General features: G+C 41.5%; 1 protein-coding gene and 1 long non-coding RNA gene across 4 annotated transcripts; one reads left to right on the top strand and one right to left on the bottom strand.

Moving 5' to 3' along the window:
* Positions 1-24,135: 24,135 nt before the first annotated feature.
* Positions 24,136-27,260, bottom strand: LOC116453779. The gene is made up of 2 exons (XR_004243928.1): positions 24,897-27,260; positions 24,136-24,306 (listed from the first exon to the last, which is right to left on the bottom strand). It is a non-coding gene; the product is annotated as an uncharacterized LOC116453779 (long non-coding RNA).
* Positions 27,261-27,582: 322 nt separating this feature from the next.
* On the top strand, positions 27,583-60,742 carry DPY19L4 (dpy-19 like 4). 3 transcript variants are annotated; one of them, XR_004243927.1, is made up of 20 exons: positions 27,583-27,733; positions 30,320-30,427; positions 31,392-31,516; positions 32,201-32,291; positions 34,052-34,173; positions 35,005-35,150; positions 36,990-37,113; positions 37,661-37,795; positions 39,016-39,147; positions 39,236-39,334; positions 40,540-40,613; positions 42,425-42,583; positions 44,281-44,400; positions 45,505-45,625; positions 47,092-47,148; positions 49,540-49,622; positions 51,336-51,468; positions 51,897-52,055; positions 54,745-56,205; positions 58,090-60,742. XR_004243927.1 is itself a non-coding variant. In XM_032129542.1 (19 exons), the coding sequence occupies exons 1-19, from the start codon at positions 27,598-27,600 to the stop codon at positions 54,907-54,909; spliced, it is 2,289 nt and encodes a 762-aa protein (XP_031985433.1). In that variant the 5' UTR covers positions 27,583-27,597; the 3' UTR covers positions 54,910-60,742. The 3 variants fall into 3 exon arrangements, 2 of the variants coding, with proteins under 2 accessions (XP_031985433.1, XP_031985447.1); XM_032129542.1 differs by having other exon boundaries at positions 54,745-60,742; XM_032129556.1 differs by lacking the exon at positions 27,583-27,733 and adding an exon at positions 27,773-28,083 and having other exon boundaries at positions 54,745-60,742.
* Positions 60,743-62,585: the final 1,843 nt, after the last annotated feature.

Consider the following 62,585-nt stretch of genomic DNA (forward strand, 5'->3'; position numbering starts at 1 on the left):
GAAGGCTCCTTGGAAGACATCTGGCTCCTGACTGACTTCTTCCTTCCTTGTCCACCCAATGTGCAGTGTGGTGCCAAAGGGGTGCTCAGTTCTCAAAGGCCACAGGCACGTTAATAAATCAAATGGCTGGGGGCTTCTTCCTTGGCCCTAAGGGCAGGTGGCACAGCTAAACGCTTCTCATCCTTCCTGCTTCTTGGAGAATGGTCCCTGTATGTTTCACATGCCCCAAACTGGACTGGACTGTAGTATGGAACCAAAATCATGCTGGAGAGTGCTCTAGTAGCAATTAAATGGCATGACAGGGCCAGATGGCTCGGGAGGCTGGATGCCAGAGCACAGGATTCAGCTGCAATGCAACATGGAGATATGGGAGGAGGCTCACAGGGAACCACTGGTTGCCACAGGACAACTTAACCTGCAGGGTTATTCAGGGTTCTCTGAGATGCGGTGTGCTCTCTAAGTACAGATACCCTCCTGGCCCCAAACTAAATACGTATCTATAAAAATACTGTGCATTTCATAGGTGACATTGCTGTAAGGAACCGTGCCTTGCAGTGTTGTGAAGTGTTTGGATAGCCCAGAGACCTGAGAGATGCTGCACAGCCTGCTCCATGAGGGGCTTTGTGGCAAAATCTTCAAATGTCCTGGCCTCTCCACGCTGATATTTAAAGGTCAGTTGTTTTCTGAAAAGCTACCTTGACAGGCATGGTGAAAATTTGTCTTTCTAATCAACAAATTTGACTAGCTAACAACTGAAAATGTTAATTTTCAGATGTGCCAGGTCAGGGTAAGTTCAACTGAGAAAGCCAGAGCAGTTTTTTCTGTGTCCCACCCTCAGTAGTAAGGGCTGTGTAAGAAAGGCTTCCAATTCTGCAAATGAGACTGGAGTTGGAGTAGCAACGTGCTATCTTGGGTGAGGAAGTTCTGCAGCCTTAGCTGGCATAAAATGTAGCAAATCCTTATTTTAGTGAGTGAATTCCCCAGATGTGCCTGGGAACAAGTCAATTGACTACAAAAAGATCCACAATCACTACTTAGCGTAAAACTGCACTTCGAAGTTTTGAAGGCACTTTCGCAATAGAGGGGTTTGCCCTGATGTCCTTGGCCAAAAATAGTGGCTTATTTTTGTCCTGCTAACACATGCCAGCTGGCTGCCACCCTCCATTCCTGACACAGCTGCATTTCAGTTCTGCTGTTTATGTAAAGTTTGTGCGGTGTGATTTAGGGTCCTTTGGGATGAAATGTACTATGTAAATAGAAACTTTTATTTCCAATGTCTTTCTGTAACCATTAAGGGCCTAATTCATCCCACCACGCAGGGTTTACACCAAGAGTTGGTCAAACAGATGAGGATCCCAGCATCGTCTGGCACCTAGTGGGTCCAGTCTCTGGAGGAAGCTTCCATGAGCAACTTCTGGAAACACCACAGTGCTGCTCAGTGTCCCAGCACTCAGCCCCAGCTTGGCCCAGGATTTGGAACATCTGAGTGGAAGGGTGTTTTGAAGACAAGGGTTTAGTTTGACATTTTACTACATAAACTTGTTGTTTGCTAATAGATTGGAATGCAGATTTGAAGTTTTGCATATTCCTTCACACTAGGCTGTAGGATAGTTTGGATCCATCTGGTTAATTGTCTCGGTTTTGAAAGACAGGTGTCTGCTAAGGAAGGCAGAGGCCCCCCTTGAAGTGGCAGATATAACCCCTTTTCCCTCCAAGTTATTATATTTTGAAATCAAGGGCCTTTAGGCAAAGATGTGGGAAATAGGAATAACAGTTCTTTACTCTCTCTCTCTATATATGTATATAACCAGTCAAACAAAACAACAACAACTATGGCAATAACAGCAATCACAAACCCAGTGCCAGCCTTCTCGGCTGTCGGGCCCTTTCCCCTCGGGTGCAGTTCCGCTCGCAGCCGGCAGGGGCGCTGGCGGCTCCCGGTGAGCAGGGCAGGTGCGATGGTTCCCCCGCGGCTGCAGGGGGCGCTCCGGAGCGAGCTCGGGGAGCACGCGACACTGGTGGCCTGGGATCCTGGGAAGGGATGGGACAAAGGCTTCACAAACCCCTGGGCAGCCGATCCCGGACTCTCAGGAACAGCAGGCTGGAACGGCAGGCTGGAACGGCAGGCTGGAGCAGCAGGCTGGAACGGCAGGCTAGACCGGCAGGCTAGAACGGCAGGCTGGAGCGGCAGGGACGAACGCAAATCCCGGGTGGCAGACGAGGGCGAGCAGGGCTACAGCGTAGCGAAAGCTCGAAGCAGCAGTGGAGCAGGGCAGCCACAGCCCAGTCTCCAGCAGGGCAGGGAAAGCGGCTTTTGGGGTCCCGGCGTTGTTTCCAGCAGGAAGAAAGAACGGCCAAAAAGAAAGAAGCAGCAGCTCCTTTCTCTGCAGCTTCTCTCTCCGGACGCTCAGAGCGAACTGACCCCACACCCAGGTGTAGACAAAGGAGTAGCCAGGCCCACCCCACTCCCCTTTTTGTTTTTCTTAAGTACAGCTATTTGTCCCCTAGCAACATGCATATGGGAGAAAATTCCTTTAACAGGAAAAAACTAAGACTAAACTAAAACCCCAACATTAATTTACCAATACAGCTGAGCAAGGGATAAGGAATAGGGTGTGCTACAGCCATCTAAGTGCTTCTCTTTCAAGGTCAGATATCCTCATAATTGGGAATAATGTTGTTGGGGTTTGGGAAGTTCCCCTTCTGTTTTCTTTTTTCTCTTGAGGAATTTTTCCCATATATGTTGCTGGGGGTGACAAATTGCTGGGTGCTTGGGGAAACAAAAGACCTGGCCACAGAGGGAGGGGTCCAACGGGGCTACTCTCTTTCACCTGGGTTTGTGGGCAGTTGTTCTCAGCATTTGGAGGGAGAGAGAGGCTGCCATCATGGTGGAGGGAATTCATCAGCACTGTAGGCTTCTGCTTTTTTGGCTGCCTTCCTTCTACCGTGAGTGGAGCTTGCTCACTGGAGGGGCTGTTGCACCAGGACCCTAACACCCCACCTTACTAAAAGAGGGACCTGTTCACCATCTGCTCAGGTACCTCAGGGAGAAAACCCCGGGATTCCCAAGCCCGCCTTTCCCTGCCCCGCTGGGAGCCGGGCTGCAGCCGCCCTGCCCCTGTCACTGCTTCGAGCCTTCGCTACTCTGTAGCCCTGCTCACCCTGCCTGCCGAGACCTCCCGGGGTTCCCACTGCAGCTCCAAATTTTGATACATCTCGTCTGCCACCGGGAATTTGTGCTCGTCCCTGCCCTTCCAGCCTCCTGTTCCCGAGGGTCCGGCCGGACACCGGGATCAGCTGCCCAGGGGTTTGTGAAGCCTTTGTCCCATCCCTTCCCGGGACCCCAGGGCACCGGTGCCGCGTGCTCCCCGAGCTCGCTCCGGAGCGCCCCCTGCAGCCGCGGGGGAACCATCGCACCTGCCCTGCTCACCGGGAGCCGCCAGCGCCCCTGCCGGCTGCGAGCGGAACTGCACCCGAGGGGAAAAGGCCCGACAGCCGAGAAGGCTGGGACTGGGTTTGTGATTGTTCGCTGTTACTGCCATAGTTACTGTTGTTTGTTTGCCTGTTTATACATATATATATATATATAAGTAAAGAACGGTTATTCCTATTCCTCATATCTTTGCCTGAAAGCCCCTTAATTTCAAAATTATGATAATTTGGAGGGAAGGGGGTTGCATTTTTCATTTCAAGGGAGGCTCCTGCCTTCCTTGGCAGACACCTGTCTTTCAAACCAAAACAAATGTGCAAATATATTGCTTTCACAAAGAAATAAGCCCTGCTGAGGAATTGGGAGAACTGTGAATCTGGTCCAGTTTGATTATATCTTGCCATCTATTGACAAGTATGGGCCTATCCCAGACTATATGCAACACACATCCATAATTCACACTACACTATACAAAATGCAGCATTTGCAACATAGCAAAGCAAATGATCTGCAAGATATAGCTGCCTATTTAAATAGTGTCCTGAATATTTATCCATAAGAATTTCTATGTCACTTCAGCTGTAGAAAACACAGGACTGGTGCCAACATTGCACATTTTTACCAGAAGTGCACAAAAGGGAATTATCTCTTTTTAAAACCCCTCTTCCTCTCCCAGGAGCAATCCTAGCTCACTTTTTCTCTCCAGGATCCCCTCTCCTCCTTGCACTCCCAATGTTTTTACCTTTTTTTTTTCCCTGTTTGGCAAAGAAAAGTTGATCCTCATGGGAGATACAGGGCAGCAGAAGGTGTACCACAGACTGCTGAAGGGGCAGTGGTGTGTTGTTTGCCTATCTCTGGTATCAGCTGGGTTTGGGATGAGTCAAGAAGGTAAGTTAGGTAACAAACCAGTGGGAGAGCGAATAGACCAGTCAGTAGCATGGCAAGGGTGCGTCCGCTGATGACTCAGAGACCTAATCAATGTCTTATCATTTCTCACGCCTTCCAGCTCCAGCATCAAACCTCTGAGGGTTCTCATCAAGGGATTAATTCCTCCTTCTCATCTTCATCGGGAGCATGCACTTGAGCCCTCTGCATGGGAAATACACACACCTTCTCCATGTGGCAGAAACACCCAGCCAATGATTACACACATCAGCTAATGGATGGACATGTATCCCAGCCAGTTGTACCTAGATACAGAAGGCAGATATATTATCCCCAGTTGCAAGACTATCAGGAGCCCAAGGAATTATTATGTATATTTTATAACGGAATATGGAGATTGTAAGAAAAATGCAACCTCAAAGAAAGAAGTTCAGACACCCTGAAGACAACAAGCAGAGGTACTTAGGAGGATGCTTAAACACGAATCCATCAGAGGCTGCCGAGTCCCACGTCACAGAATAAGATCATCTCTTGGTATCATTCTATGAGAGCTATGAAGACTCACCTGAAGATACATTGTGAAGGCTGGAAGTCATGTTGCCAAAGGACTTGTCCTGAGAAGAAAGACGCAGGATGAATGCTAGCCCAGAGCCCGGCACATGAACCTCGCCGTCTGGAAGGGAGCCATACTGCAAGACTCTCTAGCACCAGGCTCAAGTAGGGCCCTCTTTGGCTCCTTGGTGGCACACATGGGCACCTCCTAAGGCTCTTCATCTTGTCCTTGTCTTTTTCTTCACCAGCTTTCTATGGCCCTTCACTCTGAGCAGGGTTATGGTGGTTGCTGATTGCTGATCATTTCAGACAGCCTTTTTAGCTTCCTCAATGTTTCTGACCCCTCCCCACCCTGGACACAGCTATAAATGATGTTCCTTCTTCACGCCTTGCCCCAGCTTTTGTTCTATTTTCTCGCCCTCTCCCTCAGTCTCCAAAGTGCTTGGCATATGTCTTTCATCTGCCTGGAGTGGGCTCCAATGGGTATGCAATGGAAGCTAATTAGGGATTGATGCAACAGGGTTTTAACTTTAACCTCATGGTGCAGCCATGTAAATAAGGCATATGCTTTTGGGTGAACATGTGGGGTCCTTTGAGAGCACTTCAGTGGCGACCAACCTGCTGCTCAGGCCAGGTGTGATCTCTGCAAAAAACCTCTAAAATACTCAGAAGACTTACTGTGTGCTACTCACACTGCTTAGAAAACTTCCCTCAGTGCTCAACTACTTGCAACAGCACAAATGCATGAAAACGTGAAAAGTGAAAAATTCATTATGAATCTTTAGAGAGGGAACTATAGGCAAATTTGGAGGAGTTGGTCAAGCTTTTAGATGGCATCCATTTCTGACCCCCCTCTGGCCCTAGTTATTAAAGGAAACCAAGTTTAAACAGAGGGAGTAAAATCAAGGAAAAGATGCTTCTAAAGTGAAGGGTTTAACAATAAATAAAATGAGAAAACAAATCAGAATAAAATAAATGCATCAAGATGATCTCAATAATCTCAACACAAAACCACTTAATCCTTATAAGCGTTAAGAAAGGCTCTTCAGGAAGCAGCTGTCCCTTTGGTTACTAACACACTAGAGTCAATTTAGCATAGAAACTGGAGCTGCTTAAATAGTTTACTTTTGAGACATTACTATCTAATGTTCACATCACGGAGCCAGTTATAAAGCTCCCATCTTAGATTTCTGTTCTCACATAGTAGGTAACCCTTTCCTCCCCTCTGCAGGCAGACTAGATGACAGATTTTAACAGAACAACTCTAATAAACAGAATTTTGACGGTCTTATTCACCAGAAACTATCTGGGGCAATGTCAAGGGCTCTAGATTACTTTTTTAGCACAAAACAGTTTTTCTTTCTGACCCAACATTTAAATCTAAAATATTTTCTTCAGAGTACAGATTTTAGGGACAGACACACGCATGCATGAATACAGCAATGCTTTCATGGCATGGCATGAAGTCTGAGAAAGTCCAGACATTTCCTAGACATCAAACACAAACAGCAAACATCGATGAAGAAGCCACTTCCCAGAGGACCGGGCCTGGAGCTGCAGTCATGGATGCAGCAGATGTCCTCTTGGCTCAATGCTTCTTCTGAACAGACCTTGTTTGGGCGCTGGCTGGGAAGCAGGAGGCAGGGACAACAATAATCAGCAGAGTTTTGACAATGTCTCTTTAAAACAACTGTGCTTGGGGGACTGGAGAGCCAGTCTTCTGTCAGCAGGCTCATTGACCTTAAAGGTGAGATATCCCAGACTGGTCCTTATGGTTTGTGAACTTTGCTTACTCGGCCTGCTGACATCTCCCTCCTCAGGCTGCAAGCAAATCTGCTGCAAGGACTGACTTGGAGCTACCCCAGATTTGAACTTAGCAAGTGGCAGGTTTGGGAAAAGTCCCTTTTACATCCACAGAATAAAAAGTATTTGGTGCCTTACAGAGCAGACACAGTATGTCTGCAAACATTCCCCATAGCCTTCATTTCCCTCCCTCTCCCCTTTGTAAATAAAAAAATTAAACATGCAAGATGTTTCCTGAAGATTTTGGCATAGTCTTATCTGGATAAAATGATGGCTCTGTTGCCAACTTATAGAAACTCCAACACAAAACTATTCTATAAAAATAGCTGCTTGCCAGGGTTTGTTTGTTTTTTTCCCAACCACTGCTTGACATTCACTCATCTGCAAACTCAAAAATAAACGTGTACAATTTATTACTTCTGTCATCATTCTTCTCCTAAAGAAGGCAACTTACAGTCAGTGTTCTATTTTGGAAATAAGCTAGAAGTCAAGCAGTTTGTCTCTTGTACACTTTTAGAGTAGCAAAACTTGCTAGTTATTTCTTTGCTGACTTGGCCTCTGAGCAGTGCTGGGCATGCTGCCTGAAGCTTCCACAGCTGATCCCAAAACCTCCTGCACCCCACCAAGAACAGCACTTTCAGTAGCCCTTTGTAGAGAGTGACCTTGGGGTTTCCAAGGGGCTGGGATCTTACTACCATCCCCTGAGGAGACTGGCCTGGGTAAGGGACAAGGAGCAGGGGCTGAGCCCTGAGAGCTTTGCCCAAGGCTGATGCTTCCTATTCCTGTGCACAATCCTGCTGATGGGCACTGAGCAGCAGTGAGGCAGTGTCACCCTGTACACCATTTTGAGGGAAAAGGGAAAGCATCGTGGCAGGGGAGAGAGAGAAAGGAGCAGTCATGTTCCCCCCTTCAGCGCCGCCCTTCTTTCCCACATTTTGGAGAAGCAGTGATGATAGTACCACTCCAATGCTGCCATTATACTAAATAAAAATAAAAAAATATATTCTGTGTTCTGGAATCTTGTGGTTTTGGCCTTGCCCAGCAGGGTAGAAGCCTTGTCTCTCATCCAGACAGTTTGGAATCCGAGGGTGAACAATTCAGTGAGACTGGGAAGACCCACTTTTCTATCCTCCATCCTTCTATCCTTCTATCCTCATTTTGTGACAAGGAAAAGATGTCTAGAGCTACTGAGAAGTCCCCAATTGGCTCATCCTTTGAAAACCAGACCCTAAACCTTCTGTGATGGAGCTCTGCATCTCCAGTTAGTGATAGAAGCACTCTCCTATGTCGTGTTGAGAAATGTATTCAAAACTGAGGAGCGTTTAGTGATGGGGCCAGATGCTCCCTGTAACCTAGGGACCATGGTTACCCTGTAACCATGCTAAATGTCTTAGCATGTCCGATTGCTCTTGGTGGGTCAGGACCACCCACACTGGTGGAAACTGAGCCCCTGCTGCCACACTGGCTTTGTTGAGGCACGGGGAGCCACCCAGCTTTGGCTGGGTGAAGCCAGGGGCTGGAGGTGAGCTTCGCCTGGGGCTCATGGCAAGGGCAGCCCCAGCAAGAGGAGGCAGGCCCACCGCTTCCTCGCTCCAAAGAGGAGGGAAAGAGAAGATTCACACCCAGTTGCCTGGTATAAACATTAAAGGGATTTCACATGCTTATATTTTTTCCTCAGAGAAAAATTATGCTGCTTTGGGTTGCCATGGTTCCTGGTTTCCCTGGTTACCTCTCAGTATGGAGTAGGGGATGAGAGATGAAGAGAGGGAAGGAGGAGCCAAAAAAAGACAGAGGCCAATTACAAAGATCCTGAGCAAGGCAGATGACGTCAGCAGGCCTTTTTTCCCGGGAAAAAGAACAAAAAGACAGAATGGATGTCTCTTGGCAAGGATGGTGGCTGTGTTTTGTACCCTTTGATGTTTTATAATTCAAAAGGGGAAGAAGACTATGCAGCAAAATTAATCACCAGTGAAAACCTACAGCCCAGTGTTTAATACTTCCTTAAACTTGAAAGCAAGAGGATGAGTGGTGAGAGAACCATGATGCAAAATAAGAAATCACAGCAATGGGAGCACCTGGGACCATGTGCAGTCCAAGGCCAAGCTGCTGGTAATGGCTTTCACAACGGACCATTGCAGCCATGTAGGAGAAGAGTGTTGATGCAACTCCAGCTCCAGAGATCTCCAGCACAGCACTCCTGGCCAGCCCCATCCTGCAGAGCCTCATGCAGATCGTCCCCTTCCAAAAATCAACAGGACAATGTATGCAAGAAGGCATGGCCAAGTCCCCAGTCCTTAGTGGAAGTCCCATGTTGTTTTCAAGTGGTCACGCTTTGAGTAAGGACTAAACCAAGCCTGTGTAAACCTTCTTTATACAACCACATGTTTCAGTGGTTGGACAAGAAATCCAATCTGATCCCAGTGGCAGGGAGCCAATAATCCTCTCACCTTTCTCTTAATATCCTGTGACTCAGTGATATATGTCAGGCCATTTAAACCCCAGCAGCAGAGTTCAGGTGCTGTGCCAATTATATTGAGTGGATGGGGAGATATGCTAGTTGAACAAGAAATAGGTCAGAGGAACGATTTAGCTAATAAATTATATTAATGAAAAGTTCTTTCGGGAGCTGTTTGGTTTGTAGTTCTGCAGAGGAGAAGAGGGTCAGCAGGAGCAAAGAGGAAAATGGGAGGACCTAGCAGTAGACCTCAGTAGAGCAACAAACAGGCAACCAAGATGGGAAATAGGATGAACTGAGCACGTCTGGTCTTTGTGGCACAGACCCTGCTATAATGGCACTGAACAGTATCCACATGGCACAGAGGTGCTTGGGCTAGCTTGTGTTGGGGGCAAAACTGCTGCCCTAACTGAACTTCTCTGCACAGGTCCAAATAGGCAGTTTCTCATCAAGGCTACTTAGCTGGGACACTGTGCCTAACCAGCACAGCAATACCAGCCTCCAGCCTGGCAGTGGCTCACTTAGCACTGGACATCTTTGCACAGTGCTTCATTCACCCCATAGAAATATCAACATCCCTGTCCAAAATCTGCTGATGTCAAGTCTGTCCAGTGCTAGGCTTTGAATCAAGTCCAAGTCTGGTGTCTACATACAGAGTCAGCAAAACTGAAATCATTGTCAGGAACACATAGAATCCTTAGGTTGCCTTCATTACCAGTTCACTTTGAAAGGATTCCTAAGGAATACTTTGTTGTTTTCTGATTGATGGGGTTTGGAATTGCAGGGGAGAGTTTCAGCAACAGGGAAGCAGAGATTCTGCTCCCCTCTGCAGAATCCTGTGGCTGCATGTGTTCTACCTGTAGATAAACCAAGACAAAACACACCTTCCAAAGGTACTAATGGCAATATCCTACAGGGAGTGCAGGACACTACTGCATGTTGGGAAAAATTACAAAACTGAGTAAACAAGGTACATTCGGAGTTTTGTTTCTGCTCATAGTAACAGAGAGGTAGCTTCCAAGTTATGTTGTCATCACTGCAAACAAAGGCATAACGATTAATGACATCTAATTTTAGGTATTTTGAGGTTAGATGACTGTTGCCAGCCAGAGGCATAGATGGGAGGGCAGCCGGGACTGCACACCTTGGAGCTGTCTCTCCCAGGCACCTCTTGTAGGAGGGGATGGAGACTCTCCTGGTGGTGCCCGTTTCTCTGCACCATTTCCAGACAAAGCCCAACAAATTGATTTTAGTTATCTGACTGTTGAGTGCACCATGTCAGATGTACAAGGTTCACCTGTACCTTCCGTGATGGCTGTTGACAAAGTAGCGTCCCCTGTCCCCAGAGCTCCTACTCATTGTGCCCAGGCCTGAAACTCCTCCTGGCAGCTAAGGAGAAAACTGATGCTGGTGGGAGATGGGCAGGGGTAGGAACACCTCCCTACAGAGAAGACATTTTGGATTTCTAGTTTCTCATTTCTCTCTGCCATACAGCATCCAGTCCACAAAGTTTATTGCATATTGTTGGTGAATTTAATTTAGGTCTGATGCTGAGCGAACCACAGAAACAGAGCCTTTATCAGAGCACTTATTTTTGTAGTGAGATTTGAAATAGTTTGAAAAATAATCTCCAGCATTCACAAGATGTTATAAATTGGTTCTTTTATGTATTAGAGACAGGGCAATAAATGCCAAAGGGGATTTATTGGTTATTGCTGCTCTGATAAAAGGGTCATTAAGAGTTGTAAAAGTCTAAATGATAATGGGGAGATGTCATAAATGCTGTAAGTGAATAGAATGAAAGAACATGATATACCCGTCAGCTGAGGTCACTTCCTAATAGTTTATAACCTCTTCCAAACACTGAAGAGAAATCTGGGTTTGCCCAGCCAGACAACTGAAAATTCCCATCAGTCACCCCAAGTTGGGCTCCTGGAGCTTCCTAAGCAGCACCTGACTGACAAGCATCATGAAAGAGCTCAAGCCTGCAGAGTAAGTCTGTATACCATGTGGCAACTAGCCTCTGAAAGGGCCAGTATGGAGCATGGGGGAGTGTTACATGTGGTACAGCACCAGGGGCTGTTCTGAGCAAGGCACTAAAATGGTCATGCACAAGAACAGACCTACATGCCCCAAATCTGCAGCTGTGATGGAGATAAGCCCCATTCTCCTCTTAAATGCAAAGGAAGTTTTTCTGAAATACCCCAGCAGGGCTGCCAATGACTTAGCAACGCTATTTGCTTTATCTGCCCTGCACACAGCATCTAACCAATGAGTCCCATCAAAATTTGAATGTGAAAATAATTTTAAAATGAACATCATCAATTCCCACAGCTTATTATTAGCAGAGCTGCTGAAAGCCTCTCTTATTAAGGTCTTCAGCATGTCCCATTATGAGCCTTGTTTTCTGTTGTTTATGAAAACAACAGAAAAAGTTTTTCTGAAAACAGAAAAAGTTTTTGTCAAACTTGAACTGAAATTTTTCATTCTGAATCTCTGTCTCCTGCTGAATTACTGTGGAACATTTCAGGCAGAACAGTGCAGCTGTGTCCAGCTGTAAAGCTAGAGGAAAAGACATCGTTTTGTCTGTGTTAAAATAAGACCCTGGTGACTTTTTCTTTGGGAAGGCTAATTTCTCTGTACTCAGAAGTCTGTCATGACAGTGTGATTTCTTTTCAGTGAGTGATATGCTTTTTTTGCAATTTCACGGGTAAATTAGGGAAATCTGGTAAATTATGTTCTTGGCAGTTAAAAAATCAACATAACCAGTCAAGATGCAGTCCATGACATCCAACTTTCTGGGTATGCTCCAGCCCAAGGTGGCCATGACCTTACCTGCAGTTACAGGTGAGAATGTCATCCAGCAAGGGCTGGATGTCAGATCTAAGGGGAAATTGTGATTTTAGGTTCCTAATATGATCTGTGAATGTAGCCATAAAGAAGAAGTTGTCCAAAATTAATGCAGAGCTGTGAGAAATGTATGGCCTGATTTATAGAATATAGGTGGGATAAACTCTGGGAGGAGGGAGAGGAGGCTTACATCAGGGCAAGAAGCTGTGGATGGAGATGGAGTGTCTGTGCAGGAGGCTTTGAATTTGCTGGTAAGCAGGGTGGGCTTCACTGCAGTAGCACCTGAGGGAACTGCCCCCTTGGTTTGTCCTCTCCACTTCCTTGTGTGGGTAAACCCCCCCCCCCCTCCTACCCCTTGGGAGTGTTATTGCAATTGTCAGGTCGAACATCTGCAGGTGGGAAATGTTGGGGACTCTGCACATCTTCTGTTTTGCTGAGCTACTCCAGCAATACAATCATATGAATGATCCTGAGTAAAAATAAGTGCTGTTTGCAAAGTAGGGTTTGAAGACTGTACAGTAACCAAGGGCTGGTCACACTCAGCACAGAGTAAACAATCTGCTCATCCTGAGCACCAGGGCAGAAGAAAACACCAGTGGGTGATCATGTGGCTAGAGATAAATGTATCATAAATCATTTGCCACCAGGAAACAAATGTCAGTTGAGTAAGCATCCTAATTCTGGCATTTCTTAAATTTCCAGTGCTTGCCTTTGCAACCTAATCATGCTTTTGGCTTCTGTGACACATCTGATATCATAGCACACTGCATATGGAGGCACAGCAGACTGTCTCTGACCTAGTAAGTGAGGCACGTCGGATTTATTCCCGTAACAAGACTTGAGCAGGCACACTGCAGCCCTGTTCTCTGCAGCAGATGAGCTAAGGAGCATGGCATTTCACCTGGCCTTAATTCCCCCAGACCAGTCGAGGCTCCTTGTGACACCTGATGGAATGCAGAAACTCCATAGAGTGCAGCTTGGTTAGTAACTTATGTGCTCTGGGAGGTACTGTAAGTACCTTGAAATATCGATTTCACACACGCAAACTAATCTGAAGAGGATTGAAAGATTGGTTGGCATTTGAGAAAACAAGAAGGATAGTTTTTTTCCTAGGGGGATCTATGAGTCATCTTTTATTTGACTAGTCAGACAACTTTCAGATATTAAAATACATCTTGAAAATACTTCTAAACCCTTGACTTATTTTAATCCAAAGAGTACTGTTGTTGATTATACTGGTTTTAAAAGCTTTTCATGTTTTGGTCAGGAGCAAGTACAATGATGCATTTTACAGCTTTACTAAAAAATATAAGGAATAAATAATTTCTAAATGTCACATGAAATGAGAAGTTATTCATTGAATTATTTACAGAATACTCACAAATAAGGAATTTATGTTGAGAAAATAGGGTCAACTATGCATGCACAATAGGGAAGAAGTTGTCAATAAAATAGTATGAGCAACTATAAATCGTAAACAAATATAAACTACATTTTAAAAACAAGTTAACAATATCAGAGGTTTCTCAGACAAATATCTTCAAGCAATTGACTAATTATGACATTAGTCAGAAGAAATCGGACCAGTCCCAGCCCAGCAAATTAGCAGCATCCTCAGAGAGTACAACCTCATTTCAAGGGCACCACTGAGAACAGACAGACAAGTTGGTTCTGTTTCACATTTAATTTTTGTTCTCTTGTTGTTATAAATGGTATGCTGTTGTTTTGGTTTTCAGTGCTTATGGTTAAGCTACTTACAAGCGGCATGACTGTAACTTCATCCAAGGAAATGATTGTGGATTTATTTACAAGATATTCATTTACACTTCTGTAATTGAATAGAGAATTCTCCTCCAACCTGTACGTTCTCACCTGGCATTCTTCCTGTTTGCTTGTTTTTAATTACTTCTAATATGCATACTAATGCTCTTAATAACTTTGCTCATGAAATCTACATCTACAGTGGGCTTTTAATTTACAGCTTGAATGGTATTGTTTTAATTTTCTTCTTTCAAATAACAAAGCAGCTACTGATGCTTCAGATATGATCAGAGGATTTAAACATTCCTTTGGTGTGCAATGGGATGCTTGTTGCTATACCAGTAAATTTCCCGGAATGAGGCTGGAACACACACAGGACAACCCTGCACTTGTACTGGTCAGTACTTCATCCACTGACAAGCCCTGAGCATCCTTCTCCACAAAGGAACCTTGTTCCAACCCCTGTTCTCTTCATCAGTTCTGCTTCTTGACTCCTGTATACTTTTCTTTTTCCACATTTAAAACAATCTCACAGCCTTCATAGAAAGCAATCTGCCACCTCTAGGCCAAACCCTGACTGTGATTGCTGTTTCTTCATTTATTTACATGGCAGTCTGGGTTTCATAACCTACAGCACAGCAGGAGCCTCCTATGCCTCTCATCCAGGGATTGGCTTAGAAGTCGTGAGTGTAAGATAATGGGGATACATTTGCTTTCATGGTTTTAAGTCTTTCCAAGTTTATATCTAATCATGAAGGTTGGGAATTTGCTTGCCTATTTTTTTTAAATAAAAAACAAATCAGAAATATAACTGAGATTATTCACCAGACACGTGACTTCTGGAATGTGAGTTAAGAGCAAAACATAAAAAGAATATAATGCTTTAGAAGTCAAGAGAAGAAGAACCACTGCAAAGAATAATTTGTGGATTATTTTTATTGTGTTACACAATAAATAATTAATAAAAGTAAATAAACTCTGAGGTCACATAGCAAGTAATGATTGTGACAGAAAATCTACACTGTAAGAAGTTCTAGGTTTGGTCCAGATTTTTAAACAATAGTTTTCTGAGAAACATTGTTTCATACGCACACACTTTAAAAGCTCTATAACTCTGCTGTACTATGTGCAGTAAATAAAAATCAAACTCTGTATTTACATACACTAAATGAGCGCAGCGATGTGTTTTGAGAGTTAATAACGCATGAAGGGTGCTCAGGGTAGAGGTGGCAGCTTGGCCTCTGGTTGCTGAAAACTTCTGACATCCAAAGGGAGTCATGAAGTTTTAACTGCAACCTTTCCTGAGAGCTTTTTCTGGGGTTTGTAGTTTGAAAAGACACAATTTTTTTGAAGTTTTATAGAAAACAAAATGAGAGAAAGGTTTCAAATGAAACAAATACCAGTTTAAAGAAAAATTACACTACAATTTTACAAATTTACATTCTATATTAAATAAAAATATACTGTAATAAAATATAATAAATCTTTTAAAAATAAACTACTGAGAAAATAAACTACACAGAAGCTTTGTGAACCTCTTTATCAATAATATACTAGACAATCCATGCTGTATAATCTCCTTTGTCTCCTATGTTCGCCCTATGTATCCCTGACTGTCAATCTGTGCTTCTTGGTGTTAAGTCTTTTTCTCTCTTTCTAAGCCCCACAGTTGTGCTCCTCACGCACAGTTCATGTGGTTCCTGTCGTGGTTTGACACTGGCCCAGTGCCAGGCACCCACGAGAGCCGCTCGCTCACCCTCCCCTGCCACAGCTGGGCAGAGGAGGGAAAAGGAAAAAAAATTAACGAACGCTTCATGAGTGAGATAAGAGAAAACACTTCAAGGGCGAAACAGGCTCAGCGTAAGTTGTGAAGTGAATTTATTGCTAACAGAATCAGAGGAGGATAATGGGAAGTAAAATAAGCCCTTGGAACACCTTCCCCCCCAGCCTCTCCCTCCTTGCCCCCGACAGCGCAGGGAGACAGGGCATGGGGGTTTGGTCAGTCCTTCACCACGATTTCCTTCCGCTGCTCCGGGTGAGGAGTCCTTCCCCTGTGAGGCCGGGGGTCCCTCCCACAGAAGACAGTTCTCCCTGAACTTCCTCGGCGTGGGTCCGCCCTCACAGGCAGCAGCCACACCGCCCCTGCTGCAGCGTGAGCCCCTCCCACGGGCACACAGCCCTCCCAGACTGCTGCGCTGTGGGTCTCTCTTTCCACGGGGTGCAGTCCTCCAAGGACAGGCTGCTCCAGCCTGGAAGCAGGGCTCTCTGTCTCCAGCGGGTGTTCCACTGGATCACAGCCTCCTCCAGGCATCCACCCGCTCCACCGTGGGCACCTCCCCCACGGGCTGCGGGTGGATCTCTGCATCCCCCGTGGATCTCCATGGGCTGCAGGGGGACAGCTGCTGCACCATGGTCCTCACCGTGGCCTGCAGAGGAACCTCGGCTCCAGTGCCTGGAGCACCTCCTCCCCCTCCTTCTGCACTGACCTTGGTGTTGCCATGTTGTTTTCCCTCACATGTTCTCACCTCCTCCTCTTCTCTGACTAGAATCCAAAATCTTGTGACTTTGTTTTGGTTTTCTTCTTAAAGATGTCATCACAGAGTGTCTTTGTTTGAAAGACAGGTGTCTGCTAAGGAAAGGCAGGAGCCCCCTTTGGAATGGCGGATGCGACCCCCTTCCCTCCAAGTTATTATAATTCCGAAATCAAGGGGCCCTTAGGCAAAGATATGGGAAATAGGAATAACAGTTCTTTACTATTATCTATCTATATGTGTATAACCAGTCAAACAAACACCAATGACTACGGCAGTAACAGCAAACAATCACAAACCCAGTGCCAGCCTTCTCGGCTGTCGGGCCCTTTCCCCTCGGGTGCAGTTCCGCTCGCAGCCGGCAGGGGCGCTGGCGGCTCCCGGTGAGCAGGGCAGGTGCGATGGTTCCCCCGCGGCTGCAGGGGGCGCTCCGGAGCGAGCTCGGGGAGCACGCGGCACCGGTGCCCTGGGATCCCGGGAAGGGATGGGACAAAGGCTTCACAAACCCCTGGGCAGCCGATCCCGGTGTCCAGCCGGACCCTTGGAACGGCAGGGACGAGCACAAATTCCCGGTGGCAGACGAGATGTATCCAAACGGGGAGCCCCCGGAGGTCTGGGCAGGCAGGACGAGCACGGCTACAGCGTAGCGAAAGCTCGAAGCAGAGGCGGGGGCAGGGCGGCCACAGCCCGGCTCCCAGCGGGGCGGGGAAGGCGGGCTTTGGGATCCCGGGGCCTCTCCAGCAGAAGGAAAAGCAGCCAAAGAAAGCAGCCTCCCTCTCTGTCCAAACGCCGGAGACCGACTGCCCACACACCCAGGTGAAACAAAAGAGTAGCCCGATGCACCCCACCCCGTAGCCACCTCTTTTGTTTTTCTTAAGTACCCAGCCATTTGTCCCCCTAGCAACACGTATGGGGAAAATTCCTTTAACAGAAAAAAAACCCAGGAGAGCTCCTAAAACCCCAACACAGAGGCATTACCAACCTCTCTCATTGGCCCAGTTTTGGCCAGCAGCATGTCCATCTTCAGAGCCCTCAGGGATTGACTCTGCCGGACATGGTGGAAGCTTCCAGCAGCTTCTCACAGGACCAAGCTCTGTGGCCCCCCCTGCTACCTAAAACCAGGCCATGCAAAACCAGTACAGGTTCCTCACACCTTTCCCAGCCACCTCTCTCAGAATGGAGTGAATGGCCCCCAGGAGACTCCCCTCTCTCTCCATTTTCTCAGCTGGAACCGGGATGATGAGCTGGAGCAGCACACTCAGCTCAAGATAGGTGAGAGGAATCCTACCCCTCTTCCCTGTAACTCTCATTTCCTGGTTTTCCCAGGATTAAACGGTGCTGAACTATTTGGCCCCAGAGGAAAAGGAGGAAACAGAACAACAAAGGAGAAATCTGATTCCAATGGGAGCTGTTGATTAAAAGCATTTAAGCAGAGCTCTAAAAGGGAGGCAGAAATACTCACTTGTGTCTCACTTTAAGTGACACACATCGATAAAGCACTGTAAAAGCAAAGGGAGCTTCTGCCCTTCCGAGCACAGCTTCCATGGGAAACACATTCTGTGATTTGGATCAGGTATGTCAGGAGTCATTAAATCAGCAAATTACAAAACTTTAGGGTGGTGCTATTGGGAATCAGAAAGGAGCACAAGAATGGCTGAATTCTATACTGATCAGTTTAATAAAAAATGAAGAGACAATTTGAGGGCTGACAACCAAACAAGATCAAAGTTCTCCCACAATTGATGGCATCAGATGGGGCATGGTGTTTGCTAGGCGAGAAAGGCTGTCCTGCCCTTCTCCACCATGAACCTGTTTGTGGACAAATATATTAATTCAAGGTCCCAAATGACTTCAGTATTTCAGGTTACTAGCCTGACCCTCAACTCCTATTGAAGCTTTGCTTATCAGTGCTAACAACCTATTTCACAAGGCAAGTCTTTTTATTTTGGCTGACACACTGTGTTCCCAAAGGCTGATGTAACATGGGTCACAAACGTCTGGTGACAAATCTCTTCCATCCTCTGTAATTTCCGTGTGAAATCAGCTTGCATGTATCCCAGATTATATACCGCCAAGCAAGGAGATGGCGTCTTGGCACAAGCACGTTTAAATCCCCCAGGTGCAAGGAAGGAGAAACAAAGATTCATTACAGTAATAAAGTTTCAGCCTTCTAGGGATGAGGTCAAATGAGAGCAGCAGAGCACTGGCTAACAGGAGAGCAGATCTTATGTACATGAGAGCTATCAATAAGCCTTCTGACACGTGTTTCTTGAGCAGGGTCCGTGGAGGGAAAATACCTACCTCATCACTGAACACAGTGCGAGAAATGTTCATTGGGCAGTGTTAAACAAGTAGGATTTTCTTTTCTGTCTAAATTTGCTTTCTTGGCTTATTTACCTTTGTTATAAATAAAGTATGTAATTTGTGCTATTATGTATAAAACTGGAATGTAATCAGACCATGTAGAGACGGAGTTTCAAAATCCCTCCACCAGTCTGGCTGAGAGAAAAATTTCACACCACCAAAAGTAGTTCTCTCACAGATGTAATCAATAAGTGAGGATTCCACCTAGGTGGGGTTGGATCTTATCACCGAGACATTTGCACCATGACGACTTGATCACCACACTCTGATATCTACATCGCATCTGATAAGGAATTGGACATTCCGGGAACTAAAAATAACTGTTCCAGGAACCAGAGATGGCCCATCCATCACCAGAAATGGCCCACTCATCACCCAGGATGGACAATTCATCAGACCCAGGAAAGGCTTTGTGCAGCCCAACTCCGGGACAAGAAAACTTCATGCATACGAGAAGAATAGAATTAATTCGGACTCTACCCAAAAACTGTATAAGAAGGGACCAGCCGAAGCAGCAGTCGTGAACTTTGGAGGTCTGGTGCGGTAGAGATCAGATCTGTGCGTGTTCACCCAGCTCCGACCCCGGGCTCAGTGCTGCTTTTCTCGATCGTGGCTTTTGAAACTGATATTTCGGTCGCATAATAAATGTTATTTCTTTATAAATTTTGATTGGGCAATTCTGTTTATCCCACCTTCGAACCTGGTCAGCAAGTAATGAGTTCTGTCAATCTGTGTGCTTAGTCCAACAGAAAAACGCTGTATTATTGTGGCATTTAGCAATCCTGTATTTACTGAGAATCCTTTCTTTGTTATGATGGAAATTCAGTGTTTAGCGTAGGAACTGTTCACTGGAATCAAGTCTGGAAACTGCAAGGGTGCACACCAGAATGCTGCCCACTTCTTTAAAATCAATGAAAATGTGCATTCTCGTTAATGTACTGTTACCACATATTAGTATGGTTTTTTACAGACTAAAAACTGCTGCTGAAAAGCAAACTGAAAAGTACAACTAATATATAGGTTGCAACATGTTGCCAGAACATTCCTGAGAAACGGGAGCCTCCTGGGAGCATTGTAGGTGGCATCCACTCACTCTGGAGCCCCAATGTTTATACCAAATTGGATTTCCCTGCCACTGCGCATGCCAGAGCCTGCCTTAATTTAGACTGCCCTCAAAAGACCCTAATCTCTCTCTACTGCCCCTACTGCAGGCACAAATGGCAGCCAGAATCTCCCAGGACTGGTCTCATGAGACTCTTGCCCCTCCACTCAGTTCAGGAGAATTTCATAACTTATACATTGACTTGGATTTAATTTGGTACTTCTCCAAATGCCAACTGCAAAAACACGGCTGAGGAGGAGGGAAGAAAACTCCACAAGCAAGTGTAATACCTGCAGGCTGATAGCTCCATTAACCTTTCAGAGGAAAGGCAGGCACACTTGTTTTCTAGCAGTCTATCAGTTTTCTCCCCATTTATATATGTACTCTTTGCCTAGGTCATAAAGTGTCTAAACGAAAATTTATTGCAGGGACTGGCTATTGATTTGCAGTCCTGCACATCTGGAAGACATGACTCAAAAAGAATGTCCATTCTTTGAACTAATGAAAATTTAAACTCTAGCATAAAACAAATTGTTTCAGGATAAAATTAACTGACATTTTGAATGCACACCATCTATGCACACTATCTAATTTACAGTTAAATCCTGTTTACAAAACTCACCAGAGAAGTTTCAGTGATATTTGTGGGGCTGATTGAATTCAGTGAAGCCACACTGGAGCCTTACAGCAATTAATTACACCCTCCTCAGTACATTGCAGACAATGGTTACATGATTGCTGCTTCTCAGAGCCCGTGATGTCAGTGGGATGGATACTGCAGTAACCTGTTTTAAGATCCAGAATTTTTTCTGTGAATGAAACAAGCTAGTCCATGACCAAGCAATTCAAGTAAACTCCCTCTCTGGGAAGGAGTCCAGGTTTCTCCCTCTGTCACTTAGTGTTTCATTCACTCATATCTTTGCCAAAACCACGGAATTCAAGGACTAAGCGTAAATTTCCTGTCAATTCCTGTCCAAGTCATTGCTGTTGACATCCCGACTCACTGAAGAGGAAGATATTATCTACCTCTGCCAACAAACATCATTCTTCTTGCAGTTCCTAGGGCAGGACCAACCTCTTCACCTGTAAGGTCAGAGTTATGTAAAGTTGGGAAGGATATTTAACAAATTACTCTAACATGACGTACACAGGAAAAAACAGTACAGCCAGCTAAGGCCAACCACGAAGCCTGGTTTCCCCAGATTCTCCCATCACAAAAACCATATAAACATTTGGCACTTTTGCTAGCACTGTGCACCAACATGTTGACGGTTTGCTCATCTGAACTGTCCATAAATTAATTTCTCCACAAGTTTCTTAGTGATAGATCTTGTATCTACCTACCATCCAGGTTGTCTGTTTTATATGTGCAGATTACTCTTGCATTAACTCAAAACAACGCATTTACAAGGAAGCAAAGAATCTGCTTTTGTTTTGAGATTCACAGAATATTCTGCATTGGAATGGACGTAAGAGTCCAACTCCTGAGTAAATGACCCATTGGGGGGATTGCACCCACAACCTTGGTGTTATTTTACCATGCTCTAACCAACTGAGCTAACTTCAGAAAAATTACTGTATTCAGATCAAATGTCAAATTTAGCCACTTTTTGCTTGAGCAAAGCCATCACTTTCCTTCCCTCCTGCCATCTGCCAATGCATATTTCTTCTTGTGTAAGTATTGCAATATTACAGTAACAGTCACCATAACAGTGCTAATGATATCACTAATAATAATTATCTTGAACTAATATAGTGCCTTTCTTCTGGGGATCACACTGTGCTTTAAAATAATCAATGCAGACATCTCCCCTGGAGCTTCCATTTGAGTGGAAGAAGCTTAGATCCCTGCCTAGCCAGCTCCTCTCTCAGGGCATTGCTTCTTTGGTGGCTTGCTCTCCATCTAAGCAATAAGGCTTCATCCGGAGCTGAATGAGCTAACAAGCTAGAGGGGGTACCCTAGTCATTGGTACAATGAGACCTGCTAAGAGCTGAGCACAAATTTGCTGCTTTCTGCACCCAAGGTTTGACCAACTTGATGCATAACAGATGGTGGGACAGCTCAAGAAGAAATATGCAACTGCAAAAACGATCTCAAGGCAAGTGGCATAAGGGGAAGGAGGGGAATGCTTTAGATGGAGGAGGAACAAAAGAGTCAAATCATGGTTTGTATGCTTAGATTTGTTCCTCCAACTGATAAAAATGGATCTGTCAAGAAGAGGAAGAGTCAGTCTGCAAACAAGCTAGTGATATTCCAGTAACACTGTGAGATTTGACAAGTGGAGTAAGTCATTCCACTTCTTCAAACAACCCAGTTTTATCACTGGATCTATCTCTCATCTTCATTAATTACTATTGAAATTGCAGTCAGTAATCCATTTACCATAGAACAAGCAGGAAACAGAGTATTCAAAGTAAGATGAATCAGTGCTTTAACTAGCCCAAACATGACAGGCAAAGCTTGCTGCCGTCACTGGTGATTCCCCAAGAAAAGCATTTATGTAACTGTACGTTATGCATAATTACACAGTGATGGGCATCCTGCTTACACACCAGGTCTATCTGTTCTCTGCGTTGTTCATAATGTCCCATGTCTCATAAAAGCAGTTATACAGACTGATAGAGGTGCCAGTAAAATTAATCATTTCAAATGGGGCTGTTCAACTCAGACAACTCCAGGCTTGGAGAGCATCAGTTCTGGAAATGAAGTCAAAGCCTGGCAATGCTGACTGTGATTGAAGAAAAGCTCAGGAAATAGAACTGTCCTTCCTAGAGGAACCACACTTCTCTGTAACAAACTGCCTGGCTCATGTTTCCTCTTTGGAAAATTACAGCTGGGATTTTCAGAGTTGCTTCAGAGTCAAGAATCTGCATCCCAGATGGAAGTTGCACCCTACTATAATAGCCAAGTATAGTCCCATTCACTTTTTTTGCTGCTGTCTAGGAAAGCCTAGCAGACAAGCAGTAGCTTGGTAATAGCTAATCTGCCTGGTTGGAGTGTTTTGCCTGTGTTGGAGTCTGTTTCTACTCACTCCAGTGAAAAGCAGCACCAGCTGCAGAGGGCTGCTTCAGTCCAAGATGTTTTAATAACACTAGATGCAGCTTTTGAGAAGGGATCTAGTGTCTGCTTAGTGTTTGGGCTATGACTTGTATTACTGATTTATAATCTTCAAGTATCAGGCCAAACTGCTTCCTGCTTAAAGTTGGAAAGCCATCAAAAGCAGTGATACTGCCCTTTCTTCTGCCAGCTGTAACATGGTTAGACAAGAATGTAGGGGGGTAAGGGTGCTGGTTGCAATGTTGGGATGGAAGATGTGCCTGACTAGCGTATTTAGTAAGTCACTAAGACAAATTAAGGATCACATTGCTCCACTTCTCTGAAAAATACTTATATAAAAAAGGCCAACACAGTATTCCAAGAGCAATTTTCTAGATGTAATCAGTCATGCCTGCTGATGTCAGTACCAGGGATAGGGTTTCAGTGATTCCAGTCACGATAGCCCTGCCCTTCAGGGACAACACAGTGCCTGAAAAGAGACCTGAATTCTAGTGCTTGTTTTGCACCAGCTGAAGTGTTTGCTAAGCCATCATCAGCACCTGTGTGATGACACCAACTCTCTGTCATCGCTCAAGGTGTGTTACCGGGGATGCCACTGGAAGCTGGGGAATGTGCTGTTCCTGGTCAAGCAGCTGATGGACGGTGAGGCAAGGGACGAGGCTGCCTTCCCATGTTGGCAGGGCAGGCTCTATGGGGACCAGCACCTTCACCCTCAGAAATGCAGCCCAAGCAGCTGGGCTCCAGAGACAAAAGCGCCTCCAGACTCTGAAATCTGCAGGGGATGTTTAAAAACCCAAATGGTATAAAACCCAAGGAGAGCAAGAAAGGGCAAATACAGCTTTGACCAATCATAGAGAAAACAAGCATAGCTCTGACCCAGCAGAAGTGACAGTGAAATCAAAGATGTGGGCTGAAAGGGTTGTCGTCATTAACAATAAAAAAAGCCAAATTGCAGCTTAGTAAGAGCTGACCAATATACTAGGTGGCAAAGTGTGAGTCAAAGGAAGTGCGGAGCTGTGAGTCACCCACCTCAAAGGGCTTTATCCTTGGATAGAAGTCAAAGAGACAGATCAGGGAGAAAAAAGGAGTGTAGGAAAGGACAGAGACAATAGCAGACCACTGGGCCTTCTCACAGAGCAGAGGCTACTTGCAGGGCAAGAAGGCTATCGGCCAGTTATGCTCCCTTACTGTTATTTCTGGCCAGGTACTCAATACTCTGCATGTTTCACAAATACAGGGGTCAACCTCCTGCTCTGGGGAACTTCACCTGCAGCACAAACAAGAACTAGAGCAAGAGCAGAAAGAGGAAGGTGGTACAGAAAGCAAGTCACATCACTAAGGGTGTATGTTTGTGTGTGTTTTAATGAACAAACAAATACCAAGATTTTTCTTCTGTAGTCCATTTGCCTCGACTTTATTAGTGATATAGTGCTCTGCAGGCACTTGGGCCGAAGGAGCAATACAGCAATTAGCTGACGTGGCTTGGTCTTATGAAGTAAGATGAAAAGCAAGAAACTGAAAGAGAAAATTACAGGTCAGATAAAGGCAAATGTGATAAGGATCAATGCCATTTAAGAGGGTGAAAACACAAAGAAGGGTGAGGAATTCTTTCAGGTGGGATGGAGAAAAAAAAAGGGATGGAGAAGATGATGAGATGGTTAGAAGGAAGGAGAAGAGAAAGTGTCCAGGATGAGAGGCTGTAGAGCACACACATCTAAACATTGGGTGACATGAGTTAGTTCTAGATTACAGGGAAGCACCAGGAGTGACAGGAAGAAGCAAAGAAAATGAATATGCAGGATCTCATGCTGCTTCAAGGACAGTAAATACAAGGGGCAGGGTAGAAAGAACAGGAAGATGGTCACAGCAATCACATCTGTAGTGTCTTCTGTCTGTGGAGGAGTGCTGTGTAAAGAAATTCCAAAGGCCTCAGGAGAAATCAAAACATAGATTTACCACCAGAGGATTGAAGCTAAGAGAGAACAGAGCCAAAGCATGCTTCCATGTCCCCAACTCAGTTTCAGAGTGCAAATCTAAATCAGCTCCCTTGATTTAATGTGTATTTTCCATGTTTTACAAGCAGATGACAATAGAACCTGGCTCACTTATATCCTATGCAAGGCAGGCAGGAGCTGAAGCAATCAAAACCACTGGAAGCTGTGCTGAAATAAGATAGGAAGAGAATTACATTGGTGGGAAAAAAAAATCCCAAAGGTTCTATATGTTTTGTGTAACTTAATTTTATTAGGACTTCTTAGGTCCAGTTTTAAGTAAATCTTCCATATTTTCATTCTCCCTCAATATCCCCCCGCTTATTTCCTGGCAGTCCTCATATCAGGTGGGAGAGCACACCTTTCCAACTTTAAGCAAAATTTTTGTCCCACAAACACTTTTGTAGGCACTATTTTTTTACACTTTGGTAGAAGACATACAGCTTAGGGGAGGGAAGAATTTGAAATAATTAAAATAAGCAAAACCTCTGGATACTGACAATCCAGAACCGTAAGTTAGAAGCCTGAAAATTAACCCTACAAAAGACTGAAATTAGGAGAATGGGTGAAATATCCATAGTCATTACCTGATTATTGAAACATTACATATATTTTTAGGCATGAGACCTTTAACATACAAAAATATAACTTGTTTACAAAATAAACAACTACATATTTTTTCAAAATTTTGTGTAATGACAAACATGCGCAGTATTAATGCATTATACTAAGGTATATCTGTGTCTGTCTCCTAAAAACAATCTCTAAAGGAGAGAAAGAATGATTGTTAAACTGGAAAGCATCAGTACCATGAACTTGTAAATAAAAAGGAAAGTTATGTCTGCAGGGCTCAGAAATAATATGTAAACAGAGAACAACTGCCATCATGCAGATATATGATGCATGTTTGTACAGAGAAAGCTTGGAAAAAGAACACAACATCCCTGTATTTATTCACTGTAATGTATTACAGCACAATGTTTAGGGCACATAATCCATCAAATGAAATAACCTTCATATAATATTAGTTACAGAAAACATTTTGGAGGATTGAAGTGCAACAGTATTAACATTTTCAACATTACCTTAACAATCATTTCAGCATATTCATTCTGGAAGAAAGAAACTTGCATGAAAAATGATTTTTGGTTCACCCACCTTCAAATATGCAATTTTTTTCCTTAGGAAAAAATGAAAATTGAGTGAGCAGGCTGGATTTTTCACTTCTCTTCTAACTGTACAGTTATGCATGTAAATAACTTGATGTGCATTTATAATTTTACTGAAATCAAGGTGTAGCATGATCTACATATTGGAGCATCAGTAGAAAACTGAAGTTGCACAATAAATGCAACAGGGTACACTATAAAACAGCAGGTACAAAGAAGGCTCAAGAAAAACCAACATCTAGAGCACAACTGAGCAATTGTTTATTTTATGTCTGTCCATGTACTGATGGTCTGAGCACAAATTTAGAACAATTACTGTTCTTTTCATTGCAATGAATATTGTTGCTTATGCCAGTAACTTAAAAAAACCCCTAAACTAACAAACAAACAAAAAAACCCAGATCAAACCAAATATATTAGAAATGGAATGGATAATTTGTGGATCATTAAGAACATAAGCAACTCCATTCACTATCCCAATAAATCAACAACTGCAGAAGCATTTTAGATTTTATTTAAAAATCCAGGAAACTTATAAATCTCATTTTGCACTCCAACAGGACACACATATTGGTTTAGTTTCTCCTTGCAGCTGCCAGACAAGTAACCAAATCAGTTTTCTGGCCGTTGACTGCAGGTCAGGAGACATGCAGCCTCCATGGGGCAATTCCCATAAACCTCTTCGGTAGAAGAGTTACCAATTCTGTAATCACAGAATCAGTTAGGTTGGAAAAGACCCCTGAGATCATCGAGTCCAATCTCTGACCGAACACCACCCATGTCAACTAGACCCTGGCACAAAGTGGCACGTCCAGTCTTAAACACCTCCAGGGATGGTTACTCCACCACCTCCCTGGGCAGCCTGTTCCAATGTCTAATCAGCCTTTCTGTGAAAAAAATCCTCCTCACGTCCAACCTAAACCTTCCCTGGCACAGCTTGAGGCCACGTCCTCTCGTCCTGTCTCTGGTTGCCTGGGAAAAGAGACCGACCCTCCCCTGGCTACAACCTTCTTTCAGGTAGTTGTAGAGAGCGGTAAGGTCACACCCGAGCCTCCTCTTGTCCAAGGTAATTTGGGGCCCCGCGGCCTCTCCGAAGGCGCCCGGTGCCTCTGGAACGGGGCTGGCCGGCGGGAGCGGCAGGGAACGGCCGCGCTGCCCGGGGAGTGCTGCTTTCGGGGCGGGCGGCGGCAGCGCGGAGCTCTGTGCCCCCGTACGCTCGCTGTGCCCCGGTACTCCCGGCTCCATCGCCGGCCTGTGCCCCCGTACGCTCGCTGTGCCCCGGTACTCCCGGCTCCATCGCCGGCCTGTGCCCCTGTACGCTCGCTGTGCCCCGGTACGCTCGCTGTGCCCCGGTACTCCCGGCTCCATCGCCGGCCTGTGCCCCTGTACGCTCGCTGTGCCCCGGTACTCCGGGTACGCCCGCTGTGCCCCTGTACGCTCGCCGTGCCCCGGTACTCCCGGTACGCCCGCTGTGCCCCTGTACGCTCGCCGTGCCCCGGTACTCCCGGCGTGCCCGCTGTGCCCCTGCACGTTCGCTGCGCCCCGGTGCGCCGCCGCTCCCCTCCGGCCGCCCCCCGCAGCCGCAGTTCCGGCCGTGGGAGGAAGCGCGGGGCCGGGCCGCTCCGCTCCGCTCCGCTCGCCGGGGGATGCGGGAGCACCCCCGCCCCCGCGGGCGGCGGGAGGCGGGCGGCGGCGGCGCGGGCGGGGCGGACGCGTCGCCCCGCAGAGAGCGGCGGGGGGACCCAGCGGCGGGCGGCGAGCACAGGCCGGCGATGGAGGAAGGTGAGGGGTGGCTCCTCAGGCCGCGGAGCCGGAGCCGGGGCCGGGCGGAGGCGGTCGGGGCCAGGCCGCTGGCTCAGGCCGGCATTGAAGTGGCCTCTCCAATGCCGGGACCGCCGCGCACGGACGGAGGTGAAACACTGGGCTGCAGGACATAGGCGGCCTCCCGGGCCCAACCCGCCCCGCAGGCCCCTCGGGCCCCATCCCCGCCCAAGGCAGCCCGTCCTGTGCAGCCCCAAGCGGGAGGCCGGGCCGATGTCTTGGGAACATGGGATCGGTTTCTCTTCCTTCGCCTGGCATTGTCTCTGGGCAGAGCGCCCGGGACAGCATCTGTGGGCTCCGTGGATGCCTCCGTGAGTGAACTTTCTCTTTGGCATCCTTCCGTATGTTTTAGTCAGCCTTCCCTCTCGTTTCGTTAAGTATTAGAGAGCATCCAGAGAAGGGCTACGAAGATGGTGAAGGGCCTTGAGGGGAAACTGTATGAGGAGCGGCTGTAGTTACTTGGTTCGTTCAGCCTGGAGAAGACTGACGGAGACCTCATCGGAGTCTGCAGCTTGTTCAGGAGGGGAAGAGGAGGGGCAGATACTGATCTCTGTGGGGCCCAGTAACAGGACCCGAGGGAATGGCCTGAAGCTGAGTCAGGGGAGGTTTAGGTTGGTATTAGGAAGAGGTTCTTTACCCAGAGGGTGGTTGGGCACTGGAACAGGCTCCCAAGGGAAGTGGTTGCAGCACAAAGCCTGACAGAGTTCAAGAAGCGCTTTGACAGCCCTTTCACGCACATGGTGTGATTATTGAGGTGTCCTGTGCAGGGTCAAGAACTGGATTTGGATCATCCTTGTGGGTCCCTTCCAAGTCAGGGTATTCTGCGGTTCTGTTTCACTTTTAGTCCTATTTTTCTCCACGTCTTTTCAGTGCAAACCCCCTTTGTAGGGGTAGGAGGTGGCATTTCGTTTTCTTGAAGAAATCAGCAGAAGTGAGACTCTTAATAGGCACCTAGAAAAATGCAAGAGTAAAACAAGCATATGCAACTCTGTCCCATGGCATATCCCAGCCTCTCAGCTGTTCTCAGCAGGGGTACTTTCTGGGTTGCACATGGTTTCTGTGTTTTTAGTAGTCTCCAGTTGCTTGTCCTCCATAACTGTGTCTGTCTTCTCATGAATCTGCAAACCGTTGGTTTACAGAATGTTCTTTGGGGAGGGGTGTTCTACATGAAGGTGATGTGCAATGATCTGGTTCTTTTTAGCTTGACTCACTAGGTTTGTTTGAGAGCTTCTTGTATTAGAAAAGAAGGTGAATCACTGCTCCCTATTCAGTGTGTTTGTGCGCTTCACTAACTAGTTGATGTCTGGCATGTTTGTGTTGGTCATCCGCTTTTCTGGACTGAGGCATCTTCAATTTGCTTCCTCATTCCTTGTATGGGAGCCATTGCACAACTTAGATCACCCTCATGGCTCTTCTCTGGATGTTTCCCAGCTCTATCTTATCCTTCTTTAGATGAGAAGACAAAAATTACAGGCAGTGTTCAATTAGTAGGTGAAAAATAGATGAGTATAGTGGCACAAAGTAGAATTAGAATTGAAGTAGTATAAAGCCAGAGTACTTAAAAGCTTTGTTGTGGGATGTGAAGATTGAACCTTCAAGTTTGAAGTTGGATGGGTTTTATGAAGGAGCTGTTTTAAGTCCAGAGGAAATTGGTGGCTGCAATGTTTCAAGCAATGTTGGACAGTAGGTCAAACAGGAGAGCTAAAAATTCTGGAGTGTGAGTTACAGTTAAACCTTTTCCTCACACTTCCAGAATGACATAAATATTGTGGCATATCCTTAATGTAGTAATTATAAAATACTTTTTGCAATGAATCTTTTTGTATGTAGATTTGCAGTCTGTGAATTAGCATCGTTGCCTTTCAGACTGTAAAATAAATGGACCAGAGCTTCATACTGCTGCTGCTCACAAAAAAGTTAACAGAAGCCCAAGAAGCCCTTGGTCTTGTGATGTGATCTATGTGGCTGAGCAGACTGGGCTTTTTAATTACATGTTAGACAAATATTCATAAATCTGCTTAGTTCCAGTAGATCCAAAAGTAGATCCAAAAGTTGTATTATATTTACTTTATGAAAGCCTTTGCCATATAAATAATAGGCATCTCAATTTAAAAGCAGTCGACTAGCCCAATTTTTGTATTACACTACTATAGCAGCATAAAACCAGGATCAGAGTAGGATGGAATTGGCACCAGTTTCTCCCAGTGTCTGCATCAACTTATCTAAACTGCTGATTTCCTTCACTGGTGTAGTATGTTCACCAAGGAATAAACCAGTTAGCTTCTAGTTTGGGTTCTGGGTAATCCCAGAGTATGGCCTCAAGAGAATACTACTGTTTTTTCTGAGGAATAAGATAGGAATTGATTTCTGTAGTGTTATATTGTTATTTTAGTTGGGCATTTGACATACTTTAATTGAGTCTTTGTCAAATATCTTCCATGGAATTGAGTCAGTAGCAGTAACTGGCTGCTACCTGCTACTGTGTGGATTTCTCAGTGTGATTTTAGGTATTGTGTTGCAATAACTCAAATATAAAAATGTCTTCAGGGGCAGCAGACCTGCGACAGAGAAAGAAACAAAACTGCACAGAATCTGACAAAATGGCTCCAGAGGAGAGAAACAAAGAAAACTCAAAGCTGGGAAGGTCGCCAAAATGTAAGCTACAGAATTTTTAGCTGACTTTTGATTGTTGTTTTCATTATTCTCTTCCATTTTATGGGAAGATATTTGTAGCACAGTAATTTATAACAGACTGACTTTGAATTAGGTTTCTTAATGTTTCAAGAGAAAACAGGCATGTATATTAGAGTTCTTTAATAATGACATTTTGTGTATTGCAGAGTAAAATGTCAGTCTTGGACTGTTTCAGGCTTGGGGAGGTAGAGGCAGAGGAGTTAAGAAATTTACTGTTGTTACTATATGCATACAAATAAATATTTTTATTGCTTCTGGAATGATCTTTTGGTTGGAAGCTGAGATACATGAAGTAATGGTACTGAAACAAGAACAGACAAAAAGTCCTTGCAGCCTTTCAAGAAACAGAACAAAAACTAGAAATAATTTTAGGCAAGTGCTCACCAAGCTACCAAAAACTTTTGTGTTAAAAGTACATACTAACTCGAGGGAGCTACAGATGAAGTAGACACCCTTTGAATGAGTTTGGTAAAATTCAGATTCATTCTTTCTCAAATTTAAAAACAGAATGGGAAATAGAATGTCTCAGAAGTTATGTTAAATGTGGTATGCCACCTCTGTCCGTTAATATCTTGAAGAAGTTTGTGGTGTTTTGGGTAGAATCTAGAGTTCCATTTATCTGGAAGAGGCTTTTCCTTCTTGGAATTCATTTGAAAACAAAGCTTACTGGAATGGAGAGAAAATTTGCAGTGCAGTGTGTGAGTATTTTGTCTGAAAGTCCTGTGAAGCAATGATAACAACTGGGAAAGAAAACTACCGGACAGTAGCAGCAAACCGGTTTTCAATGTATCTGTGCTGCTGATGGTGTGATAATTCTCATGCCAGTAAGTTTGCTTGTTGTTCAGAAATCAGAGTCATGTGTAGGATGTACTGTTTGTTTCTCAATCCTCTGGACTACTTTAGCTTTTTCACTGTTCGTTTTCAGATATGTTAATCCAGCGTTTTGCAAAGCTTTTCTTTGGCTGTCTCGCGGCTGTCACCAGTGGAATGATGTATGCTGTGTACCTCTCAACATATCACGAACGGAAATTCTGGTTTTCCAGCAGGCAGGTAAAGATAAAGTTGAACTACTGAAACAAAAGCCAAATTGTGTCCTTGAAATCAAATCTGATCCATGTTGAAACTACTTGCAGAATCCCATGTTCTTCTGCCGAGGCCTCTGTCTTTGAAACAGCTTCCTTTTTTTTTTCCTCCTGCTAACCGTCATCTTGGCCTGTCCTGCTTTTTATGTAGCCACCCTTTATCCTTAAAATACTTTTATAAAATATGGAGAAATAACTGAAGCATACTTGGATTGCTGAAGCTAATCAACAGAAAAATGTATTGAGCTTTTTGGGGGGGGGGGGGGGGTTGTGTTTGTTTTGGGACTGGGGGGGGTTGTTTTTTGATTGGTTGGTTGGTTGGTTTGGTTTTGTTTTCTTAAGAACTCCATTATTAAGTGAAGTATAGAAAGTTGAATGAAATTCAGGTTTTTGAATATGAAAAGACCCCGTGGATTTTGTGCTGACTTCCGATGTGGATTTGTGTTGCTCTCTTTCCAAGCATGTTTGCTGAGTTGTAGAGAGCATTCTGTACCTGACAGAAATGCTGTGAAGATTCATGTTTTGTGGAATATTTTGAAGATGTACAGTGAAGTCATAATCATGTGCTGTATTACAAAACTGTTCTATCTGAAAATATATTGTCTTCTCTGGAAAGAGATTGCAGGAGATGAATATATTTTTTTTTTCCTAGGAACTTGAACGAGAAATTACATTTCAGGGTGACAGTGCCATTTATTACTCATTTTATAAAGAACTGCTAAAGGCTCCTTCCTTTGAAAGAGGTACAAAACTCATTTGTTTTTTTAACTTTGAAAAGTCCTGTTCTCTTTGGAGACAGTAAATAAACTCCTGCGGACTGGGGAGACTGATTTTATACTCTTCTGTAGGTATATTGGTCAGATTGATTAAAAACCACATGCTATCCTAACTTTTCAGTACCTTTTAAGAAACAGTTTTTAACTATCCTGTATTCCACCAGATCGCCTTTAATCAATACTCTAGAATGGGGTTAATATTACTCTTAAGTTGCCCTGTATCAAAGTTATCATTGGGTTTGCTTGTGTCACAATAGTGGATTTTCTGCCATGTAAATATAATTTATGTTGAATTTGGGAATGGGAGATGAAAATTACTGTTTTCCATCCTCTGTCGGAAGACAGAACAATTTCTTTCACAAGCTGATCTGCTCCATCCTATCCCTGCCAGAAGTTTTTACTCTTGTCAGCTGTGATGAATAGATGCTGATGAGCACTGAGTGGTGGGGACAGAAAGCAACAGGAAGGAGAACAGGCTGAGCGACAATGATCTCTCCTTCCTTTGCGCTCCTGCTCTTTATCCTGCACTGGCTCTGGGGCTCACTGACCCTGGGTCCCTAAACCAAAAGAAAACTAAAGCAGTGAAAAGAAGAAGGAACACTTTCATGCTAGTTCAGGGAGTTCAGAAGAGCACTGCACTAGCATGGGGAAAATGCAAGAACTCAGGAGAGAAGAGGATGAGCTGCCCTATCTCGCAGCAGCCGGCCACTGAATTAGTTCAGTCCCTTTGTGAAACCTCACTGAAGCCAGTAAAACTAAACGTTGTGGTTAGTGTTTTATTGGTTGAACAGTTTCCCAGCTGAATGTAGCACATCAGCAATATCTGAGGTCTTTGGTGCACTTAGTGCCTCATGACCTCTGGGGGTATTGCCCGTGCTGTGAATGGATGGATTGCATGCCTCATTCAGGGACGCTGTCTCTGCAAACAGGTAGACTCATGTGTCTACAAGGTATTACAGGGCATCCAGTTTTCAAGAGTGTATTACAGCTGTGCTGAACCCAGTTGTAAATCCTCAAAGACCTGGTCTGGCTTACAGAGAACCAGCTGCAGACCATACACCAGATATGCTCAGAGCTGGAAACAGTTGTCTGGTTTGACTGTTGCATTGGTTTTGAGGCTTTTGTTCTCCCCCATATCCTGATTTGGATTGTTTTTGCTCTTCCCTCTATTGTCTGAAGTATTGACAAGTCTTTTCTTTATTTATAACATTTTGGAATCATCTTGGAATGATCCTTCAAGTATGACAGCTTCAATTCCATCTCAACCCCATAGAAAGGCACATTGTGTTTGGTGAATAATTCTTAGAAATCTCAGAAATGCAGAGCTGAAAGGGGTGATGAGGCCATCATACCTGACCTCTTTCTGGAGACGGGTTTAATACATCGTCCTCATCCCTATTAGATCTCTCTTCCTGTGAAGGTGGTCTATGGGCAAGTAGTTTCAGGACTGCATCGGTATGTTACTGAAAAGACTGTGCTTTAGATGATTAGTTTTGGGCCTTCTATTTAAGGACTAGATGAAAAAAGGTAATAACTTTCTATCTATCTCAGTAGGGTGGAATGACATCTAACACGGAAATTTCTTTTTCCTTTAAAACTAGGTGTGATGAATCAGTCAGTAGCTGTAATGATCAAATTTCTTTCCCCCTACCTTTGAATGTAGTTTCGCCTCTTTTAGGAACAGCAATAGTAAGTGATTCCAAGAATAATATTTTTTTTGTCTGTAGGTGTTTATGAGTTGACACACAACAATAGGACGGTATCACTGAAGACCATAAATGCTGTCCAGCAAATGACTTTGTACCCAGAGTTGATTGCCAGTGTTTTATATCAAGCATCTGGTAGTGAAGTATGTGCATTTCTCCTACTTTCTGTGTTTTCATTATGGTTGTGTGTGTGTGTGTATGAGACATTCTGTGCTGTATACAATGAACACATACATTTTTTGTTGAATGAGTTGAGCTAAGGCTGTCACCAGGTCCAGGTTCTCCTCAATTCTGATCAGTCTCTGGCACAGGATTTTGGGGGATTGATGCTAACCACTAACCTTTTCTGTTATTCTTTGCATCTACAGACTGCTTAGAAATGTCAGGAGTATCTGTGCTATCCATTAAAAACAGGAAAGTTAACTCCTTTTATAGTGCAGAGGTCTGTTACAGTGGTACCTGTCTGCCCATTCTAATAGGGAAGAACACTTCTGTAGATTAACCTTTTGTCAGTTTCCATTCTACTCAGGCTTTGTCTGCTTATGCTGCATACTTGTGTCCTCTCTCATTATCTTTCCTTTTTTATTATTTACTGGTTTTGGAACCATTTTTGCCACATCTTTAGTTCTTTGAGTTCCTCCCTTTTATAACTTCTTCTAGTAGTCCTGTGAACTTTATATCCCACTGCAGCATAGATTTATTAAATCTCACGCATACAGTGTTCGAGCTAAAGCAAATACAAAAATCATGACACTAGCAAGCTGAGTCCTGAAGTGTGCACGTAATTTACACTGCTTTGTTCTTCCTGAGCCCCAAATAAAAGCATGCCCAGTACTTTTCTAGAATAGGAGGCGTCTCTTACCTGTTTGTAAAGCACCTAGCACATTGTTAGCAATAACAAATAGTAAATAGTAATAATTTCCAGCTTCAGCTCAGTTGCCACTATGTCTCTTCGTTTTTATTTGTAATTTCAGGAAGTTATTGAACCAGTGTATTTCTACATTGGTATAGTTTTTGGACTGCAGGGAATTTATGTGACTGCATTGTTTGTAACCAGTTGGGTTATGAGTGGGACTTGGCTGGCAGGAATGCTGACTGTAGCATGGTTCATTATTAACAGGTAAGAAAAACATCTTTATACAATCTAGTTTGTCAATAAGACATTTTAAAATATTAGTGGTTTGAAATTATTTTAATTAGTGGATTGAAATGCTTTTATTAAGCTTTGTGTTCTCGCTGTGAGAGCAAAATCTTATGGTGAATAGAAAATATTTCCAAGAGATTCATTGAGTCTCATGATGATTTTATTAATGGAAAGGCCTCCTGTTGTCCAAACCATCCACATTACCAGTTGAACTGACTTTATGTGTGTGTGTGAATACAGGAGTATTCACACACAATTTCGTTTTTCAAAAATATTCCTCAGAAGGTTTGGTTTTGTGCTGGTGAAGGATGAAAACAAATGTCCAAAACAGCTGTAAAACAGAACTGCACTCTGTGGCTGGCTCTAAATATTGTGACAGTTATCCTGTGGCATAGAAGGAAATGATCAAGTGCATTTTTCTTTTAAAGAGTATTTGATTTTTTTAATCTTCTTTTTGGAGTGCATTTTTCTGCAAAGTGGAATTTTCTTAGATGATCTTAATATCAAGATTTTTTTATTTTAAAACAATTCACTTGGAATTCCCCTTCCCCTTATGAAGCACCACATAATAGGTGCTTCATAATAATAGGGAGCCTCATTTGGGCAATGAAAACGTATGTTCATGCTCCTGGTTTGTCACCATGGCACTCTGGGGCTTTCTGTGAACTTGAGAGCACTTGAAATAAAAGAACTATGGAGGAGCAAAATGTTAGAGATATACCTTTAAAGTTGAACTGTTGGGAAGCATCTTCCAGGAGTGTGAAGTCACCATGACTGAATCTGTGACTCGTAGCTAAAAATACTGTTCATCAAGCTGGTGTGAACAGTGGAAAGTAGGAAAAATGGTGAATAAATCTGTAATTTTTTTCAACAGTGAATAGGATTAAACAGTGTCAACAAAGTGAAAGGTTTAGTAGTTAAAAAAGCTCTGAATATGCCTCTGTAAGAGGCTTCAGAGGAAAAAATGAAAGGTGGTGCTTTTAAATATCTAAATGATAAAGAAGCTTGAGGCTCCTTTTTAAAGGCATAGTAGACACAAAGAAGACTATGTACCTCTGAGACTGATGCCTTTGATCACATTTGAAAGTGTGGCTTGTGCTTCTGAGTCACTTTAGCACTTTAAAAAACTTTCACCTACACCTCTAATTGTGTGGATACTGTCAAGTCATTCCATGAGAAAACCCTGCATGCTCCCCATCCGTCTTTAATCTCTTGGTTTGCTGGGCAGAATTTTTCCCTGTAGACAAAATATTTGCTGCTGCTGCTGCTGCTGCTATGAGGGAGCACCAGTTTGTATCCTAAGTATGTTGTGCTCGACTACCTAAATCACTTGCTTAAAACATACTGTATGAGAACTGAAAGGAATCTTTTCTCTCAGCTGTGAGCTGATTTTCATTGCAATGTGGAAAGCTGCTGCCAAGGCAGCAGTTCCCTGCCTGGGGACATAAGAGCATTTAGCACTGCTCCTGGCCAAAGAAGGCTCCCTTGTCCCAGTGCAGGTTGGCAGAAGCTGTGACTCTCAGTGTGAGGCAGGTCACAAAAGGATCCAGGCAGATGCTTTTTGGCTTCAGTCCTATAAATGCCACCTAATATAGAAACCTGCTAAATAGATGAGTAAAGATTGGGCCTTCCATGCTGTTATTAAATTTGTGAACTGTATCAGCAGCAAAATTGTGTCAGTGTTACTTTGCACCAAAAACTGAAATAGTTTGCTTGCAAGGCCATGTTTACAATTAGAAGTGACGTTTAGGCTTTCCTTGGTATTTTTGTTCCATAAATATTTTAATATTCTTGTTTCTTTGTAATTTTTTCTAGGACAGATACAACAAGAATTGATTACTCCATACCATCAAGAGAAAATTGGGCTTTGCCGTATTTTGCATGTCAAGTAGCAGCTCTCACAGGCTATTTGAAAAAAAACCTAAACTGTTCTGCTGAGGTAAAGCAAAAGTAGTTTCTTAATAAAGAGCTGCTGGTAAAACTGTACTCTACGGTAGTTACTTCTGCTATTGTTGCCCTTCTGGGCAGAAAACAGTAGATGTTTTGTTTGTTCTTTTCAAAAGAGCCAGATGGATTTCACCTAGGCATGTGCAGTTTTTGCTAAGCAACTTGTGCCCTACCTTGTTATGCCCCCAGGAGGGTTCAGAGGGAGCAGTGTTGTAATGGGCCATATGCTGCTTTTTTTCAATAAACTGATGCAGAATTTTTCTTATGTAAACTGTTTTTCTTGAAGTAGTTGGTGGTTACTTCCTTACCCTGTCTCTTTCTCAAAAATGTTCCTTCTGGTTGGCTTTAAATGTTTTTGAATATTTCAGGAATGACTTTCTTCCATTTGAAAGTTAAGCATGTCTGAAGTCAGTATTTTAATTATTTCCCAAAATAATGATTAATTTCCATAATTTGTATTTTAATGACCTCTCAGTTACTTGGTGACAGACGTGCATAAGTACAAAATTAATGCTTTTACTTTTCTTTTTTTCTTCTAGAAGTTTTGTTATCTTTTGGTGAATGCCTCAACATACACCTTCATCATGATGTGGGAATACAGTCATTATCTCCTGTTTGTCCAGGCTGTTTCTCTTTTCCTGCTAGACAGCTTTGCCCTAGCACAGACAGAGAAGGTATTGGAACTTTTCAACCTATTGATAGCTGAGGACTTACAGGCAGCCTCTGAGGTGCCTGCCATTCACACTGCTCAGGAGCTCCAAAGGGCACAAGACTGAGTGATGAGTGTCTTGCAGCCTGGGCCCAGCTGAAGTGCATGTCATATCCATCAGAAGAATAAAATAACTTTCAACTGAGTCTCTTTTGGACTGCTGTGTTTAGGATAGAAGCTAAACAAAGCTTCTGAGACCTGAAACATCCTTGGAGAGCTAAAACACTGATGAATGATACTCCTCCGTTTTGGCTTAGCTGCCTCATCTTGTCTTTCTCCTATTCACATCAGGGTGGGCAGACCAAAGAAGTGCTCTGTTGGCTCTATGCAGTTAAAAGGCTCATTTTTACCCTCAATGGCCTGTCCTGCACTGATTTGCCAATAAATAGACTAGACAGATGTTGAAGGCTAATTGATTTTTCAATACAAGAAAGTATTTAAATTTATTCTGCAGAATGGTTCTTAGAAATGTTGCAGCAATAAGGCGTTTTTATTCTGCCTGTTGCAGTGGAATGTACGCTCCTGTGTACATGTGTGCCTTCTGGTTTTATTAGATATCAAACTGCATGCAATTCTAATTCTTCACCTCTTCTTTCAGTTGCTTTTTATTCTGTTCCTCAGCAGTGGGAAATGTTTGATCTATTGTAGTTCAAAGCAGGGAATATAAGGGAGAAAATGGGTGTTCTGGTAAAAGTCTGAAGAATCAAGCATCAGGGTTTATAAGATCTGCTTATCAAATAATAAATAACAAGTATCGATAACAGTCTGAGTATTCTTGAGACAGATTAATGAACAAGTTATTTTGAGGGCAAGGAAAGCACCTGTTTGCAGCAGGGAGCTCTGTCACAAATTGTGTGTTCTTACTGGTGCCTTGTGGTTACTGCTTCGTGCTCTATCACAGTGAGGTGTTACTGAATGGGGAGACCTGGTAAAATGCTCCTGCTTCTGCCATTTTTACAGAATTCTTATGAAGTAATTGTCCACTAGTTACTGAGGCTGACCAGGATCATTTTCATGTGCAATACTTTCCAGAGCCAAATGGTACCCTGCTAGACTCATGAGTGGAAGGATTGAGTTCCATTAATCCCCTGATTAACAGAGGAACGAGTGAGCTATCTACTGCTCTAAAAAGCAGGATTTATATCCACTGTATTTTTATTTTATTGGGGTTTTTTTCTTCAACAGGTGCATGAGGTATACAGAATCTACCTGTTTTCTCTCATTGTGGGGTACCTTCTGCAGTTTGAAAATTCTGCCTTACTAGTGTCACCATTACTGAGTCTTGTAGTGGCTTTAATGCTCTCCAAATCCCTTCAGGTAACTGGACTTTCTTCTAACCCTGAGTGTAGTTTTAAAATTTAAACTGAACTTCAAATGATACAGCATTCTTTAAATATTTTTGCAGATGAATATGAAGAAAAGTACATTTGTGTCAAGATTGCTGAAAATAATGTATACTTATTTGGTACTTACAGTAGCAGTGACACTAAACTTCTTATTAAAGGTAAGATTCCTCTGTAAAAGTGCTTTTAATTGTCAGAATCTAAATCAAAAGTTTCAGATATATCTTGAAAAAATCTTCTGAAGTGATGTGTATCTTATTGATATGATAGTTCATAGCTTAATTCATAGTAAGTATGAGTACTAAAAATTGAGTAATTTTGTAGCAATGCAAACAGCTTGGTCTTGTTGGGGTTCTGGTCTTTTGGGTTGAAATAGTGTAGAAATACTCTTTAAAAGACATTTTATCTGTTTTATAAACACAGGGTTTGTTATAATTTGGATGGCCTCTTGTCGCTAACCTATGACACCTCTACAGACTAGTCTAAATATTAAAACAATATTCTTGTGTGGCAGCACAATAGCCAGGAACAAGGATGAGTAGTCTTAGAGTAGATACTAATTTTCAATTAAATTTCAAGTAGAACAAGGGAACAGAGGCTTTCACTTTGTGTAGGGGTCAGATAAGAGTTGAGATTACACAGTGGGATTTTAGCCTGGTCTTGTATTTTGGTTAGCAATTCCCTCTTGCTGGCCTTTTACACATATTATTGTGCTTTTCTTCTATGTCTCAAACTCACCATCGTTATTTTAATAAACAGTATTAACTTAAAAGTAAAGAAACTACTGAACCCTAGATGGTTTGAAGGAATGTTTATATATTATTATTTTCTTGTGCCATTCGGACTGACTAGTCTTGCTGTATCTCCAGGAAAATAAAATCTAACCTTGAAAAATATGAGTTGAATTACAGTTATGAGTAAGTTACAGAACTTGAGGCAGCTCAGATAATCTGTGTGAAGATTACAAATGTTCATGACTTTTGCTCCGCTGCAGTCCTATTTTCTAGTGGAGTCAAGTGCAACATTCTTATGCTTGCTGGGGAATAATTCTGTGTCTGTTTTTCATGATCCTTTTTACACTGCTCAGTAGTCTTTTGACAACTTATTGGGAGCTTTTCACTTGCCCTCCTGTTGTGGTATGGCAGTGGAATGAAGGGAATAATATTCTCAAGGAAACCCTAAATATAGATTTATTGAAGATTTACAATACTATACCAGTACCTTAATTGACACACTTAGTCCATTTTGTTAGCTTTAACTAAATCTTGAATAGTTGATTGTTACCTGACATTTTGTAATCTGAATGACTATGTGAAAGCTGCTTCCAGCATTTTGTATGATTTTTCTCTGCTAAATTAATTTTCAGATGTTCGTTCCTCATAAAGAAAATGAGCATTTGCTGAAGTTCATCGAAGTAAAACTTGGTTTAAACACAACTAAGTAAGTGTATTTGGACTCTTTACACCTCCCAAGATATCCAGACTTTTGAAACTGCTCTGAGAAGTGCATCATTTCAGTGGCTTGTGAGAATTTTATAGAGGAGCTAGGGAAATAGTTTAGTTATTTGTTGTCTGGTTTTAAGATTGAAGTAAAAAAAATGTGCACATACAGAATTTACTTAGGGTATTGAGGTTTCCGAGGCACTTCAGTATTTTTCATGCCTTGGGGTGAAAGCATTTCATGTATTTTTGTTCTCTTGTGATGTTGAAGACTGAAAACTTTCTGTACCCTGTCTAGTGTTTCTAATAAGACTTGAAAGCAAAGATAATAGGGTAAAGGTGGCAGTACTAGCTTTTTATAGTGTGGAAAAGAAGGCTCTGGAAAGAGTCATGAATTATTGATGCTATCTCAAAAGAGGCTTGGGTTGTGGGTACCCCCAAATCCCCCTGTATGTTTTGGAAGAAATTAGGACAAGGGACATCTTAAAAGTCAGAGGGAATTGTTGTGATTCTAAGAAAAAACATTAGTATCTGTAAAAGAGTTGGATGTTGGACTACAAGAAAACGTCGTGGCAACAGATTTTCTGGAAAACTTCCAATGAAGTGTTAGTAAGGACTGACACGCCTCCTGGACCCAAGCCAAGACTTGCAATTCTGTGCAGGAATTGGAACTCTCTTCTAAGAACTGCATCTCTCTTAGAAAAAACTACTTTACAGCCTTTCAGGGGAACAAGTGGAAAATGACATCACACCCAACTAAAACTGTTGGGGAACTTTTGGAAGACAAGATGTAGAGACGTTGACTAAGATGCATTGTTTAACACACACACAGACCCATTCTTAAGTGTTTTGCAAGAAAAGAAAGGACTCCTGGTCAGGATTTCAGTTCATTCAGCTCCCAGGTATTAACAGATTTCCCTTTTTTTCTCCCTGGGGACTTGCTACACGTCACTTTTCAAGCTGTCAGACTCTGCAATGAAGCCAGAGATTGAGACAAACTGGGTGCCTGTACGCCTGGGATATTGTGTAACTGGGTATTGGAATTATGATTTGCAGCACAAGAGCTTCAAGATCTGTCTTTTAAGGCCAGCTTGGACATGCCCAGCTGTTAATCTTTAAACTGATTCTGTCTGAAAGACGTTCAGTCCTCTAGTCTTCTCTTGGGAGAAAATGAAAAGAGGGAGGAAAGCAAAACAAAGTAAGACAAGAATGCATTCACAGCACCACATGCTGCACCAGTTCCAGTTGAGAATACACACTGACAGTGCTTGGCAGAATGTATAATCTTCCTGCTTGTTAACTGAGAAAGAAGAATGATCAAGTGGCTTCGGCTGCAGAACTAGAATTTCAGCATTAAGGATTTTATTCCTGGCAGTGCCTCAGGCTTCTTTGTGATCTCAGATGACCACTTTCCCTTCTTCATCTCCTTCTTTGGAATGAGGACAAGCATACCTTCTTGTATCAGTATCTCTAAAATCTTAATCCACTGTGACAACTAAGTGCTTTGTGGTCCCCATAATGGAGTTATATGGGAGGTTGGGCTTTTGTGATATAAAGGAGTTGTAGTCTGCTCTCTTCAGATCACAAATACTTTTTGGGAATATAAGCTTTTGACAGTTACTCTAAAGAGTATTTGCAAAGCAGTTTAGCAGTTTCAAATGATAAAAAGATAACTTTTCAAAGATGAATTTCAAGTAATTTCCCATGACATGAATAGGTTAAACTGTGATTGTTTTGTGCTGGGTTGTTGTTTTTTTCCCTAATCTATGGGATATTGTTATTGTTTTTAATGGAATGTTTTTGCCTTACTAGGAATTTTACAATGAATTGGCTCCTTTGTCAAGAATCTCTTCAGGCACCTTCCCAAGACTTTTTTTTGCGACTAACACAGTCATCACTGTTGCCTTTTTATATTTTAGTATTAATTATCTGCCTTTTTTCTGTAACTCAGGTCATTTTTAGGAGAATTTGGTAAGTAACTTGTTTATATGAAAAATAAGTTAAAAGTAAGAGGCTCCTGGATGCCTCAGGGAATGGTCGTCATGTTTGTTGCTCCAAAGTCTGTTGTACCATTGAGCTTCTCAGGGTGTGAGCACCAGTGGGAAGGCCCACCAGAGCCTCCTAAAAAAAAAGTCCTTTAGTGAGGAGCTTCTTGAGCATCCCTCCTGTCAGGACAGGGGGTTGTCATTGGTTTGTTTCCCCGCAGGTGCAATTCCTGCAGAGCTCTGGCTAATGTATGCTGGTGTGTTTATGTCTCTTCCCATTGACAGAGAAAGATGTTATACCTTTAATTCTCCTTCCAACAGCAAAGTTATCTAATTGATGCTAGAATTTTTTTTTCTGTTTTGGATTTGGGGTTTTTGGTTTGGTTTTTTTTTCAAGTTTACGTGTTGAGACAGATGAGATGGGTGGAGGTGAGAGGATTTTGGATTTCCAATGCTTCACTGTTTGTTTTATAAAACCTTTGTTTACTGTGATAAGGTCCATTAGCCTTTGCTGCTTGGAACAGAGCTGAAGTAAAACTGACTCAATTATTTTTAGTTTCACAGTGATTCACAGTTCCCTTGAGAGAAGGGGTAGTGGAACTGTCTTTATAAAAAGAGTAAGAATAGCAACACTGTAGATCCTGGCATAACTTGTCTTGGAAACTCAGTGGTTAGGAAATTATCTCTTCCTGGTAGAAGATGAATGGTGTAACTGCTCAGATATTAGAACAAATTTCTCACTTGTCTGCAGCAAAAATCAATAGGTTTATTTCAAGGATGAAGGCTTCTAACAGGTAAAGGTTATGTTGCTATAAATGAAAATGTTTGTCAGGTTGGATGTGTGATAGTATATTTAAAACAATGGAGCAAACTTCTGATTGTTTTCTAGTGGTTGAAGTAACTACTTTTTACTTTGTAATGAGCAGTGACTACACTGTGTCCAACACCTTTTTAAAGAAAAACTTAAAATAAACCTCTCCCTCTTTTTTTTTTTTTTTTTTTTTTTTTTTTTTTTTTGAGTCAGTTAATAATCTCAAAAGATTTTTTTCCATTTTCCATAAGGAAGCTTATTATATTTTTCCATTTTCCATAAGGAAACTTATTATAAAAATGTAACGTGGAATCACATCATGGTAGAAAGAATTGTTATCTATTTTATGCCTTGCTATCTTGTTCATAGCAAACCTTTTGTTGCAAGATTTTGGCTATGATTTTTATTTACAATATATTACTAGAATTTATAATATGTGACTAAAAGCTACTTTTGTTATCCTTGTTGTAAAACGGTACACACATTCCATAATTCTTTACCAGGCTAATGGTATGAAGGAGCTTAAAATGCATGTTCAGCATGATCCATCTACATGTTTGTAGAGTGTACATGCTCTGTCTCTTGAATTACCTTACAGTAAGATTTAGGGTCATAGGCAGTGATCCCATTGTTTTAATTTACAGCCATTGCTCCAGAGAGGTTGCAGTCTAAAACAAGGGACAGTGGGTACTGATAGGTCATTGATCAAGTACAAAAAGCAAGTAAACAGTACAACAATATTATATGCTATGATGCAGAATGATCTCAGTGTACTTAAACGGTGATCTCAGTGGACTTAAACGTATTTTTATTGGCACCTTTTCCTGGGATAATGTCTGAATTAAGTGATGTCTCATTTTCTCCAACTGCAGTGGTGAACCACTGAAAGAGACAGTTAAACTTGAGGATGGTCGAATTGGAGAGAGGCCAGAAATAGTTTATCATGTAATTCACACAATTTTGCTTGGTTGTCTAGCGATGTGTTTGGAAGGGTAAGTCTGATTTTGATGTATCTCTTTTGAAAGCAACAGAGTTCCTTACTGGACGTGATACGCCAAATACCCCTTTGAAATTCATCCTTTTTTGGAAATAATTTTGGCATATAGTGATACTTCTTAGGAGGGGAGCAGTCAAAGATCATTTTGATTATAAATTGGATATAGTTATATGAACAATTGTGCTTGGTTTCTTTAACATGTTTTCCAAGCTTTAATGCAGCCAAGATCCAAGACATTAATTGAATCACATTTTAATCGCTTTCTTTATGGTATTTAAGTGTAGAACTGTGCTGTAATTATTTTTAGCAAGAGCTTGTGTAGTGTTTTGATGAACAGAATAGTGCTGGAATATTGGAACATGGAAGATTTCTTATCCATCTTCTTGTGTGTAGGCTACCACAAAGTGTACCTCTGCTTGACAGGTTAAAGCAGTAGCAGAACTAATTTCAAAATATTGTGTTAGTCCTTAAAGCTAGAGAAACTGGTGGTTGGAAGATATTATTGTTCTAATCTTGTTTCTCAGCTTAATCAGCTTGAAGATGTCAAGCTTGTGTTTTTATTAGGCTCCTCGTCTTAAAATCTAAATATTCTCAAATATTGCTTAAAGTGAGCAGACTGTTGGGTTATCATGTAGTTGTTCTAAGTTAACTAGTCTATCCTTAAGAGGCAGACAACACCAGCAAATCATAAATTGCTAATTAAATCTTTTCCTTTCCTTTCTTCAGGAGCTCCCTTATAGTACATTGTCTGTACAGCTTTGCCGAATAGCTGCTTTTTACCCCTCCTTGGCTGGAAAACCACAACAGCCAAGTGACTTTACTATTCTCTGTTTTTCTTTCATCCTTCCCTGAGCTCTGTGAAGGATTTTGTCATCTTTTGCCTTGGATCTTGCTCCTCTGTCTTGCAGCAGATAATCAGGTGCCAGCTCTTCTGCTAGAGATTTCCTTGGTTTACCCTCCAGTGCCACTAAAGTTGACCTCAGATTGTTTCAACATCCACACTGTGTTTGACATAAGAAAAAAAATTGAATGTTTTAATAATAGTTTGAGTACAGAGGCATGCACAGGGTCCCAACTAAGTTATTGCAGTGTTTTTCAGAATGAAATATCTATGGACACCTTATGTTTGCATGCTTGCTGCATTTGGTGTGTGCTCTCCTGAACTTTGGATGACGCTTTTCAAGTGGCTTCGACTGAAAGCTGTGCACCCAATACTGCTGGTGAGTTGCTGTTGCCAAAGTCTTGGAAAATACAGCCAACAAGCATATAGCTTTGCAAACATCAATTATCTAAGACCCAGGAAAGAATCCATGAAAACACCAGGTTGTTCTGTGAGCAGTGGATCACATATAGTCTGCTTTTTCTTTGTCTTTGGTTCTTAGTATCACATGTTCTCTGATACCTGGTGATAAAGTTGCATTCCCACTACAACCTTTCCTCATAAAAAGCAGAGCTGTCTTCATCTCCCTTTCAATCATCTCAACTTCTTTTAACAAATCTTTGAGACCTCAATCACTCTGTCATATCTAGTTGGGATTGGTCAAGAAGGTCATGCATTTTTTAGGAGGAATGCAGGAGAAAAAGTGCAGGTGCCCAGGGAAGACATAAGCCTTGTTTCACTGAGAAATGGGTCTAAAATGTGGTAGTAAGATGTATTTAACTTCTGAGAGTAAAACTGCTTCATAAGAAATAGTAAGTCAAATTACTTTGCATAAGATTGTGCATATGTGGCCATTATATAGAAGTGTTGTGACTGAAGATAAGCTTGTGTTACAGTGCAAACAGCTCCCCTGCTTCCAACCCTAGTTTTATTCTCAATATGACAAGAGTTGCTTTCTGTGATTTTTAACAGCTTTGTGCATTGGTTTTATTAATAAAATAGGGATAGGATATTGCTTACCTTAAATTCAAGAGGCTTATAGGAAGAAATAATGTATTCTACTTTGAGGTTCATTATGTCTCCTGTGAAATACCATACACTGCTATATCAGAAACATTAACTGTGTTCTTTCAGTCAAGGAGTAGCAGTATGTTCAGGTACATGGTAAGCACATTCTTTTATATATGTCATGCTTTCTGTGATATAGACCTGCTTTTTTACTATTAAGATCTTTACTATCAGTAGATCTGTTAGTAGCTTATTATCAAAGGAATGCCTTGTGTGCGTTCCTTACCAAACGTTCCCTGTACCATACAAGCTATTTTCTCATTCTTGCAAAACAAAAATTATATCAACTAGATTGATGGTATGCTGAAAGATGGGTTTCTGGGTCTTGCCTGTCAATAATGCTGATCTGAACAAAAGCATCAACAAGATCAGAGTTTTGAAATGCTTGGTTTTTTCCTTTCTCATGTTTTCTCATTGCATTTGAATGTGAAGTGTTTGCTTTCTTCTGTTCCCTACATCATGTGCACATGGAATCATTGTTACTTGAGGAGTAATTAACTGTCCCTAAAATTGGTGGTAAAGTTTTTGTGAGTCAAATGAAGCCTTCCATGCTAAAATAGGCAAATTCTTGTTTGAGGAAAGTTTTTTCAAGTCAAATGGTAGAAAATCACAAAGTTTCACCTACTGTCACTCTAAGGTTTCAGACATAAGTATTGCTTACTGTATGAGCAGAATCAACAGACGCCTCAGTGTTGTAGAATGGTGCATAATCCATTTTCTCTAACGTGTACTTTCTAGGCTCTCATTCTGAGTATGGCAGTTCCCACTATAATTGGATTCAGCTTGTGGAAAGAGGTAAGAAAAGTACCTTTGTGGAGTTTTCTTTGTATGTAGGCTCAATATGAGTCAAAATGGTGAGCAAATATAATGAAATGTGCTCGGTGAAATTAAATATATGTGATGAAATCGAAGCTATCATCCACTGAAAATATGTTTCGTTTTTAAGCAAAACTATTCACTTTTTTCAGTGTAAGGTATTTGACATTAAATTTGTTAATGATCACTTGTTGTAATTAAGAAGTGTTTAAATTTAAATGAAGAGTTTATCATATTCAGCTGTTAAGCTTTGAATGTATAAACTGACTGAACAAAGAAAATACTGCCAGATGAAAACACAGGATATTGAAAACTATATTTCCTCAATCTTAGTTTTAGTGAGAAGGAGTGAAGTTAGATGAAGTAAAATTACAGGAGGCCATATGCAAATAATCTGTTTGAAAAGCTCCCATCAAGTTATAATGGAATTAAATTATTTGTGCAGACCATCGTGTTGAGGTGTGTACCTACTACAATACAGGGAAGAAAAGCCACAGATGTTTCCATGTTTAAAATGAATATTTGGTTCTTTATTGCAAGTTGCAGACAGACTGGAGGGTAGAGTATCTGGAAATAATTTTTTAAGCTCCTGTGAGTTCAAAAAACATGTGAAACATCTCATAAAGTGTAATCCTCTGCTGTATTGGCACAGCTTTAAAATAGTTTGGATAGTCTTCTAAGAATTCATATATAGAAGCCAGTCTTGACCAACAATATTTTAACAGGTTTTGTAACATCTATCTTACATTGCAACCAAATTTTCTCTTGTAGCCTTTTTACATGGTTTTGATGGAGCAATAGATACTGTCTGTAAAAAAAGTTAGAGTTGCTCAAAAGAGTTATGAAATCTATTACAATAGAGGAAACTAATTTAGTTAACAAAGTAATTATTTTTCAGTTGTTTTAATGAAAGCAGTGTGGAGGTTTGGACTCTAGAGGGCTTCTTCCATTGCAGATGCAGCTTCTGCTTTTAAGTAACAGTTTGCTCTCCAGATTCATAGCTCATCCCTGAGGTTGGGAATGTTGATTAGAAGTAACGGAGCAGCAAAAATGCCTTGAGATTCCTAATCTAATCTGTGGTTATAAAAGGCTGAGTGTCTAGCTCAGCATCTTTTTGCTTGGTTGCCTTCTGACTGTCTGGCATAGTCCCTCCCCTAACTAGGTTTTTCCAGGTGCTGTGATTGATGAGTGAAGGAGGTTCTCCTTGGGGTGGCAGTAGCAGTTCCTCTTCCCATCCATCTGTTTTGGGAGTAGTTCCAGTGTATGTGTAACAGCAGTGCTTCCAGCCCTGACACTAACATACAGCAGCTGCTCTTGTGCTGGTTGTAGACTGCTGTCACTTGACATGTCTGGTTGTAGACTGCTGTCACTCAACAGCTGAGTTGTCCAGGTAATGGGGGTGGAAACCCCTCAGTTAAAAGCAGGCTCCCACTTCTAACTGTCTGTCTACTGTGGCTGTCCCAAATAAGTTGTCCCTTTAGTCTGGCATAACCTGTAAACTTCATTCTTTTCCAAAAGAGCTAACATCCAGTAACTTTCACTTAGTTTTTACAACAGCATGTATATGTACCTGCTCCAGCCCCTCAAGGCTGGCCAGTTTCCAGCCATGCCTTTCTCAGATAAATGCTCCAAATGGCGCAAGGACCGACAAAATCTCCCATCTTAGTAAAGGACCTCAAACCTGACAGGATAGGGAAGCCATGATGCAGGGTTGCAATCTGGCCTGGTTTGAAAGAGGTGGCATTCTATCTCACTTCACAGAATCCCTCCATTTCCCAAAATGTTTTTCAAGAGCATGAACTGAGATATTCCACTTCTCACAATGTAGTGTGCTTTCCTTCACTGCAGTGATTGGAGTCAGAAGCAAGTCCAGGGCACATTACCAGGGCTTCTCTAGGAAATTTCTTCTCTCTGGTCTTGCTTGCATGACACCTTTCCATCAAGTCACAACAGTCCACTCCCTCCTGCTCAAGCAGATTTACCATGAGAGATTTATCATCTTTTCGGTTCAGTGCCCGTATTTGTAGGCATTTGCATATGACCACCTGAACTATGGTTTTGATGCATTTAAGGCCATGTAATGTTTATGAATGTTGTTGCTGCTGTTTTTTAATTTACTTTTAATTATAAGTGTTCTAATAAAACAGAGAGTGATGAGAACTTCTGTTTAACATACTTACGGTGGAGAGGGTCTCCTGCTGTCAGGTAAGTAAGTGTAAGCTGAGTTTTGCAAAATACTCAAGCAAAAGTACCAGTCAGGAGGGAAAACTGTTGAAACCCATTTCTGTTGTGTCACTTAAAGCCTTAATGTAATGAGATGCTCTATAGATAATTTTTTTAACTGTAAGTAACCAAAAGCATTTCCATCAGTTTTTCCCTAGAATAATGACAGAGCTTACAGAACTGCAAGAATTCTATGATCCTGATACAGTAGAACTTATGACATGGATAAAGTAAGCATGAAGTCCAAAATTTCTGTTTTACTGCTTTTTGTAAGGGTACTTTTATCTCAGCAGTTTGTGGAGCTACCTCTATCAAGCTAGGTTTTCCCTTGCTAAGTCATTCAGTGATGCATGGGGAAAGAAGTGTGTATTTTAAGTTTGGTATTGTTCCCATGAAAAGAAACAGGAGTTTATCATTGATTACAAGAGAAGATCCTGAAACACACAAGCAAGTCATATTTAATGTCATTGCAAGACCTTGTTTCCAAATAGAGGTGGAGATCTTCGTACTTGCTTCTTTGCACGCTAACTTTTCATTAGATTAGAGGATTCATATTGATTGTAATGCCAGCAGGGGACAAAAACACTGAAATGTTATGTGCCTGAGCCAATAAAAAGAAATGCCTGGATGTGAGGATTTAGAGACTTTTGTCAGGACACATGGAGAGGAACATATATGATTCAGACTTCCCCTTTGACCACAGTGAGTATGGAGCTATGTTACATAGCTTGTACTGAACATATACACAGCGAATACCAAGTCAAGTTATTTTCACAGATATATTTTTCTTACCACCAGAAGTTTCAAAATTGCATTCTGCCTCATTCAATCTAACTTTGAACTATGTCATTAGGAACTGCACTTTTCTGAAAATTAGATCCCTTGTGTTCAGATAGCTTAGCTTTAACTGTATTTTTTTAGAATATTACTTTCTGTGTTTATGTAGTCTTTAATGTCAACCTGTTCGTCTTCAGAAAAGGCAAGGCTGGTAATTAGTGTTCCAGCCAATTTCTTCTTGTTGTGGTAGTAGTGTATGTTGTTTGTCACTGCTGTAGCTCTTCAAGGCAGCAAGTGGAATAATGCCAAGTATCTAATTGCTTTTATGTTAGTCTGCATATACTTCAAGTACATAATTAATCATGGTGAATTTCATTGAGATTCACCCAGCTCTGAGCGATTTGACTACCCTTATTTGTAGCAGCTGTTCTTGTTTTTAAAGAAAACAAAGATTTTTTTTTCTTCTTATGGATATACTTAGCTATTCATATTGAAATTTTAATTCAATGTCATTATTACAGAATATTTTCTTAAAGTCTTCTCTGATAATACAAATTTAATTTGAATTTTCTCTACTGAAGTTGCCAAAGTCTGTAATAAAGTGTGACAATGACTGTTTTCTTTCACTAATACAGAAATACAAATAGTCAAAAAATTATACCAAGCCCAGAAATATAATTGCTGTAGGCATTATTCTGTATGCTGACATTATTTTCTCATAGATTATGAAATACGTGGTCCTAGAGATCAAGTTACAACAATCACAAATTTTTCCCCTACAAGATAACATCACGTTGTTTCTCCTTCTACCTACCATCTCTCCCAAGCTTGTTTTGTCACGAGTTGGCAACCATTCAGAAAAGCAGTACTTGGATCCATTCCAGGCCCACTCTGAATGGTGCTTGGTGGATTGCAAGGAGGAGAGACCAACCATCAGCCCTTGCCCCAGCAGGAACCCTTCCTTTCAAACTCCATATTGCTCCAGGTCTGAGCTTTCCCTGGCAAGGAAGGTACTGCCACAGCAATGCCATCACCAGTTGTAATTAGACCCCCAATGATATCTTCATGTACTCCATTCTGCAGCACACTAACAGATCCCACAGTGTATTAAATTGTTTTGATGAGTGCATGCAGTACTCACACGTGTGTTGGTGTTGCTTTTGCAGACGACAGGCTCCTGTGGCTGCAGTGTTTGCAGGCAGCCCACAGCTCATGGGTGTGATTAAGCTCTGTACAGGATGGACGGTGTCGAGTTTGCCTTTGTATAATGATGATGATCTTCTGAAAAGAAATGAGAATGTAAGTATCCAACTCCATAAATGTGGCATCTCACAGAAACTGTGTTCCTCTTCACCCAAAAGTAATGAAAAAAAAAATCAAATGTATTACAAGGGAAGAGGACACAGGAGTCCAGCAGACACGGATTATCAAGTAGATTGTCAGTACTTCACTCTGCACAGAAACAATATCAAAATATTATTTCCAAAGACTTTTCAGGCCACTTGGAGTATGTAAGATGAGAACTTACCATCAGTAGAGACAAATACTTCCCATTCAGCTGGCTATTTCCTCACTTTTGGGAGATTTCAAAACCAAACTTTTTATATCTTGGTGTGTACATACCATTTGTTATTGCAGATAGGTCATTGTTGGGGGTGTGTGTGTGTCCCAGTATCTAAGTTACCCCTGATTTTTGCATGGCATGAACATGTTTTCTTAATTTACAGATTTATCAGATCTATTCAAAGAGGTCAGCAGAGGACATTTATAAGATACTCACATCTTACAAAGCCAACTTTCTGGTTATTGAAGATTCAATTTGCAATGAAGTGGGACCTGTAAGAGGATGTAGAATTAAAGATCTGTTGGATATTGCTAACGGTCATGTAAGTATCGGTGAGAAAAAATGAATGTTTGAATGCATAAATAATTAAATTAAAAACAAATCTTATAATGCTGGTCTTATTTTTCTTATTGTAATTGACGTGTAGACAAAGACTCAAATTTTAAAAGTGATCAGTTAAGTTTTGGACTGCTGTTTCTTAAACTTGTAATCTTATCCAATACTATTAACTGCCCTAATCCCTCCTAACAGATGAGTATCTAGCTGTGCTGCTTTTCAGCCAATCATTAAGTACCATTAACTATATATAAATGTTCAAGACTGACATCTGAAGAGGTAATTACAAAAGCAGTGAAGTCCTGCCTCAGAAGGCATTCTTTATTAGCTTTGAAGATGAAATACTAAAATGGATGCACTCAGTTTTAGAAGAACTCTGGCTGGGGTTAGGACCAGCCTGCTATTTAGTTCAGTGCAGCCTGTTTGGTTCTGATGAGGGTGCAAGTCTATTTAGTTCGGCTTTGCAGATAGGTTAGCACAGCAATAGATAGTTTAAACCACATCTGGTAGAAAGACTGGTTGAGTAAACTGCACCATGAATGCTGCTTCGGTCATTGCCATGTTCTGTCTCTTTGGCTGTTGTTAGTGCTGCTCTTGCTGCTGAAGGAGGGAGTAAGATGGGGTTTATAAGGTGATCTCACTCCACTTGTTCATTGGCTTCCTGGAAATCCGCAAAAATTTTGATTTTATAAAGGCGGGGAGTGGCCTTGAATTCGCTTAGAGTTTCATTGCTTATTCTCAGGTCAACAGGAAAGAGGGAGTCACCAGTTACTTCTAAGCAATCACAGGTTACCTACATTTAGTTGGTTTCCTGTCCAAGAAGGAACTTAAGCACCTATTTGACATCAGAGTCTAGTGTGTGTTAACTATACCAAGTGAATCCTTGGTTTGAATCTTTTCCTTTTCTTAAATGGGGAAGACATACATATGCTTCCTGTATATAGTCTTACGTTCCTTTCTTCAGGAAAAATCCAAGCTGTTAATCTGTGTTAATTATTTTATAAGCTCTACTTTTGATGAAACATTGTTCAAAACTTGTAATGCAAGGATTTTATTCCTGTAGCTGCTTTGTCTTGAGGGAGTAATTTATAGGAGTGGTATGTTACATGGGGATTATTCTGTATATCCCCAGGAATCTACAACTGGTATCAGTTTCACTTCTAGGTTTCCTAACTACTTTATCCATGAAGGATATTGTCTCAATTTTTCTATTAACTTCCTTACCATTGCTGAAATCTATTCTTTCTTTCCTTGTCTTGCTGCTAAAATCATGTATGCTGTGATTATTCCAGGATATATATTGTGTATATATATATATATATAGTATATATACAGGATATATATTGTATATACTGTACCATAACTAGAGTGTGTGTGTGTGAATAACCTCCATCGTTGTTAATCAGCTCATGTCACCTCTCAGTTTCTTCTCAGATCTGTATTTGCATGAGTAAGTTCCTGTTTCCTCTTCACACTTAGGATCTCCACTGGAGCGGTTAACCACAATTTGAGGATTCCATACCCTCATACCCCTGCATCTCTCATCTCCATGCTTCCTGCGTGCTTCTCTCTTGCACATAAGCTTGATAATCCTTCTTGTGTTTTTTTGTTGGTGTTGTTTTGGGGGGAGTGGTTGGTTTGGGTATGTTGGGGTTTTTCTCAGACATAGTTTATTCTGGAAAGTTACTAAAGTGTATTGTCTCAGGAAGCTTTAAACAAATCTCTCAGTTTGCTTGCTAACAAAAATTGTCTAAGTCATACTGGAAGATTATCAAGACATTTCAAAGTAGTGGAGGCTAGTGCATACGTACTTGGAGACTGCAACTGCAGCATTTACTTATTCCCAAAGTAAGTGAGACAGTGGACAGTGTGTTATGCTGTTATGTTGACAGGTCTGTGGGTGTGTTTTGAATTGCTGTGTTTAAGAAGATAAGTACTATTTTCTAGCTTGTGCTATATCCTATAGTCCTAGTCCAATATCTTGTTTCTGACACTGGCTGAGAGCATAGGTTTACTGATAGGGAAAGACAAATGTTTTTCAGCAGTCTGTTGCTGAAGGCCTGTAGCTCAGGGCAATTATCTTTGTGTTTGGCAGCCACTGGTGGATTTTTCTTCATGAGTTTGTCCTACCACCTTTTTTTGAAACCATGTAAATTTGTGCCATCAGAAGGAATTTCTGATGAAGGGATTTCTTCAGGGATATCAGACAGTAGATGCTGAAACAGTTTGCTTCCAAGTCAATTGGTTGGCATTTGTAGGGCAATGTGTGTGTCTTTGGTCTTTATTAGGTATGTCAAACTTACTTGGCCTGGAAAAGGTAGTTCAGATTTTCCTTTCCTTCATACTGGTATGCCCTGTGCCAGTCAGGTTTGAACTACTGGGTAAATGGGGCATGTGGGTGATTTCCACTGCTGTTGTTCTTTGTAGTATGAATGAAGTACGCTGGTTTTAATATCCGTTACCTTGACAAAGGGAGTAATTCACAAAGACTATTTTAGGTGGTTAAACAAATTATATGGAAGTGTGTTTTCAGTTTATTGGAACTGTACAATGTGGAAATTAAATGTCTATCATAAACAAAATTTACAGAATATGAAAGTTAATTAAATGTACAGAATTACACTCTGTAACCACTTTTCTTCAGTACTTTAATTAGGTCTTTTTCTTTCTGACAGGTGGTTTGTGAGGAAGGTGACAACTATGCCTACTCAAAATATGGACGGTTTTGTCATGAAATCAAAATGAACTATTCTCCATATGTGAATTATTTCACTCGAGTATACTGGAATAGATCCTACTTTGTATATAGAATCAACACTGTGATATCCTTCCAGTCATGAAAAAGCATGCAAGCTTCTTTCTGAGGATTGATTGTGAATGAATTTCAGTTGGAAAAGTTCCTTTTGATCAAGGAAGTTTATTTTTGCAGATAGATGTGCACACATGCAGTGTACTGACAGCTTTATTTTACCAAACTGAAATTCTTTGATCCACAGATCAGCAGACACATATTCCATCCTTGAAGGAAACGGGAATATTTATCAATTTTACAGTCTCTACAATGTGTTACAGTCTTCCATGTTTTTAGCTTTTTCTTCCCATTATAAATGATCTTAATCCTCATGTAAATGGGATTTCTAACTTCAGCATTAGAGAGCTGATGCGCATAGACTTCAGTAAATACGGAAAAATTATTTAAAGAGCTCATTTAAGTCATGTAGCTTTTATTTTTTAGCCAGAAAGCAATCAATATCCTAAGTCTTTCCAAGTAAGTGTTTGGATTTTTAGTTTGGGGTTTCTTTTTATTGTGTTTTAATTCTTCCTGTCTTCCATGGTAAACATTTCTGTGTTTATCAAACACACATTTATACACCTTATGTGTAGCTGTATAGTTTGTATAAATCAAATAAGGAAGATTTTACCTAAACCACCCTTCCATAGATTAAGGCACTGATATCTGCATTGTTGTCTGTGTTGTCCACAGAGACATGTTGGTGGAAATGCTAGGAATTAGACCTAGCAATAGGAGCTGACAAGCTCAGATCTTCAGGAAAGATCTTGTCTTCAGCATTTTTCCACACTTAAGTGTGTATGTGTGTATGCATAAGTGTGTCTTTCTCGGCAGCCACCAGAATGGGCCAGTATACCACAGTATGCCATACTTGTTTTCAGGCAAGTGTAGCAGGACAACCAGGTTTGCTACTGAGACTTCTGCACTTCGGTTTCACCCCCTCTGTGTGTGTGCTGGTATATGTGTGTGTGGAGAGGGATGGGTGATACTCATTTCATTCAACTTATTATGCAATAGCTATATTAAGATAGTGCCATAACTGTCATTTAAAACACTATAATCACCACCATTAATGAATAATGGTACAGATGTTCATAGCTATTTTTATATCAATTATGCAAATACACAGATCTTTGAAAATTTGGGAAAGTACTCTGCAGTTTTGCTTCCCTCTAAAATTTGTCTTTGTTATATGAGCCCCTTTGCCTCTACAACTCTTTTTTCTTAACAAATTATCTGTTCATCCTCTTTGTTGCTGGCTGATAGACTTTCAGGAGAATGAATGATGTTTTAATTCCAACTCTGGGCCTAAACCTAGTGTTGAGAATGGAAAATCCAATAAAAGGTAACAGTAGCTTTGCTTAACATAGGTGTAACTGGACAAAAACCCAGGACTAAGTTTTGGAAGAAGCTGCTCACCCCTTAGGAGTTACCTGTAGTTACAAATTCATGTAACACCTGGCCCAGAGACCAGTCTATCAGGCATGTGGAAATGATTCTTTGGAGCCCAGATGTCTTTAATGAAGGATCTGGCAGGATAGGATGAACCCTCAGCTGAAAAATCTGCAAACCATCCTGCAAGTGGAAGCTGCAAAACAATCCTTTCTGCAAATCGGAGATTTTAACTCTGAAATTAGAAACTGCAGCATGTTGTTGTATGTGCGTGATTCTTCTCTGTTCTATGCTGATACACTTGCTTACTTTACACTGACACGTAGTGCTGAGATTTTTTTAAAACTTGTTATCACTTTTGGAGTGATTTAAAAGAAAAAAAGCTTTATTGTTGTAAAAGCCGACATGTCTGTAATCTGTTTTTTACTTTCAGTTATATTTTTAGGCCTATGAGTCTTGACAAAATGTTAAATTATGCGGGTTTTTTTAAACCAATGTTCAGATAAATCCATCAAATGTACAGGATGTTGTCACTGAGAGAAACATTTACCAGTATAACTGAGTTACAAGTTTTAAGTAAATATCCTTTCTGGGCATACAGGCATCATGTTGGGGGTAGTGTGTACCTGTGTGTCTGCTGGAGTGCAGGCTGCATTTATTTGCTTGTGCACAAGTCCATGTTTTACTGCACTGGGCTGTTTCTGACTACTCCATTACTGGATACCAACAGAAGCTCATGTATTAACTAGAGCTATGGCAGGCCTGCAGGAACCCCCTCTGTATGTGTGGATATAGATGTAATACTTGGAAGGAAGTTTCGAGTTCCTTTTCCAATTTAAGTTTGTTTGAATCACTGTCAAGGAATTACATGTCTGTGTGTCGGTCATTTAATCTCTTGAAGTTAGTAATTCATGAATATCACTTCATATCAGCAATAAAGCATTCCAGGTAGCAAACTTCAGGGTTACAGCTGTACTTGGGTAGATGAAGTCGCAGAGCTTATGGCTTCATGCCTTAGACTGCCATGCCAGGATGCAACATTCAACTGTCCTTGACTGCCTGTTGTGTTTTACTGCAATGTTGTGTTACCATGTAGAATGTAGTTTGAACACCTACATGTAGAGCACACATATTAAGAAAACCACAAATGAGGTCACCCACACACCTAAACAAAACTGTCTTGTAGCACGTTGGCCTTCATACATGTTTAAATGAACGAGTTGAATTTTATTTGAACTGTGATATAGGTATTGTTACTAGTTTTGTCGTATTTTTTAAGATGTATTCTTGATACTTCAATTGATTCTGCTTTAGGAGAATCATTTAAGATTTTTACCTTGCTTTTTATATTAGAGAAAATTATATTGCAGCACCATTGGCACAGCAGCCTTAAGTAACAGAAGGAGCCTTTTATTTGGGAGAACATTGTGGTTGTTCCTGTAAAAAGGCATAACTAAAACGAGTGACTGAAAGAATCATGTCTTACAAAGAAAGTGAATGAATTTCTTATCCAGCTACAGCTAGCAAAAATGTTGTTTGATCTCCAGCTTCTGTGAAAAATAATAAGTTCCAGTGATATCCCTCATTGGGACAACAATAGGGCATAATTACACCAGACTTGTGCAGACAACCCTGGTTTGGCTTTCAACCAGATCACAGGTTTAACTCCCTGAAAGGGTTGTGAGAAAGTTTTACAAATTTTGATCTGCTTTGCTGTAGATGTTGCAATTCAGTTGAAACATGTGCCTTGCAAGCTTTTATTAAACAAACAAAAACCTCAATTCCTGTTTCTTTTTGTGAAGATTTTTTTTTAAATTCCTGTCCCTCTGATTTCTAGAGTTTCTGTTGTGTCTTAATATGCCAGCCTCTGAGGATGCCCGAGTCCTAAGTAGTGCAGCGCAATGTGTGCCAGCCATCTAACAGCTGTTCACTGGGAAGAATGAGAATTTGCATAGCAATTTGTGTGGCTATTTTGCTGGCTTATTTCCTCCTTCACATCTTCAATTTCTGATATACTTGATCTTAATAAATGCAAAAAAAAATACCTTGAAAGAATAAATTAGTATAGTATTCTCAGGCATCCACCTGTTATCCTTAGACTTGTGAATTAAAGTTTGACCAACCCACAGCTAAACTAACATGCACAGTTTTGTCTTAACCTTAAAAAAATGCTCTTTCACTTCCTGAATTACCACACACTTGAACTCAGATTTGACAGGAGATGCTTGAGACTAAGGAAATGTATTTCTGACCATTAACTTCTATTCATATTATTTAAAAAAACATTGATTTTATTTCTTCTGAGGTAAATGGAAATACAGTTTAATACAACACAGTCTTAAATACAGTTTCCATGGGAGTGGGAATGAGGAGAAGATACACAAATGTGGAAGAAAGAGGGCCAAAAGGTTTCACAGGCACTGAAAATTCTTCCAACTATTTGCTCTGGTGGCATTACTATTTACTGAAAGGTAGAGGCTAGGGACCAAGTCTTGTTCTTACAACCTCATTTTCACTAAGTCCTCTGCAAGTGTCCATACCTTGTGACATTCCATCAGCTTTTTCACGCAATTCACATGAAAAGGAACTGCAAGATCAGGTTGTAGGGATTGTAAGGTGTCCCTGAAATACTTTCTAAAACTTCATATAACCTGTCCTTCAACCACAACTCCAACTGGAGAAAGCATAGGCTGTGCTTGTGAATGCGTGGGTGTGTGCACACATGATGTGTTTGCATTTAGAGGTGTCTGTTTTACTATTGTGTTTTGGAGATGGAATGGGCAACTTCTTTTATCACTAATGGTGATTGAATCTGTAAGTCTGCTAAAGATTGATGGGCAGGTGGACACTGGAGTACTGTGGTACTGGAGATGAAAGAGAAGCAGAAGTTTATTTCAACACAAGCAATATTTCATGTGAAATAATAACATAAATCTGCATAATCACGCTTTAATAGTCTTTTAAAAACCGAACTTTAGAGGGGAAAAAAAGTGGGAATTCGAAGACATACAGCATGTGTTATCTTAATAATCTTTTCTACTTCATCATTACAGCTAAAAAAACAATTATTAACAAACATTATGTTGCTGCACTCTAACAATGCCAAATGCAGAGCTAGTGATGCCTAAAGATCTTTTGAATTGTTTTGTACCTCAACAATGAATTTAAATGTAATTAATCCAGCAGTGGTTTTGGTTTCAGCACAGTTAAGTGTATGTATTTCTGCCTTTCAAGTGATGTTTAAGGTTACCTATTTAATTCGATGGGACAGAACGTTTAAATACTTTCAAAGTTTCAAACTTGTTTACTTCAGTAATACAGAAGAATTATTGGTGGTGCTTTACTTGTTAACAGTGATGTTCAGCAGTAGTGTGTATGGCATATGGACTTATCTATGTGCAGCTATTTAATAACAAGTCTAGAATACAATTGCTTTTGTCCTGTTTGTTGTCTTGGATGGTTTTTTATCAAAATAATGTATACATAGTAAATATTCTTCTCTTGTAACAAGTTTTTTTTCTGTGGAAAAAAAATTAATAAAAGCCAAGCCCAGAAAGTGTGGATTGTTTGGGACACAAACCATTTTATCCTTTGAGAAATCAAGGGAAGACTGTACAGCATAGCTCAAATGTCTGTCTGGATGAGCAGCATAAACAGTCTTGCAACTCTTGATGACAAGCAGCCTGCTCAGACTGGATCCATATGTCGTGCTGACTCTGACTGCCTGTTGAGACATACTTGTGTGAGGATGAACAGCAAAATATGAGCTGCTTCATATGGAATTACTGAACTCTGTGACTTTCTCCCTAAAGATCTTCCTACAGCAAGCATGTCACCTGGAAATAAATTGCTATGCAACGTCAAATGCCAACTGATTTAATTTTTTTTAATCTACTAATTTATTATCTGCCTTGAATTTTTACAGATCATGATTACATATTTTGGAGCCCTCTATTTTTTTATACTATATTATTAGTAGAAATCTTTGAATGCAGATTACTTTGTAGTAATTTAGCATGTAATAATACAAAAATCTTGATATTATTTTAGTTAAATTCCAAAGACAGTAGAAATACCCTACGGAGCACTTCTCCAAAAACAGATCATTTACCACCTAAAAAAAATTATGTACTTATATCTTTAATTAATACTGATTCTGAGTTTGAGCATTTATCAAACTGCTTTGTTTTAGGCTAGTCAGGAAATGAGCTGATGTTGAAGTATTCAAGTTTAGCCATTCAAGCAGCCAAGCTTTGTGGTTGCTTAGCTCAAAGGGGAAATGGAGCTTCCTGGCAGCATGAAATTCATGTTGGTGTTTGTCTATTCTTCTGTGCCTTTATGCAAAACTGAGACCGTGGTAACTAGCTGTGAAACAGAGAACATTCTAGTCTATATAATAGAATTGTATTGATATATGTCTACAAATAGATGTTTATGTTTTATGTGAGTGTGTATCTCTACAAAATATATATTCTGTTTATAATCAATGATTCAGTGGTGTTAGGTGAAATTACTATTGGTTTGGATTATTTTCCACCTAAATAGTAGTTCTGCAATCTGTTTGTAGGACCTAGTTTCCCAGAATTTCCCATTTTGGCAGTGACCCAGCTTACCATACTTCGATCTCTGTATGCTTTCAGGTTGTTTGGGTAATGAATGTGACGGGCATTTTTTAATAGTGATGAGATGAGATGCATCTTGTTATGGATTAAACTGCGTATATAGAATATACAAACATTAAGCAATCCTGAGTATTACAGAACTACTCAGTAGGTTATAACGTACTATCAGTACATACATTTACTTTCAGAACTTTGAGCAGCTTTACAATGCCTTGGAATTTCTTCCTGTTTCACAGTTACAACTGTACTGTCTGCTGTCAAGCCATGACTGCTGCTGGCACTGTACTGAGTAGTAATAGAGAGACCCAAAACGTGTTAAGGCTGACTTTATTTTTAAACTGCAGTAAATACCAGAATATTCTGTAAGGTGAGGGTGAATATAAAGTGATGCCTTAAGCCATTCTCCCCTCTGAAGTAAGTTGAAAAAGGACGGGTAAGAATGCAGCTCCCTTCTTCACTGCCTCACGTTACACTCTCTGTGAGACTGAGCGCAGGAGCTGTGGTCTCCCCGGAGTAACTGCTGGCTGCACCTGTGGTTTCTGTGGCTGATCTGACTTCAATTCTGGGCAATAAGACAAAATCACTGCAGCAGCAGTGATTAAACTATTTATGCAATTTTAGAAAGGTGCATTAAAATCAAGCCTGTTTTTAATTTCATAATGAAAACCTATTTCTGAAACACACACACAGTCATTTCCATCTATTTCAGCATTGTTAGCACATGGATAAATGCTGCTCCTTTTTTTTTTCTTTCCTTTTTTTTCTTTTTTTCTCCTCCCAGTTTGGCCCATTTTATGACAATCTGAGCTGTAGTCTGAACTGCTGTTTTCATTCCAGGGATTTGGCCTCAGAATGGCAGTTCTTAGATTTAGTGATTGCAGTTCACAGTCCTCAGTTCGCTGTATCGCCTTTGCTTAAGAAGAACCCTGAAACTAAATTTCACTATGATTCTTTGGCAATAGAAGCTGACAGTGTCCAGAAGATATCTCTGTTGGTTTAGACAATATCTAAGGAGCTTATTTATTTGTATTTATTTCTTGTCTATGTTGTTTCCTATTGAAGCCAAGAACCATTTCCAGTATCTTTACTGAGATGACCTCTTGGTCATCTTGGATTAACACTGTATCAGTCTCTGGATTCTTCAGTTTTGCAGGAACAGACACGTTCCTTTGGAAAATTTGGCTACACTCAAGTATGTTTGCATCTCTTTAAATTGTAGGGCAGGATTTGTGTCCACAAATATCTTTATACATTTGTTTTGTAATCGCACAGGTTTTGTGTAATTGGATGTTGAATATAACAGTGCTAGTGAGTATCCACTGGGTGAGCTTGGCTCTGGTTCCGCACTGTAAGGTGTGCCCTAAGTTCTGGAAATGGGAGTGACATGCAGGAGAAGCCTGAATTTTCATCACCAAGATGCTGTGTTAATGTATTAGAAATACATGGGTTCATAGATGGGAGGGAATACTGTGAATAATATCCAGTCTATATCTTCACAGGCTGTAGAGGAAACTGGATATTTTTAAGTGCTTGAATAGAAGAGAATAGAAAGGGTAGTGTGTCCTGTAATGTAGGCTAAAAATGGGAACTTGATTTTGAGAGGATTTCATTTGCTTGTTGAAAGTTGTGTAAGGATGCAACACACTTCAGAAGAGGGAATGCTGTGCTGTGTCTCCATACAGATCTGAGTTTGTCCTAAGCTGAACACTTG

Source organism: Corvus moneduloides, chromosome 1 (genome assembly GCF_009650955.1).
Source record: "Corvus moneduloides isolate bCorMon1 chromosome 1, bCorMon1.pri, whole genome shotgun sequence".
Lineage (NCBI taxonomy): Eukaryota > Metazoa > Chordata > Aves > Passeriformes > Corvidae > Corvus > Corvus moneduloides.

Bases quoted from the DNA above. Each gene is read 5' to 3' on its own strand.
- DPY19L4 (XM_032129542.1), top strand. From the start codon at position 27,598: ATGCGGGAGCACCCCCGCCCCCGCGGGCGGCGGGAGGCGGGCGGCGGC. The intron at 31,517-32,200 runs GTAAAGATAAAG...TTTTTTTCCTAG, and splicing joins TCTGGTTTTCCAGCAGGCAG to GAACTTGAACGAGAAATTAC. The intron at 51,469-51,896 runs GTAAGTATCCAA...CTTAATTTACAG, and splicing joins TTCTGAAAAGAAATGAGAAT to ATTTATCAGATCTATTCAAA.